This window comes from Neomonachus schauinslandi, chromosome 5, assembly GCF_002201575.2.
Source record: "Neomonachus schauinslandi chromosome 5, ASM220157v2, whole genome shotgun sequence".
Taxonomy (NCBI): Eukaryota; Metazoa; Chordata; class Mammalia; order Carnivora; family Phocidae; genus Neomonachus; species Neomonachus schauinslandi.
In genome coordinates this window covers 43,125,697-43,197,785 of record NC_058407.1, presented here as the reverse complement: position 1 = coordinate 43,197,785, position 72,089 = coordinate 43,125,697, and the positions used below count along the sequence as shown (strand labels likewise).

At 36.1% G+C, this 72,089-nt stretch overlaps 1 pseudogene; it reads right to left on the bottom strand.

Annotated features, from left to right (window-relative positions):
• Positions 1-42,904: 42,904 nt before the first annotated feature.
• Positions 42,905-43,982, bottom strand: LOC110570536 (annotated as a pseudogene).
• Positions 43,983-72,089: the final 28,107 nt, after the last annotated feature.

The following is a 72,089-nucleotide window of genomic DNA, read 5'->3' as shown; positions in this document are numbered from 1 at the left end:
TATTACTTGGTATTTTGCACTTAGCTAAAAATTGGAGTTACTTCTTCTAAAAATGGGGGGAGGTAAAAAAATCCATTGTTTGTTTTTAATTGTCCTATTTTTTTTAAATTGAGGTATAATTGACATTCAACATTATATTTGTTTCAGGTATACAGCATAATGATTCAATACTTGTATATATTACAAAAGAATCACCACAGTATATCTAGTTATATACAGTTAGAGAATTTTTTTCTTGTTATGAGAATTTTTATGATTTACTGTCTTAGCAACTTTCAAATATGTACTACAGTATTATTAACTATAGTTACCATGCTATGCATTACATCTCTATTACTTATTTTATAACTGGAAGTTTGAACCTTTTGACTCCTTTCACCCATTTGCCCCCCTCACACACCCCAACTGCCCCCCTTCTGGCAACCACCAATTTATTCTCTGTAACTGTGGCTTTGGCTTTTTTTTTTTAAGATTCTATATGTAAGTGAAATCATACAGTATTTGTCTTTCTCTGTCTGACTTATTTAACTTAGCATAATGACCTCAGGGTCCTTCCAGATTGTAGCAAATGACAGGATATATTTCTTTTTTAATGGCTGAATAATATTCCATTGTGTATTTACCACATATTCCTTATCCATTCATTCATTCAGTGGACAGTTAGGTTGTTTCCGTATCTTAGCTATTGTAAATACTTCTGCAAAGTTAGTGTCTTTGATTTTTTTTGCATAAATAACCAGAAGTGGGGTTGCTGGATCATATGGTAACTCTATTTTTAATTTTTTGAGAAATGTTCATATTGTTTTTCATAATAGCTGCACCAGTTTATATTCCCACCAACAGTGCACAAGGGCTCCCTTTTCTCTACCTTCTCACCAACACCTTATTTCTTTTTGATAATAGTCATTCAAACAGGTGTGAGGTGATATCTCATTGTTTTGATTTCCCTGATAATTAGTAATTTTAAGCATTTTTTCATGTACCTATTAGCCATCTATATGTCTTCTTTGGAAAACTGTCAATTCAGATCCTCTGCCCAACAATCCTCAGATTGTTGTGGGGTTTTTTGTTTGTTTATTATTGGGTTTTATGAATTCTTATATATTTCGGATATTAACCCCTTATCAGATATATATTTTGCAAATATTTTCTCCCATTCTATAGGTTGTCTTTTTTTATTATTTTATTATGTTATATTAATCACCATACATTACATCATTAGTTTTTGATGTAGTGTTCTATGATTCATTGTTTGTGCATAACACCCAGTGCTCCATTCAATACATGCCCTCTTTAATACCCATCACCAGGCTAACCCATCCCCCTACCCTCCTCCCCTCTAGAACCCTCTGTTTGTTTCTCAGAGTCCATAGTCTCTCATGGTTTGGCTCCCCTTCCGATTTCCCCCTTCGTTTTTCCCTTCCTACTATCTTCTTTTTTTTTTTTTAAACATATAATGTATTATTTGTTTCAGAGGTACAGGTCTGTGATTCAACAGTCTTACACAATTCACAGCGCTCACCATAGCACATACCCTCTCCAATGTCTATCACCCAGCCACCCATCCCTCCCAACCTCCACCACTCCTGCAACCCTCAGTTTGTTTCCTGAGATTTAAGAATTCCTCATATCAGTGAGATCATATGATACATGTCTTTCTCTGACTGACTTATTTCGCTCAGCATAATACCCTCCAGTTCCATCCACGTCATTGCAAATGGCAAGATGTCATTCCTTTTGATGGCTGCATAATATTCCATTGTATATATATACACCACATCTTCTTTATCCATTCATCTGTCAATGGACATCTTGGCTCTTTCCATAGTTTGGCTATTGTGGACATTGCTGCTATAAACATCGGGGTGCACGTACCCCTTCAGATCACTACATTTGTATCTTTGGGATAAATACCCAGTAGTGCAGTTGCTGGGTCGTAGGGTAGCTCTATTTTCAACTTTTTGAGGAACCTCCATACTGTTTTCCAGAGTGGCTGCACCAGCTTGCATTCCCACCAACAATGTAGGAGGGTTCCCCTTTCTTCACATCCCCACCAACATCTGTTGTTTGCTGACTTGTTAATTTTAGCCATTCTGACTGGTGTGAGGTGTTATCTCATTGAGGTTTTGATTTGGATTTCCCTGATGCCGAGCGATATTGAGCACCTTTTCATGTGTCTGTTGGCCATCTGGATGTCTTCTTTGGAAAAATGTCTGTTCATGTCTTCTGCCCATTTCTTGATTGGATCATTTGTTCTTTGGGTGTTGAGTTTGATAAGTTCTTGATAGATTTTGGATACTAGCCCTTTATCTGATATGTCATTTGCAAATATCCTCTCCCATTGTGTCGGTTGTCTTTTGGTTTTGTTGACTGTTTCTTTTGCTGTGCAAAAGCTCTTTATCTTGATGAAGTTCCAATACTTCATTTTTGCCCTTGCTTCCCTTGCCTTTGGCGATGTTTCTAGGAAGAAGTTGCTGCGCCTGAGGTCGAAGAGGTTGCTGCCTGTGTTCTCCTCTAGGATTTTGATGGACTCCTGTCTCACATTAGGTCTTTCAACCATTTTGAGTCTATTTTTGTGTGTGGTCCATAGGTTGCCTTTTAATTTTGTTGATGGTTTCCTTTGCCATTCAGAAGCTTTTTAGTTAGATGTAGTCCCACTTGTTGCTTTTCGCTTTTGTTACATTTGCTTTTGATTTCAAATCCAAAAATTCATTGCCAAGACTGATGTCAAGGAGCTTACCACTTGTGCTTTCTTCTAGGAGTTTTATGGTCATCTATTGTGTTATTTTATGTTTGATTCACTCACTTTCAATTCCTCTAGTCTCTCTCCTTTAACAACTCCTCAGTCTTTATTCATTCACTCATTTAGTCACTTTTATTAATTAGGTAACTGCCACAATGAAGAGATTAAGTATTTTTGTTTCATATGTAAAAATATTTCTTTTCTCTCATAAGTCTGATATTTTTTATATTGAAACCTACAAAATTCCCAACTTGTATATTTCTTACCAGCCTAGTGTAGGTTTCAGGGAAGGCTAAAATGATTCACAATTATCTAATAATAAAGTATACAGTATTCAAAAGCATTGGAACAGAGTGGTGATTTTATATTCTTTTTTTTTTCTTTAACCCTGGCACAAATATTTAAAAATTGATTGCATCGTATTCAGGATTGGTGATCCCACTTATAATACAGATGGAAAAACACAGACAGCCAGAAAGCAAAAATAAAATTAACAAAGCAAGTGTAAATGCATCTTTTTTTTTTATTATTATTTTGGAGAAAGTCTGTTGTGGAACACATGTGTGAAGCTCCCAGCATCATCACATCTTGAAGCCCCCATATATTTAGTAAAAATCAATTTTTTTTAAAAGGAAACCAGAGATAATAGCTTTAGAATATTGAAAATTCTGTACCAGCACTTCTCTTTCCACATGAGCCAAAATGTTCCACTACTTCTTTGCAATCCCACTATTTATCCTCTTTCTTATTTCCATTTATCCTAGCATCTTCTAAACATGCCTCATTCAGATTCCTTTTTCAAATCTGTATTTATCTGTGGCTATTTTAGCCTGTGGCCCTTTCCCTATACCAAAGAGTTCTACCCAGTAGTTCTCTACTAACAAAGTATGTCCCCAATCATGACAGCCTCAGACCAGAGTTCTTGTTTTTGTGAGATGATAAACAGCCTAGATAAAACCAATAATAGAGATCTAGACTCTCCCTAGCAAATTTCTAATAAAATTTCCATTTAATTAAAGTCTTATCTCTGAACTTAATTTTTTAGATAGATAATATAAAATTTCAAAAGAAACAATTAAGATAATTGCAGTTGGGCCTTACTTACCCAAATAGTTAAAGCTTATTCTCTTCAAGTCCATATATCCTTCAGACTACATATTATCTTGGACCTGAAAGTAAGATCACAAATGATAGCTAAAGTCAAGCTAAAAGAGCCATTATATAAGAACCTCAGAAATACAGATACTATATTTCCCTCTTTACTGATTGAATAAGGAAAACATAGCCCAGTTAAATTTCAGTATATCAGATACCAACCAATAGCTTTCCAATAAATATCCAGTTGCCCTTAGCAAAATCACATATGTTTTCATAGAAAACTTAGATAATTAGATAAAATAAATTAGATAAAACTAATCTTTTCATTTTAATCACCTTGTTTAAATTCCTTCATTACTATTTGAGTGCAAATAGTATTATTTCCAAAATTTAAATTTCAATAATTATTTTAGTGATAAAAAAACATTTTCCTCATTCAAATTAACATCACCAGTAAATAACTCCTTTTATTCTAAGGAATATATCTGATTAGACTTAATTTTAGTTCCTGATTTTCTCTCCAGTTTATTGATTAAAGTTCCTAACCTACCTAGATCTATTATGCCTATTTAAAATGTATTGAAACAAAAATTACAGAAGTCTTAACCCATAATTTTTAAGAGTACAACTGCATACATAGTTATTTTACTCTATCTTTAATACAATCCCCCCAACCCATAATAGTTTTGTACCCTTAAGGTTAAACTCTGACCAAATCTGGGTGGGAAACATAAATTTTTGAAAAAATATTTTCAACTCTGTAAACATATTTTCTCCTATCTAAATGGTATCACAATTCCCAATACCCTCTCCCAACCAGGAATATATCACAAAACAGTCAGTTTGAAGCTAGCTAGTTTTGTCTATTTCACCAGCCCCCGGGTATCCAGCTCAGTTTCCATCTTGTGGCCAAAGGATTACTGGTCCTTTCTTCAGAAATTGTGTGTGAGTAGCCAGGAGTGGGAGGTAGCCCCTAGATTCTTCTTCATTTAGAAAGGAAAGTGGAAAAGAGCCCTATTTTAGATATAAAATACAAAAATATATAAATTCATCCATTACATTGATATCCTTTTAATACTAGAATTTGCTGTTCATGTAATCTTACAAGCTTTTTCCTTTATTACTAATAAATGCTCTTTGAGAGATACAGCCTTTTCACTCCTGTAGCTAAAACTGTTGAAACCATGTAATTCCTAATTGCATGAAAAATGTTATTTTAGAGCTTAAAAAAATTAATCCTTATGCACATTATATTATCATTTAATAAGTCTAGCACAGTTTGGAAACACATACTCAATATTGCACACACTAATTTCCTTTATAATTGGCATAATTAATACTAATAGTTTTATTCAATTAATATTTACTGAATGTTTACTATGTGTCTTAGATTTACATGCCTTAGCACATTTAAGTAGAGCTTATTTTTCCAATAAAACAATTGAAATTATTTACTGAAGAATGCACATATTTTTAAGTAAATATGTAGTTTTTAAAGTCCCAAGACTATTCTTCTGAAATCAACATGATCATTTCAGAGCACTGTACTTTTCTGGAGACAAAATTCTCCACCTGATAAATTTGATTCTCTCTTAGAAAGAAAAAAGTAAACATGAAAATCCCATGAATATCCTGGCAATAGCTTTTTCCTTATCTTTTGGATTATTTGCCAAGCTAATCACCATCATCCTTGTTTTCAGTGTGCAAGATGTGACATTTTCAATTTAATTGCCACTGGATATCTTAAATACGTTCTAAATATGATTTTTTCCATTATTTTATACCCGTGTTTCCATTCTGATTAGAGAGTGGTTGTCACCATTAGAGAGTGGCAGTGTGCAATGTAAACCCTTTCTGCTGGTGGCTAAAGGGCTCCCCCTGCCAAAGCCAATCTGTAAAGACTAGAAGAGGTGCCTACTTCAAATGCACAGACACCAATGCAGGGCCACAGAATCATGAATAATAAAGTATATCACCAAAGGAAACTAATAAAGCTCCAATGACTGATCTTTAAAAAAAATGGAAAGCTATTCACTGACTAGGGATCTAACATACAGCATGGTGACTATAGTTAATACTGTGTTATATACTTGAAGTTCGCTAAGAGAGTAGACGTTGAATGTTCTCACATTATATTTTTTAAACTTAGACAATGTTATATGTCAATTATATCAATAAATCTGGGGGGTGGGGACAAAAAGGCAGAAGAAGGGCAAATTTACTCTCTCTGCTTGAACTGGACATCCATCTTCTCCTGTCCTCAAGCCTTGGCTTCCCTGGTTCTTAGGCCTTGAAGTCTGGACTAGAATTACACCACTGGCTTTCCTGAGCCTCCAGAGTACAGAAAGTGCATACCTCTTAGCCTTCATAATCATGTGAACCAATCCCTCATAATCTCTTTCAATCTACCTATTTATATATTCCATTAGTTTTATTTCTCTAGAGAACTCGGACTAATACAGATTTTGGCACTAAAAGTGGTACCAGAGGAATAGAATTTCAAGGCTACAATCAGATTCAAAAGAGGCTATTTCCTACTTTTTCATCTTCTTCCCTATCCCTCAACAGTACACACACATACACAAACAAATCACTTGAAGTTTTTAGTCATTCTGAACTTTGTTTTACATTACATTTTACAGAGAATGTTGTACTGAATTAAAATATAAACATTTATCTTGTGGTGGTACCATAATTTCTCTTTCCAGTAGCAGGTGACTTATTTGCCATTACTTCACACCTTCAAATATAAAGCCATCCCTCATGTAGGAGCTATGTACAAGGCTCCTTTGATGTTGATTGTCAAAAAACTTCCTTTCTATTAAAACCCATATCATCTTATATCAGTGCAGCTTGGAGAAAGGAGACGGTGTCAGTTTTATGAACTACAAGTCCTAATTTCTGATTCAATTTGATTCAAATCAAATGATACAGTCCAGTCTGGAATAGATGAATATATAAATTTCAGATCATGAAACATATTCACCTGTACATGGAGGAATAATATTGCATATAGAATTGCCACACAATGTCAGTGGCATACAATAAGCATTTAATTAGTTCAGCATTGGATGCAAGCTGATCTTGGTTGCACTTAACTGGGGGATAGCTTTGCTCCAAGTTATGGATTTCTCTAAGCATGGCTACTCTCCTTACTGAGATTTAGTGTCATGTCTCTTCTATCTATTTATTCTAGGATCAAGCCAGAGGAAACGGTAGCTACAGAGAAAGTTCCTCTTATGGTGGGGGCAGGGATGCAAGGGAGCAAGTAGAAATACACATGGTTTCTTAAGGGAATTGGCACTTCTCACTTCTGTTTCCTAATATTGGCCAATACGAAATACATGTCTGAACCTAAAGGAAAGTAGTAGGAAAATATACTCTGCTCCATTTCCTGAAAGGAATACAATGTCATATGGCAAACAATATGAGAAGGAAGAGTGAAAAGTTGGGATCAGTTATTCAAATTATCACATACAGAGAAGTGGTATGTAATGAGGAATTTTTATACATCACTACAGAAATGGAATTTCAGAATTATTAGATTTGACTGAATTTTAAAATCTAAATTGATGCCAAAAATTACAGTAGACCCAATACTATATAATAGATGTTCAGGCTATACTTTATACAATGCACTTTTAAAAATAAGCCTGAAATTAATCTGTATGCTGAAGTTTTATAGGAATAGACACATTATTTTTTTAATCTAAAAAGAAGCTATCAAATGTGCAGAGACCGTAAGATTTGGGCAAGTAAACAGTGGTAACATGCTTAAACGTAAGTCTAAATTTATTTTTATAAATTTTATGAAAAATATATTCATATAGTCTCCCCCACATCACCCAAATATTTAAACTGATTTAATATGAAATAAATGCTTTAATTTACATTTACTTGTAAAAAGTGATGTCAAAAAATACAGGCTTCTCCAATATGGTTCAAATATGGTCATCCACTTCTTGAAATCATACATGATGACACCTGAACATTTATCACATAGAATCCTAATATTATGGCCTCAAATGTCATGCTAGTTGAGACTGAAATTTTATAATCTATTGAAACTCCTTTATTGAGACTTCTTTGAAAAAAAAATTTTTAAAGCAGCAAAAGAGAAATATTTTTTTCTATATTTGAAAGGAGTATTTTAAATAGACCACACATTGTGATGCAAGGAGTTCACTAGAAATGTAAACATAAAGCTTTCAAACTACCCATTTATCATATTCACTGGGCCTTTATTTCAAACACCAGAATCATGTGAGTTATATTGATTTCTTGGCTGTTATATTTGAATCTGAGATGAAAAATTTTAGCTGAAGTACCTCTTATCACCAGCAAAAAAATAAATACCTTTTATTCTCTTGACAATTACAGTAGCTCATAATCTTATGAGCCCACCTTTCTTCAGATCTTGAAAGAAAGAAAGTAATTTCAAAACTTTACAAAGTTGGTTGTCAGAATTTATACCCAAATCGCCAATCATCCAGAGAATTTGATGAGTGGCTACATTCTGGTAATCTCTAAATTCATACAAATCTGGAGGTTTTGTTTTGTTTTGTTTTGTTTTTGGTTTGTTTTTTTCTTTGTTTTTTTCAGATGACTTAAACATGGAAAGATGGAAAATCATGTGAGGTATGAAAACAGAGTTTGTGTAAAATTCACCAAAGAATTGTTTTCTATCTAAGACTAAATTGCACATGTAAACTCCAGGATTGATAAAATTGTCCAAGATTACAAGGGGACCACCTCAATTCTTTTTTAATCCTTTTTTTCCTGAAGTTTCTTCAGGGATATAGAGTGAGAAGTGACTCATTAATTCATTTATTCATCACATGTTATCTGTCAACCACTCAGTTGGACACTGATGATTTAAGAAGATAAAGATACAATCTTTGCCCTCCAAGTATAGTGTTGCATACAGGAAGATAAATAGGAAATTATTACATTCTGACATGATAGATACTTTACTAGTAGTTAAAAATAGGGTGGTGGAAGGGTATTGAACACAGAGGAAGTCTGAGGGTATATGTCCTCATGAGCATTTGTCTTTGTGTAAGTATCTTCAGCATTAATTTTTAGAATGAAAAGAATTCTGACTTTCCCTTTACTTTCTGAGTATATTCTTTTGCCTATAATAACACAATCAGAGAATCACAGAGCAAGCCCCTAGAATTTGAGTAACTCTATATACACCATTAAAATGAACTCTTTTCAACAGCATCCCCTAGGTTGTGACTGGGTCCTGGTCAGAGACACCTCTCAGTGGGACACCAGTCACTACAAGATCTTGAATCTTGTAGTCACTACTCATCATGAATCAGGTATTTATTGATTTTCCCAGCCATAAGCTGAGCAATGTGCAGTAGCATCCCATTATCAGTTTGAAGTAACATTATTTGAGGAGATCTGAAGTCAAAAGGAAATTGGACATAGCATGTATTAGGATTAAGGGAGAGACTGAGAGAGAAAGAAGCCATGTTTATAGGGAAAGGTATTATCAAATGTCTCGAAATGATAAACTTTACTTTTCCAAGGATAACCTGGCTATAGTCACTGCTGTGTACCCAAAGTGCCTATCATGAAGATTAATGCTGAGACTCTCATATGCTACCATAACCTGGGAAGACTAGCTCTTGTTACCTGATGGTTAGTTGATTAAAATAGTCTCATCCTACTAAGGAGTGGGTAGTGATTTGAAAGAGTGATTGGAATTTGTCTTTCCTGAATATAATGCTTCAGTCAGAATCAGAATTTCTGGAGTTATTAATGCTTAATTTACCATCCTATATTTTACACATTACATCTTGCCAAAAAAAATGAACTTTATAGAAAAACAAATGAGGCAATTTACTGATCCCATAAGATTTGCTGCTCTTAACATGTACACTTTAGCTTAGGAACAATTTTATAATGGCTTATTGAAAACTTAGTTACTGGGATGCCTAGGTGGCTCAATCGGTTAAGAGTCTGCCTTCGGCCCAGGTCATGACCTCAGGGTCCTGGATCCAGTCCCACATCGGGCTCCTTGCTCAGAAAGGAGCCTGCTTCTCCCTCTGCCTGCTGCTCCCCCAGCTTGTGTGCTCTCTCTCTCTGGCAAATAAATGAATGGAATTTAGAAAAAAAAAAAAAAACTTAGTTACAGCACTAGCTAGTAGATGATACCTTAGGACATTAGGATATTGCCCTATAGCACATGATATATCTTTTTAACAGTGATCAACGTATAGGGTTATTTCTCTTGTAACCAGGATACACGGGTCTAGGAAACAAGGGACCTACTTGAGAATAATCTAGCTTCCTAGTCCCATGTCTTTGGATTCTTCTGATGTGGAGGTCTTTATTTCTTAAAAAGGAATGCTCCTGGTCCTTATTCCACTAAATAAGAATTTGCATTGCCATCTGATCACTTAAGACTTCTTATCGCTACTTTACCAAGAGCAAAATGTTTGTGGCAAATAATCCCAGCTGGTAAGGGAAATAGGCTTGCTGCTAAACAATGGAGGCAGATAGATGTTCCCCTGAATCCCTAGGTCCCAGAAGATCCTCTGGAGCACTTCAGAGTATTATTACAGCCAGTGATAAATTTAATGAAACACTACAGAAAAAGAACATGGGTAAGATCAGGATCACCAAAGGGTTAGAATCTCCAGGAATGAAAGTTTGAATCATTTCACAAAGAAAAGAACAGCATCCATCTGAGATGCGGAAGGAATAAAGGGAACATGGAAGGAGTATTAGAGGAAGGAAATTATAAATAAGACCCATGACCTTCTTACTAATTCAAAAAGGAGGATATTATATACTTATCTTCCTTTCTTATTCTCTTTCCTGTGTGTGTGCACATGCTCGTGTGTGTACTTAATATTAACTATCTTCTTCCTTCACTTATCCCTTCTGTTTTATATAAGGAGTTGGTAATTAGTGTTAAAATGTAATTTATACTTTATAGAATATGAAAGTGAGATGACTAAACAATAAGAGAAATGAATATCACCCAAAGATTTGAAACAATAATTAATGATACTTTGGGACTCTCAGTACTGGAGGAAAGTAGGGTGGATTTTCGTCGTACATAGAATTAAATACATTATGTAGGGAACAGACATGATTTTTCTTTCTTTTTTTTTTTCTTTTTGATTTGGACTTTTAAGTATGAATAGCTGTTAAAAAATAGAATCAGTAGACTAGGAGTAGATGCTGAGATCCCCATTCTAACATCAGTATTCCAGGCAATACCAATACAAGAAAAAAAACTTTTAAAGCAATTTATGTATAAGGGCAAGATCTAATTTTTACTTAAATCTGTTTTGACTCTTCCCTTCTTTAATTTTTCAGTTTAAGAAATAAAATGTAGTGGGGGCGCCTGGGTGGCTCAGTCGGTTAAGCGTCTGCCTTCGGCTCAGGTCATGATCCCAAGGTCCTGAAATCAAGCCCTGCGTTGGGCTCCCTGCTCCGTGGAGAGCCTGCTTCTCCCTCTGCCTGCCATTCTGCCTATCTATACTCTCTGTCTCTCTGTCAAATAAATAAAATCTTAAAAAAAAAAAAAAGAAATACAATTTAGTGGGATTTTTTTCTATCCAGAGAGTTTAACATAAATTTTGTTACAAATATTTATATAATGGTTCTTATGAAATTAAGAAACATAACTAACAGAAATTTTTATAAACAGGCATAAGACTTATCAAATTTGGATATGATTGATAGTTACAAATAAACATAAATGTGTGTGCACATATTTGTGTATTAAAATAAAATCGAAATCAGCTGATAATCCCACAAGAGAATACTGTACACTTTTGAATCACAGGTGAACCATAGGCTGTAAGGCAAATACAAATCGAAATAGAAAAAGTTTAATTTTCCTTGGTGCAAAAGGGACACCCCCCCCACACACACACAGGCACACACACACCTTTTTCTTAAAGCATTTACTCTAGAAAACATGTAATTGTGAATCCTTTCCCTACCCCTTTGATATGTATATAAATGTTTTTAAAGGCTAAATAAGTCTTTTACCAGTTTTGCAACCCAAGAATATTTCTTGAGGACTGAAACCATCTCTTTGAAATGTAATCAAGGAAGGCCGCACCCTATCTCCCACTTTTCTGAGGGCTTGGAGGCCTGACGTCAGCTGGCTCCTGGCTCCAAATTGAAAACTTACCTCTCTGATGGTAAGGATATAAGATTTTTTTAAATATAGGCAATTAGCAAAAACAGGGGGCTGCACCAATTAACAAGTCAATTTAGGATGAACTATATATGACAAATGGCGATGTCAAGTCCCTTACTTGAAGACTAGTTTGTTTATTGATTATTTTAAGAATATGTTTGTAATGAGTTGTATTTGCTTGGCTATATAAAAGGTAAGATTTCTTTATGTATTTGCAATTTCTTCAGCGGATTTTCTGTGATGTGCACTGCATTCTGCTTGAATTCCTATTCAATAATAAGACTCTTTTTTTCTCTTCTACCTTTGTGGAGAGATTTTCTGGGTTGGGAGGAGTTTTTATTTTTAATTATATTTTTCCAACAATATCTTTAGGAGGCAATGCAAGGCAAGGATGGCTTGCATCCCTATCTGAGACTTCTTCCCAAACTCCAGTGTTAAAATCCTTGGAGTGAACCTGGAATGTAAGTAGGACTACTTTTTTCTGGAGTAAAAGGGTGAATTGATAAGAATAAATACAGGCCAAAGGCCTGTTCTGCCTGCTTTTCTTCTGAAAGCCCAAACCTAAAATCATAAATGTTTGTACTTCATTAATAGAAAAAAACCAATCCTAAATACATCAACAACAATAAAATGAAGATATGCAAGTCTACAAGAGCAATGGCTAGAAGTTAAAGCCAGATTTAAATTTCTTGCCCTGGGCCTATCTTAAGTATTACAAAGTAAGAAGATCATTCAAAGAATGATTCCAAGATTTTTCTTAAATTTGTTGAAGTGAGAGAAGAATGTAACTGGATTTTTTTTTTAAAGATTTTATTTATTTATTTGAGAGAGAGAGAATGAGAGACAGAGAGCATGAGAGGGAGGAGGGTCAGAGGGAGAAGCAGACTCCCTGCCGAGCAGGGAGCCCCATGGGGGACTCGATCCCGGGACTCCAGGATCATGACCTGAGCTGAAGGCAGTCGCTTAACCAACTGAGCCACCCAGGCGCCCATGTAACTGGATTTTTATAGGTTCTTTGAAATTCTCCTTTATCCACTCCTGGAATTAGGATATTCCAAACCAATATTATAAATGGAGTTGGCAGTTGGAAGATTCAAGAGAAGAAATAGGAAGTCTTGCTAGAATAACAAAAATAGGGGAAAAAAGAATGATATAGTTGTTATGAGAGAAAAGGATATATGACAGTAACGCAGTATAGGAACCACAAATGTGCATAGGAAAAGGAATATAAGATCAATCTAGCTGCAGAAATTGGAAAGGAAGGCAGGGTGTGCGAGTACCAGGAAGCCCCAGACTTAAAAGTATCTATTAATTATACCAGTGAAAAATACCCAGAAAATGTTCCGCTTCAAATGAATAATTTATATTGTGGAACATGTCTGCGACCTTTCTTCTCTGTAGGTTCCTCTCCTTCCGATTGTGCCTGCTCAAGTGCGAAGGTGTCACCTCCTGTTCTGTCCTTGCTTGTCTCATTGCTATTATTGCATACATCACATTGCATTTAAAAAAAAAATTAAGACTTTTTTTAGAGCGGTTTTCAATATACAGAAAAAAATGAGAAGAGTTCTTTATGCCCCCACTCCTCTTACATAAAGTTGCCCTTATCATTAATATGTAGCTTTATTGTGCCATTTTTATTATATTTTTCTTGTTTAGTAACTCATTAGTGCAAAAATTATGACTTATTCATTGCTAAGCAAAGAGACTCAATAAATGCCAATTTTAAAACTGAACAGAATATAAATTGGGTAGTAAAATCATGTGTAACTTTTCAATGTAGTTTTTGATATCAGGAACCCTTCTAATAACAGATGAAAGCCATAGACTTTCTTCATTTAAAAAGTGCAAATACATGTATATATATCCAACTTTGAATATAAGGTTTAAAATAACAGGATTTCTCAGCTTCAGCACTGTGGACATCTTTGTTGTGTGGGACTGTCTGGTGCATTGTAGGATGTTTAGAGGCATTCCAGCCTCTATTTACTAAATGCCAGGAGTAATTCCCTCCCCTACAATGACAATAAAAATGTCTCCAGACATTGCTGAATGTCTCCTGTGTGGCAAAATTGCCCCTGGTTGAAAATTTCTAAAGACAACTTCACCAGACCACAGCTAAGAAAGTCTGCATTCATTTAAAAACTGATTTCAAAATAATACTAATAGGGGACCATTTGATCAATTATAAATGGGAAAGGAGAGAAAGAGATAACAAAAGGATAACTTGATTATGCATAAAAACGAATTTATCAGATACAAGAGATGCTGGTTGGGTAAATGTTGAATGTACATTTACTGCAGTTTCTAGCACACATAAAACAAGTAATTATTCAGCAAAGTTCTTAGCTGCTAATCTGATATAAAAATTTGGCATTTGTTGCTTCCAGCCTTTTATTTAATTTACAAATTAGAATTTCAAGTGTATATTTTTAAATTATTTCTTGAGAAAATGCAATGAGGCTTACTAAATTAGTAACAGAAATCACATATAATACTAGAAACATAAAGTTGTGTTCTAGTTGCCCAGTTATTGATCCATATTACTAAATCCCTCTAGAGTACATAAATATACAAAGTGACATTGAGCAAGCCCCCACTATTTGCAGGACACTGGAAATAAATAAATAAATAATACATACATATATACATAAATAAATAAATAAATGTGAAAGGAAGAAGTGACCTTTGTTTTCAAATAAACCATTGCCCATTCAGTATGTTGAGGCCCACAGCTTAACGTTTAGTTCTGGATTAATTTGCTTTCTAAGCAAAAATTGTGAGATTGGTTTCAGTATTTAAAAAACTAAATCTGTGGGGCGCCTGGGTGGCTCAGTTGGTTAAGCGACTGCCTTCGGCTCAGGTCATGATCCTGGAGTCCCTGGATCGAGTCCCGCATCGGGCTCCCTGCTCGGCGAGGAGCCTGCTTCTCCCTCTAACCCTCCCCCCTCTCATGTACTCTCTCTCTCTCTCTCATTCTCGCTCTCTCAAATAAATAAATAAATCTTTAAAAAAAAAAACAAAACTAAATCTGTAAAAGAAAGAAACATATACTGCCCTGTTTTCAGTGAATGATAAAGCCATGATAAACATGGTACACAACGTATCAATATTATGGACTTCTTAATAAATTATTACCAAACTAAATACTGTCTGTATTAAATGTAAGGTATATAAATGTTAAAGGTTACTTGTTAGCTAGTCTAACCACTTTGGATATTTCTATGTATTTATGTGTGTACATTTTCAATTTTAGTAGCGATGAAATTTCTGTAAATTTCCTTCCCTTGTGTCCTATGCTTTTGTTTGTTTCTTTGAGGCCAAAGATGTGCATTTTGTTTATCTGTGTATACCTCCAGCACAATGCTCTTACCTGGTTGGTCTCTGAGAGTGGAGTTTAGATGAGGTAAATTGAATTGAACTGCTTTAAACTGAAAGCTCCTTTTAGTACTGCTTATTCCCCTAGACTCTTGGAGGTAGCTGGAGCTGAAATGCTACAGACAGCTATTTTTCATTACTGTATACAAAATCACTGCTAGGTTGGCACAAAGAAATAAAATACCTCGACACAAAGAGTTAACTTGATTACCAGGCTTTATACTATTAGAACCAAGATAGATCTAAGATGTCTGGCTCAATGCCAGAGCATTTGGTTTCATAGCCTGCTGCCTTTTCTTTATGGATAATTATGATTTTTAATTGGAGCGTATATCAACTTTTACATACTGGTTTGGCCACTGACATGTCAGGTGTGTGGTGACTCTTCAAATGAACCTGCCTTGAAGCTCTCACCCCACAAATTACGTTCCAGGATTACAGTTTTAAAACCTCTCTTGGCTTGCCACCTTGTGGTAGATTTTTCAAAGTAACAAAATTCAGTCTTGAAAGAAATAACAGGTTTCCAACCTTGTTTAGAACAATAATTTACATATGAAAAATAGATAAATTTGCAATGAGTTCAGTAAAGATCTAAAAATATCATCTCTGATTTAAAATGAGCATTTATGATAAATCTTTTTTTTCATTATTTCCACAAATAGTTTGACACATTAAACTTGGAAAAAAATAAGGAAAGTATTACCTCAATCCCCCCAAAATATATGTGATATCATGAAATTAATTCAAAACGTTTCTCTGTTTCACTGATTACTTTCTGAAAACTTTAAAATTAGATTTAGCTGCTGAACAAATATGAATATAATAAGAAATTGCATGTATTATAAGACAACTTAAAATTTACCATCAATTTTTAAAGTATGCCGTTATAATGAGCTATATGATACATGGTTGGCTTATTAGCTAATTTGATTACTATTCATATAGAATTTATTAGTTGATAAATAACATGATTTATTAGAGTATTTGCAACATGTGTTGTTTGTTTTTTGTTTGTTTGTGTTTTTTTGTCTAGATAACCACAGATCATCAGCTTTCTGGGAGTATATCTAATATGTTCTAAAACTAAATTAATTATTTGTCTAAGAAAAAGCTTTGAGTTTCCTCAGAAGAAATGAGATCTTTTGATTGGGACTTATAATTAAAAGACCAAGATAATTGCTACAATCCAATAACAAAACAGGAACACAGGTTAACCACAATGCCATCGATCATACTGATGGAAGGAGGTTGACAAATGATTGCTAAAGCTTCAAATTCATAAACCAGGTGATCTATTTGAAGATAATGTTAGGTAGTATTGGGTATTAAGAAGTCTGCTTTATATGCATTAACCATTTTCACAAACTACTGTGAAAAGATTGCCAAGATGAGAGTTTTTGTTTCATAGAACAAATTTCAGAAATCCTGTCTCAAATCTGTTTTCACACCTGAAGAGGCTAAATTCAAACCAAGTCTGAGTGGGGTATGACTCTGATATAGTGGTGTATTCATTAATCCTCATCATTCTCAATTTAGGGAAACCTGGCACACTGGGAGATCCCACACCTGGACCAAAGTCAGTTGCTTTCATTTTTATTGGTCAGGAAAATAACTCTTATTGAGATTTAAACTCGGATGAAAATTGTAACTGTTTTACCTTTCAGCTGGAAAATAACTTAGATATAAACCAGACCTCTCACTGCAAAAATTTAAGGGCAAAATATCCTAAGGAGACAGTATCAAAAAAGGGCAGCCTCGGGTAATCTTATTCCCAATCCAGTTCTATTTAAACAACTCCTTGATGCCTGCATTCTTACAGAAACTCACAGGTATTCACATGTATCATGAATTCTGGGAATTATATTTCATGCTGCTAGCATATAGGATAGATTTTTATTACTTTATTTTTTAAATCATTCACCATGGTGTGGTCAGTGTTCTAAGAAAATCGCAGAAAAGGAATGCAAGAAAACACCTTCATTTGAATTACTATTTTTTAAATTTATTGAACATATGTCTTTTATTTAGGTCTAGTCCAACTATCTCAAAGTTTGTGCTTTGATGACTTTATGAAATCTTTTCTATTATGCCTTTGAAGTGGTCCCATTTTCTTAAGAGAATGTGTTTAAATTGTCTGAGAGCCATGTTTGCTCTCCTTACTTGCTGCCCTAGGATATCTGAGATTAGAAATTCTATCAAAAATAGTCTTAATTTACTTGCTAACATTCATTCTCTTGGTAGGAATACTTCTGATTAGTAGGGAAAGTGCTTTCTTATTGTCTTCCTTCACTGGCAAATAATACATTGCATTTGTGTCTTCCTTTACTGAGCCTAGAGCCTTTAGATTCATTATCCAATTAATCCTTCTAACATGCTGTAAAGTAAGAATGGGAAGTCAATTCTGAATCTGCATGTAGGGAGATTAAATGACTTATATAATCTCACCAAACTGGTAAAAAACAAAGTTGAGAAAACTGCTTAAGGCTTGCCCTTATTGCAATATTGGGTCATTATTTCTCATATTATAAGAACCTCTTCAGAGATAACTGGTACTAGGAGTTGAGAAGTAAACAGGTTTCTTCATATTTAATTATAACGATGTTCTTTAAAATGACCTTTTGAAATAACTGGGAATGTAAATGCATTTATATTGGCAGGATGTAGTGCATGGTATTTTAATGATATATGGAATAAAATCACTTGTTTTTCTCATTATGTGAGCTGGTTAACATTCATCAATAAATTACAATATTAACATTCACTAAAAAGCAATTGTTGAACCAAATGTATTCTTTTCTCTCTCCCTTTCATTTATTATTAATAAACTAGTTTAATCCCTCCCCTTTATCGCATGAGGATTATACAGCTCAATTTCATTTTTATTTGATTTTTTTAATTCTGTATTTTTGAGTCTTTTATTTTGCTACAGAAACAATTCAAAGAGCACCATTTATTTTTATTTATTTATTTTTTACTTTATTTTTTTAAAGATTTTATTTATTTATTTGACGGAGAGAGACAGCGAGAGAGGGAACACAAGTAGGGGGAATAGGAGAGGGAGAAGCAGGCTCTCCGCCTAGCAGAGAGCCCGACGTGGGCCTTGATCTCAGAATCCTGGGATCATGACCTGAGCCGAAGGCAGACTCTTAACAACTGAGCCACCCAGGCACCCTATTATTATTTTTAAATAAGATTTAGTTCTGGGGCGCCTGGGTAGCTCAGTCGGCGCCCTATTTTTATTTTTAAATAAGATTTAGCTCAGGAACGCCTGGGTGGCTCAGTCGTTAAGCGTCTGCCTTCAGCTCAGATCATGATCCCAGGGTCCTGGTATCCAGTCCCACACATCGGGCTCTCTGCTCCGCAAGAAGCCTGCTTCTCCCTCTCCCACTCCCTCTGCTGTGTTCCCTCTCTCGCTGTCTCTCTCTCTCTGTCAAATAAATAAATAAAAAATCTTTAAAAAACAATAAGATTTGGTTCAGTGTGTAAAAAACCAAAAAAATCAAATACTAAATATCTTACATGTTTCTCCATTTCCCACATTTCTTTGTTGCATTAGAAAACTAAGAAAATCATTATCTGCATGGTACGTGTGACTGTATGTTTGACTGTAACCCAAAAGTTGAAATGTCAGAAATCCCAGAAGCATAGAGTTCCTGGCAGGATTTCAAGCCCAAGTATGCAGGCCGGGGAAGACTGGAGATTCAGATAAGCTTCAACTGTACACTTGAACTTTAGGCTCTTCAGAAGAACACAAATTTGGATTCATTTGAGATTTTCTTTTTGTAAGTCAATAGATAATAGATCTGAAGGAACCTTTTAAAATATCTTGGAATTTCTCCCTTGCATAGAACAACTTGAGGAAAAATGCAAGCTCAAGGTCCAAGGTCACCTGAAATATGATCTGTGGTGTCCCTGCTCACTCTGGTGGGTTGATGCCACCTTATGGAACGATAGGTTCACTACACCCCATGTGGCAATAGCCACAAAAACCCAAGTTCCAGGAGAAACACAACTTAAATTTGGTCAATAGAAAACCATTTCACTTTATAACTAAAAGGGGATTAAATACTAAATTCTACTATAATATTTTTAAGAGCTTAAAGCTCTTAGTTTTTACACTGTATATTAGTAATCAGATATAAGATTCACTTTCCATTGGCAATGTAAGAGTTGTTTTTAAAGCAAATGTGCAGTCCTATTTCAAACATTCAGAAAAGATTAACTATTTTGTTTTTTGCTGTTTCTGCCTTATCATTTTATTTTACCCTTAATTTCTCTGTTCCAAGTTATATGTAGACTGATAAGTTACTCCAGTGTGGCTAGATATAAACTCACCTATCTAAATTTAAGATGATAGTGATTGTGCTAATATTGAGACTGAGCAGAAAGATAAAGCCAGGAGACAGTAACCTCGCAAAAACCTCTTTGTGAGCTTGTGTGAGGATCATGAACAGAGGGGTTGGAACTTCTACTAGATCATTTTAGGAAATAAATGAGGAGGAACAAGGAAAACATCTTTTAGCTTTTAGTAAAAGGAAAAAAAAATGCTTTCAGAAAGTATGAAGCAATGAAGATGTGCTCGTCCTCGGTGTGTGAATAAAAAAGGGAAGCTTAATGTAGAGATATGCTGGGACCCAACCCAGGCTTCAGAACATTGGATATAAGGGTCTAGATAAGAGGTTACTTCCAAGTGAATTCAAAGAGTGTTAATTTTAACATGTAATAAAATACAAAAGCCATTTCTCAGACGTATCAGGTAAGTTGTAGATTATTTGAGAGCTCTAAAACCTGGACTTTTTCATTGATCTAAATTCTATGTTCAGTGATTCTCAGACCTGGCTGATCAATCAGAATCACCTAGGCCTCTTTTATATGATGCTTGTTCTGATCAGCCTTTCACTGACTCTGAGCAGTAACTTGGTGGAATCTGCCTAGATTCCCAGCTCCAGCAATTAGGATATTCATGATAAAATGTATTATTATCACTGGTCTTTTGTCAGTTGAAAGAATTTCATGGTATTTCTTTTTTTTTTAAGATTTTATTTATTTATTTGAGAGAGAGAGAGAGCATGAGCAGAGGGGCAGAGGGAGAGGGAGAAGCAGTCTCCCATTGAGCAGGGAGCCCAATGCAGGGCTTGATCCCAGGACCCTGGGATCTTGACCTGAGCCGAAGGCAGACACTTAACCAACTGAGCCACCCAGGTGCCCCATGGCATTTCTTGACCATAGTCCTGTGAATTGTCTTCTTAATCCTGCTCTACTGAAGCACTTATTAAAAAATATTAAGAGGAAGCACCTGTGAGCCTGTGACACTATGGTCAAAGTTGAAGCTTTCCTTGTAGGTGCACATACGCCTTGATATTATTCTTCTACTCCTCAATTTCAGTAGCTTCAAAGGGAGTGCAGCATGAATTGCCAGTAATATCCTCAATAATAGGTGAACCATACAGAGCAGTACAGAGCATCAAGCGCTTTCCCCACTCTTGTAAGGCTATAGTTGAATTCACCATTTTCTATCTACTGTCAACAGGGTTTGAGGTTCAGATGAATATAATCTTTTTCAGTTCCTCCTGTCATATAGTTCTAGCTAGTCTTTTCCATGTTATTTTTCTTTGTCATCTTCATCTCTACAATCTGAGAAGCTTACCTTCATTACCACATTTCTTGCTATCTGAACATCATATTTCATTTTAGTCTCTCATTTCTTATCCAGATGAAAGTTCACTATGAGTATTACTCTGTTCTTTCAAAGTACCCATTCAAGCATTACTTCTGGGGGGGGGAAGGGGGAGCTAGTGATACCATTATTTTGGTTTCTTAGCCAGTGTGTTCACCATTATCAATTCAGATGGTGAATGGATCTTCAGGAAGTGACTCTCAGGCAAAATTCTCATCACAGAGAGAATAGTGGTTGGAAATTGTCATCACAAAAACAATTCAAAAAGACATTAATACAAAATTATCCAAAGAAATACAAAATTATCTAATCTTAAATATTTATGCCTTTGTTTGCAGACCTTTGACAAAACCTTTGAAGCCAGTTCTTGCAGCAGACCTCTAAATTATCAATTATTATCACTGCTTGTGTATACTAGGGCCAATAGTGATGATGTCTACAATGTGTACCCATTGTCCAACTTAGAATGCCTATTAAGTTTCTTAATGGCTCCTTAACAAGGCATTCAAATGATCTCCTTTAGGAAAATTTAGTTTGGGATAAAAAGTGGGCAATCTTTGCTGGAGTATAAAGGTCTCTGTTTCTTTCCCATGTGCATGTCCCATAGCAGAGTGTGGATGCTGCTGGAGAGTGGGTAGTTGCAAGGAAAATAAACTGGGAGAGGAATGAGGAAAGCATGTAAGGTTCTCACAAAAGGTTTAGATGAGAGGTTGGCAAATTTTCTCTGTAAAGAGTCAGATAGTAAATATTTTAGGTTCCAAGGGCTATATGGTCTCTGTGTAACTACTTAATTCTGCTGTGGTCACATGGAAACACCCACAGACAATATGTAAACACATGAGCATAGCTAGGTTCGAGCAAACTTTACCAAATCAGGCAGCAAGCCAGATTTGGCCCATGGGCCATAGTTTGCCAACTCCTGCATTAGATAATAATAAAATTGATGTAATTATGTTATGGAAAAGAGAACAAAAGTTCCAGACCCATCTCTGACACTAGCTGTCCAGGGGAAACATCTTCCCTAGTTAGCAAAATTTTCATAACTGTAAAATGAGAGGGTTAAACTTACCATTTCTAAAGTTACTCTATTCTCTAAAATTAAATGAGTTTATACTGTGCTCATTTATCTTCTTATCTTTAAGAAAAAGTTGATTGTATTATTTTTATAAAGACTAAATAAAAATCATTTAGAAAATCATGCTAATCATTTAAAGTGTTTTGAAATGGTTAACTTTTCTGGTCAGGAGAAAGGAAGAAAGCTCTTATTCCAAACATACAGAATGTTTTCTTAGTTTTCATTATGTATGATTCATTAGAATTTGTCATGGCTCCCTTAAGTAACCCCAGAGGACAGCAGGACACATAAAGCCCTAGGGAATACAGGACAGATGCAGTTAAAACTTTTTTTTTTTTTCCTGACTGAATCCTGTCTAAGAAAGAGCCATTTTTTACTTATACCAAATCATTCCTTTTATTACAACCCTCACTGCTGACTAAAATAATCATTTCTGGATCCCATTCCATGCATTTATTTGACTCCAAGATTCTTGAAATGACCCTTTTTTCTGGACCTTATGAGAATCATAGTATCTGTGTTTCTATCATTCCCAATCTGTATATATCTGTAGGCACTTCATGGCATGTTTGGGCCAACTTCTTTGTATAAAGAGAAAACATAATTGCTCAAAAACCTTCCAGAAACAAATGTGACCCTGCTCTGCCTTGTCCACTAGATCCAACCTTGAGACTTCATTTATATGTTAGCCTACCCCACAGAATGATCTGACCTCTCTGGTGGGTCTAACCATGCCCTTAACCCAATCTTCAGCTTGAGTTTCACAAAAATCAGAGCTATACATTTACTAAACCTATATTCAGATGTTGATAACCACAGTCTCACGAGACAAAGACCTACCTATTCAATAAAGTTTAATACGTATTTGTTGATTGTTAATTCTATCAGGCACTGAGCTAGGAAAAGGGATTCAAACGTAACCATTTAGCCTAGGTTTGAACCATCTTCTGGGGGTACTGAGAACATCTACCAGTACTTGTGTTACAAGAGGGCAGTTAGTTAGACTTGGTGGCATTCAATCTAGATAGTCTTCACAGAGGAACTACATTCTAGCTGTGATTGAAGGATAAGTGATATATCACTCAACAATCAGAGAAAAAGAAGGACAGTTCAGATAGAATAGATTAAGCCACAGTGAGAAGGAATGAGAATTTGGGGCAAAACAGCAAGCTCAACATGTAAAATATTGAGAAATATGACCTGAGGTCAAGGTGAAAATGCAGGTTGAAAACAAATTATAAAACTCTTGAATGCTGTATTAAGGAATTTGGATATTTTTACCCCCAAGGAAAAAACAAAACAAAATACTGCACACTTTTGAGAGGAGGAATAATATAATCAGATTTAGAAAGTCAGCTTGTATGACATGGTTGAAAATGTATTAGATGAAGAAAAATCTGGAATCAAAAAGACTGGTTAGGAAGATAACAAGCTATGTCCCACAAAGAGGTATTGAATTTAATGGGGGGTGATGAAAATGACAAAAGGCAAAGCTGAGATATTTCCAATCTAGGTAGTGAAAAGATAGTATTTGGATAACACCTGGTGCTTTTGCTGTTACTATATGGTGCTGCTAAATACACCCTGCTCACAGAGATGGCTCTTTTTAAAAAAGTTTTTACTATTTATTTATTGTTCAAATTGATGGCTAATAAGAACTGAATTGGGTTTACCACACTGATGTTAGAGCTTAACTTCTATTGTTGCCTCCTCTAATTTAATCATTTCCTAGCTTTTTTTTTTTTTTCATTTTCTAGGTTCTTTAACCTGATCTATTTTATTCTCAAATGTTTTACTTCATTTTGAGACACTCTCTAGTCAATTATATTCCTCCTCCCACTTCATAGATCACATGTTCCTGTGTCACAGAGTCTCATGGTAGGAAATTTTAAACACTCTTGGGAATTACCAGCAGCTGTTTTTAATCTTTGAAAGAGTAGCTTCTGTGGAATAATGGCTGCCCAATTGATAGTTTATCAGTAAGGAAGTATAAGAAGTTAAGGCCAGTAAGGTAAAACACTTAATTGTGACAGCAAGAACAACAATAAGGTTGTAATTTGTTAGAGAGAATCAAAGAAAATACTTTGTCCTTATTTAAGGGCGCTATGACCTTTTAATTTTTTAGTTTCTTTGTTTTATTGTTGTTGCTTTTTGTGTTTGTTTGAGAAGAGAAACCAATAGAGAAAGAGAATAAATAATATAAATATTAAGAGAATAAATAAAATAAATATTAATATGTAAAGTTAACATCTATGAAATTGTCTTTTAAAAATATATATCAATGTATATTAATAATTATTAAAAAGCTGCAATAAATAATACATAATAAAATAAGTATCAATAAAGAAAAATGTTTAAATGTGGCCCATTATATATAATTATATTCTACTATGAGAAAATATTATGGTGTCTAATTTAGTGGTTAACACTTAAGAGATGCTCAATATGGATATGATGAATGAATTAAATCAATAAAGAAATTATTTATTTTACCTAAAGCAACCCTCAAGAGCATCCAGTGACCAGAGGTAACCTTTTAAGAACCACCATTGTACTTTTATTCTTATTTTAATCAATTAGGGATCTTTGCTTTTTATCTTCTCATGATTTTTTTTCCTAAAATGTCAGGAGATGCAACTTAATACATTCTAAAATCTTGCAGTTTTTTATTGTTTTTTATTTTGATTCCAGTATGGTTAACATACAGTGTTATATTAGTTTCAGGTGTATAATATAGTGATTCAACAATTCTATACATTATTCAGTGCTCATAATGATAGGTGTACTCTTAATTCCCATCACCTATTTAACCCATCCCCACCCGTCTCCCCTCTGGTAACCATCAGTTTGTTCTCTATATTTAAGAATCTGTTTCTTGGTTTGTTTCTCTCTCTCTCTCTCTTTTTTTTTCTTTGTTCATTTATTTTGTTTCTTAAATTTCAATATGAGTGAAATCATATGGTATTTGTCTCTCTGACTGACTTGTTTTGCTTAGCATTATACTCTCTAGCTCCATCCTGTTGTTCCAAATGACAAGATTTCATTCTTTTTCATGACTGAATAATATTTCAGTGTGTGTGTGTGTGTGTGTGTGTGTGTGTGTGTGTACACACTTCTTCTTTATTCATTCATCTATCAATGGGCACTTGGGCTGCTTCCATAGTTTGGCAATTGTAAATAATGCTGCAGTGAAAATAGGGGTACATGTATCCCTTTTATTTAGTGTTTTTGTATTTTTGGGGTACATACCCAGTAGTGTGATTCTTGGATTATATGGTAGTTCTATTTTTAACTTTTTGAGGACCCTCCATACTGTTTTTCACAGTGGCTGCACCAGTTTACATTCCCACCAACAGTGCACAAGGGTTTCTTTTTCTCCACATCCTTGCTGATGCCTTTTGTTTCTCATGTTTTTTATTTTAGCCATTCTGACTGTTGTGAGGTGATATCTCATTGTAGTTTTGATTTGCACTTCCCTGATGATGAGTGATGTTGAGCATCTTTTCATGTGTCTGTTGGCCATCTGTATGTCTTCTTTGGAGAAATGTCTGTTCATGTCTTCTGCACATTTTTAAGTTGGGTTACTTGTTTTTTGGGTTTTTTATTTGCTTTTTATATTTGATAAATACCCAAGTATTATGAAATAATGACTTTATCATTAATTTATGCTATTATTTTATGTTATTTCATATGGGTTATTAACATTTAAAATAAGTAAAATTAGCTTTTTTAAGCATTTATTTAGCTTCTACAATGTGGCTTTATGTACTGAGAATACAAAGATGAATGAGCATTATCTTTACTCTGAATGGCTCACAGCTTAGTAGTGTGATTGGAGAGAGACTAATCAATAATTATATAATATGATAAATGCTAAATTTGATATAGACATGCGATGTGAAGAACATAAATTTAATAAAACTCTATCCAAAAAACATGTATTACTCACATAGTATATGTTAGATTTTATGTTAGGCCCATCCCTAATTACCAGATAGCCTAAAACCTCCTTGCCCAGTAGGGATACAGACATGTAAACAACACATTTTACTATTCTGCAGTACATAGAAAAATATAATAAACAAAAGTAGCACATAGTGGTACTGATGACCTCTGTGTCAGTTGGAATCCTCCAAGAAGCAGAGGCCAAGACGGGATTTGATTTGCAGGAAATTTATTTGGAAACCACTTATGAAATATAAAGATAAAGGTAGCAGGAGTAGACAGAGAGAGGCTTCAAAGCACAGTGCAGATCTTCATTTGTAAAAGCAGAGAAGAAAATGATGATTGAATAGAAAGGGCCTTATTGCAACATGTTCTGGCCAGGCTGATGAGGGATCCCAAAGCAAATTTCCCCGTTAAGAAATCTCTCACCTGGCAGCAAGGGTCTGGCACTAATATACTGCCATGCTTCATTACATTGCAGCCCAAGGAAATTGTGGCCTCAGTGTAAATACAATGATGGATCAAAGAGTGGGAGCTGAGTTGTTGATCAACTATGACCACAGCAGCAGATTCTCTTTAAAAGAAATCTGTGTGGCTCCACTGTAAAGACCTAATTTTCCTTTTAGGACTGGAAAGCCATTCCTTCAGGGTTCTCATTGGTTTCTTTTCCTGAGAGAAAGTGTAGAAGGGGAGGTTAGGGAAATGAATGACCTCTGTCATTGCAGTTGATCTTGGGAATGAAGCTAATACTTGTCCTCTCCTTTATCTGCTAGCTATGCTAAACTTCCTTTACTCTCTACCATCACTCCAGCAAGTCCTGATGGATTATTTGATGGTGTGACACAATCTTTCATTCCTGAGGGGTCTGAACCCTTGAAAACCACACATTTCTCAGTACACGTTGTTGAATGTCTCCATTCTCTGTAAATTAGGTGAGAGAGTATCCAAGCGGATCACCTGGCTTCCACATGTATTCTTCTCTGGCCCCATTGTGTGCAAACAGCCCTATCTCCTCCTGTTGATCAGAGTCAACTACTCTTGCCAACATGGTGATTCCATTTCCCCAAACACAAGGAGTCCAAAGTGGTCTAGCAGCAGTTCTAACTTAAAATTCAATGATTCTCTTGAGGTGTCACCTGTCTTTCTGTGTTCCCTGTTTGAGAATTGGGACTTCCCACCTTCAGAGCTATTAGGTTTGGGGGATAGGGAACATCAGGTCCCCCAGTGAGTCTGGGAGCAATAATTAGTAGGACTACTCTTACTTCCATCCCATTTTAGTTTGTTCGGGCTGCTACAACAAAATACCACAGACTGAGTAGCTTATAAACAGCAGAAATTTATTGCTTACAGTTCTGGAGGCTAGAAGTCTAAGATCATGGTGCCAGCATGGTCTGGTGAAGCACCTCTGCCAGAATGTATACTTCTCATTTTATCCTCACATGGTGGAAGGGACTAGGGATCTCTCTGAAGTCCCCTTTTATAAGGCACTAATTTCATTCATGGGACTCCACCCTCATGACCTAAGCACCTCCCAAAGTCCCTACCTCCTAGTAATATCACACTGGAAGCTTAAGATTTCAACTTATGAATGTTGGTAGACACAAATATTCAGACCATAGTGCATCCTTTGACTCCAGGATCTACAAATTCTTTTAAATAGGGCCACCAAACACATTCAAACTTTTTTGATTTTTACTATATGTCCTACCTCCTGAAGTCTGGCACCCTTTCATATTGCCTCCACAATAATGTTTCAGCTGTGTCATCCAGTAATCTATGAGACTGACTGCTTCTGTATAGTGTGATTTGTGATTGGATCAGCAAAGCCCATTTTCCCAGGTCATAGGTTGCACTCTTACGATTCTTTCACTGTAAAGTGAGTCTGCAGATCATATAATAAGCAATGGGATTCCATGTCTGTAAGTAAGGCATTTTGTAATCTCCCAGACTGTTGCTGGCTAAGACTGTGTAGGCAGGAAAGTCAAACATATACTAGAATAGGTATCTATTCTTATCAGGACAAACCACTGGCATTCTAGGATGGAAGTGGTAGAATTGTGACAGAAGAGTTTGTTTCTTGCCTCATGGAAAAGTACCCAATTGGGGGTTCAGCATTAGCATCCATTGCTAGCAAATTGTACCCTCAGTCATTTATGCCTTGATTGACTTTGGTGAGTGGGAGCCCATTATATTGAACCTATGTGTGGCCTCTTTATCACCCATCATTGGCCACTTCATTCATGTGCTCATGATGCAAGATCCAGAGTGGCCTATTATGAACACTGGCTAAAGTCAACTGGTTGAGTTATTTTGTCTACTTAGTTGCTCAGTGCTTCTTCTCCTGCATTCAGCTTTGGCTATCATCCTAACAGTGAGTTTGCCTCAATCCCTGAAGTCCTTGATGGGTTGTTAAATCCTATGTTCTAAGAAAATTCCCGTAATTCAACACATTCAACACATTCTGATCTTATGTTCTGATCAGGCACCCTCAAAATCCAATCCCAGGAATATTCCTCTGGCTCCTGATGGTACATGCTAAATAATTCTTGTGCATATCTTGATATGTAATTTCTTTATTTCCTTATCAGTCCCAGCAGGTCCCCAGCTGGTATATGCTGAAGTTTAATATTACATATTGGCCTGCAACCAGGAGAGGCACAACACTTGAGGGAACTCCTTTGGCCTTAGGGTGGTTTTTCTCTCTACCAGATTATTTACCAAGCTTACACTGGGGAAATATTCAGCAGTTGGGCTACCACCTTGAACTAGGGACTATTGTGCCCTCGTATTGCACTCAGTATAGGCTCCTTTGCCATTAGCCAAAACCCCATCTTACTGCCTGTTTCCTTGGACCACTCCTGGCCCTACCTGTATCTATTTGGGTCCTCTGAAAAATGGATGCTAAGATACAAGAAATTTATTGGGGCAAATATTTGTGAAGAATAAAGGGATGGGAGCTGGAGTAGGCAGAGTCTTTATACCATGATTCAGATCTGAGAGATATAAAAATAGAGAGGGAAATAAGAACTGGGTAAGAATAGCCTTATACTGTAGTATACTTATTAAAAAAATAAAAGCATCAGCCAGAACCCCTAAGTAAAAGTTACCCATTAGAGAGATACTGCATTGAGTAAAAATGGGCCAACACTGGTACTATGCTCAGTTATTGGCTAGGAGCAGCCTGGGGAAACATGGTTTCTGTGTAAATGCAGTAGTGGTTCTAAAGGGACAATAGCTGACTATCATTCCATCCAAGGTCACCGTATCAGTTTCCCTTATAGGGGATCTGAGTGATGTACTTCCATGGCTGCTCCTTTATTTGTATATTCAGAAAATACTTCTTTTTTTGGAGAAATAGAATTAAACTGAATTTGAAATATGTTTCCCAGTTGTACAACAAAAGTTTATTCTGAGAAAAAAATAATATACAAGGGCACTTGTATACCACTGACTAAATGCCATGGATTTAGGATCAGAAAAAAATTAGATTCTATAATATTCATTGTGAATAAATAACATAATTCTCTTATAAAATTGTTGAGTAAGAAGGGACATGTTTTAATAGAGACAGTTATATAAACAAATACATAAGGACACAAAACCATATAGAATAATCTAAAATATGAAAGATATTACTACCAAATTAAAAATGCTCATTAATATACTTTCAGGCAAATAGCATTATTTTTAAGTTATCCCAAAAAATGGAAAATAGAAAAAATATAAAATTCAAAATATATTCAAGTTGTATGTATTTTCCTAAATCATCATTTAAAAATCCCTATTCATGGGTCACATGGGTGGCTCAGTCAGTTAAGTATCTGACTTTGGCTCAGGTCATCATCTCAGGGTCCTGAGATCGAGCCCTGCATCAGGATCCCTGCTCCCCATGGAGTCTGTTTGGGATTCCCTCTCACCCTCTCCCTTTGCCCCTCCCCCTGCTTGCTCCCTCTGTCTTTCTCTCTCAAATAAATAAATAAAATCTTTAAAAAAATAAAAAAATAAAATAAAAATAAAAATCCCTATTCATGACCAATATTACAAGCAGTCTGTCAGAGGTCCATCCAGAGTAAAGAGTCCTTTTAATCTGTGGAATGCAATGGCACATTTTATTCTCAGGAGAACAAAATGAGCTTCTGGCATCAGTGACATGTATGGAATCTAGTTATTTGAAATAATGGTATGAACAAAAACAGCATAAGGACTATTCAATTATTTAGAAGCATGCCATGTACAGACAGTAAAACACTATTGACATCACCAATAATCAGTTGAAGTCAGAAAGTACCTTGAAAACCAAATAGCAGAGAGATTTCATAACATAATTTTCACATTTTTTTTTTATGTAGGCAAAAGTAGTCAGTCTCACTGAAAAAACTGCAGTCAGATTTCCTTAAAGCGGAATTTTTTCTAGTGCTGCAGGTAACAACGTTATAAATTTCAGCATCTACCAAAGTACATCTTTATTTTCAAGTTGAGAGCACATTATATACTGTGATTTATGAAGTTAAAGATAAAAGAACTGTTCTCTTATGAAAAGGTTTCCAATTTCATGGGAAAATTACTACTATTATAATTTATTTGCTGGTAGTAAGATGCTGTCACAAGTTATTTTCAGCACATTTGCCTTAAAGATGTTGTTATCCTCTGGCATTTATAGAATATAAGACGTCCTTGTAACTAACACTTTTAAGATGTTAGCAGCACCAGCTATTAATTACTTTGCCTATAATATGTGCATATAATTCAACTTCTAGAGAATGATGGGTCAGGAGAGAATTAATATTTATTGAGAGCTAACTTAAGTCAGGAGCTGTGCTAAGCTTTTTATGTAAAACTTCTTATAAATCTTTAGAGCTGCATGAAATAGGTATTACCCTATTTTAAAGATAAGGAAACATGACCCAGAGAGCCTGAGTAAGTAGACTAGGTCGTATGGCTACTAAAGGGCCAAGCCGGACTTGAGGCCTCATTCATCATTATGCCACATTCCATGCAATTTAGCAATAGAATAGATTTTTACCCCAAATATTAATTATAAAATACTATGCCATCTTAATAAATCAAATACTAATTGAGCAAATGCTTAAACATATATTAGACAATGTTGGGACTGTAAATAGGATACACAGCAGTGTCGTTATCTTTAATGAACATACTCACCTCTTAAATATCAATTTACGGTAGAGATAATTAGCAGAGTTGCTACCAAGAAAACCTTTGGACATAAACAAATATGCAAGACCCTGTACTACACTCTACAAAAGAGGATTTTAGCTAAGTTTACATCTGTACACATGCAGATATTCCTTGATAATTATATGGAAAAAAGCTGTGTCTCAGTTGTCATATCAGGAAAGAAGGAAGAATCACTAACAGAGAAACCAAAATGAATTATTATAGAAAAGCTAGATAATATTCTACATTAATTTATTCACATAACTGCCATGTACCTGTCAAAATAATGTTAAAATGCTTTTGTGCGCATTATTATATTGAGTGCTATAATACAAATGCTAATATCTTCATTGTATATTGAGGTATCAAATACCCAAAATTAAGTAATTCACCAGTTCAAGCTTAATCTCTTGTGAACCCTACTCTGCATGGCTCCATAGGTCATATTTCTGTTAATAAATAATACAAATGGCACTTTTAATTGTCAAACTATTTTACAACTCATTTTGTTGAAAAACATAAAGTACAATAAAGACCAAAACATGAAAAGCATGGGAGTTCATTGGTTTTTGACAAGAATCAATGGAGGAAAAATCTTATGTATGATACATTTATCTTTTGTATGATGAAAATATAATGTCATATATACAAATGGTATACAAATGAAGTCTCCCATTATCCTTTATTAGACCATTTAATACACTTTGATTTTAGTGTGCCTTTCTTTCTTTTCCTTCAGGGGCACTATTTCTTTTAATTAGCACCTTACTTTTCTATAGTTTCTACTTCTGTGGGTCAACATCATAAAGGTTGATTTAGTCCCATAACAAGGACCGACTTTAAAGAGAAAAACAAATGACAAAGTTCTCTTTTTAAAAATCTCTTCTGCTTAGAATGCTAGAAGAATAAACACCTGATAGAAGAATTTCTCACCATGGAGGACAGGGATGTGGGTATTGGCAGCTGTTTTGACCACTTAAATTACATAGGTTATCTCTTAATATGTTTTTACATAAGGAGTTAAATATTACTATCTCCATCTGGTTGTTTATGATCTTTGTAAGTTACATTGGGACAGTTCTTAAAATCAGGATTACAATATATTTCGTCTGTCAAATTTACATTAGATTTTCTTATACATCCTATGCCCAAGTTATTAAACTTTTCCCATGAAAATTAAATAAAAAGCAAGCAATCTTTATATCCAGTTTATTCCTACCACTCCTTCACTATAACAATCTTGCATAAACTTTTTGTCCTTTGATCGGCAAAACATATTATTTGTGAAGAAAAGACAGTTTTGAGACCTTATTTATTGGACTTAACTATTGATCATTTTGTTCTTTTTAAGCATCACATCTCCTCTTCTAAATTTTTTTTCCTGCAAATATATTCTCCAATTGTATTGTTTTATATCCCTGTTCCTTTCATGGATCTCTCTTCTCTGTTTCCATTTTAACTAGTGCCATGCTGGAAGCAATTTATAATAGTTCACAAGAGCTGTGGTAAAATTTTCCAGAATTTTGAAAGCCAGATGTTAAACATAGCCATTATTAAAGGTTAAGTTATCTAAACTTATAATTAAATAAATTATATTTGTGTATAAAGAAATTAACCTTGTTCAAAAAGGTCTAGTTTTTGCCCTTTGCTTCTGGAAGGTAACTAAGCCCTTGGAATGTCATGCCTGAGAGGAATGTCTCCATTTGCCTTGGGGCAATATGATTTAGGGTAGGGGCTCGGAGTCACACCAATGTGATTTAACCTGTATGTTCTGAGTCACATCAATAATGTGATGTACAGTGAGGGCTTTGGATCACCCATCTTGACCTCCTGAGGGGCTGAAAACTAGGATCAGTCCCTTCTGCAGTCAGCCATTTCTACTAGATAGAACGCCTATAAGGACTGTGGATATCCAAGCTCAGTAGAACTTTCCTGTTGACCCTACTCCCTATGTACGTACCGGTCATACATCAATGCTGGGAGAAGAAGGTTGTGATGACTCCATGAGAAGAGGACAACTGGAAGCTCCACATAGGTTATTCTTCCAGATGTTGCCATATACATTTCTTCTCTTAGCTGACTTACTCTGTATCTGCTCCCTGTAATAAACCATAACTGCAAGTATAACAGCTGTTAGTGAGTTCTCTTAGTCTTTCTTGCAAGTAATTGAACCTCCCAAACTTACAATTAGTGTCAGAGGTGAAGGTGGTCTTTTGTGAATTCTTTCCTCTAACTTCTCAGTTGGATATTTCAGCATTAAAAACAAATGTAGTAAGTTCTCACAATTCATTACTTCCTAATTATTTTACTACATTTTGCTCTGTGGGTTATTTACATGCATTTTATCTGTATGTTTAATGTGCTACTGCGTATCTTTCCCAAGCTCTGCATTAATTGACACTATGTTGGGAGCTTGAAGTTGACCATGATAGGAGTACTTAAACCATGGAAATCAGCAAGCACTATAAATTAAGTCTTGATTATTTTCTTTATTTTCTAGACTTACAAAAGTGTTAGAGAAAATGTTAATAATATTATATTAAAAAGTGTAGCATCACATTAAATAGCACAAAAAATGAGAAAATATTTTTACTATATTCAAAAATTACTTTCTGATTCAGCAAAGAAGTTTCACATTATTGACACAAGTGAAGTTCTAAGATACATCTTCATTGTTCCACTTTCAATTTACCAATTCAGGAGAATATCAACGAACATTAATGTAGCAACTATAATCATTCATCAGTTGCTAACACAGATTAGCTATGGATACAAAGAGTTCAGCAAAAATCAACAAAAGTATTCTCTGAGAATGGGTTGACTCTAAATAATTTTTAGTAATGAGTATTGTATATCTTATTGTTATTTAAAAACTTTGTTACACATCCTTTTTAGTAAAATTTAGAATAATCTTATGTACTTATAGACAAGCATTTTTTTAAGAGAGTCTGTTAAACATTTACCAGTACATCAGTGAGTTTAACAATTGGAATTCTCTAAAGTCTCCATTGGTACCATTTCTTTTTGCTTTGTATTCACTTTCTATGAGTAGTCTAATGACTTTTACTAAAATTTTCATGTTGACTATTCCAAAAATTGGAATATCCAATCCTGGTTTCTTCTTCCCTGAACTTTGGTGCATATGTGACTTTTCTCATTTTATTACACAAGAACCTTGCCCAAAAGCTCAAAATATGATCTTACAATTGCTAATTTATCATTGCTAACAACAAAATTATTTCCCAAAATTGATCTTCGTCCTATGTTCTCTACCTCAGTGAGTGACATCATTGAAAATCAATTTAAGCTTTATAGTTTACATGGCACATGAGACCTTGTCTTAAATGGCTTCAGCCTCATCATAAATAAGTCCTGCTGTGCTTCATTTTTGTAATTTAAGTTTTACGACAGAAAGCTGTTCTTTACTTCTTTTTCATTCCCCATCTGCTAGGTTTTCAACCAAACATTGATAGCTTTACCAAATCAAAATTTCTTGAATTTCTTGAATACATGATCTCCTCTGGCCTTCCTTGCTCTAGTTAGATGCTTGGTCTCTGACTTTGCTTACTGAAAGAAATCTCTCATTTATAACCAGTTTCTACAAAGCTTCAGTGACCTACCCAGAACAACTGAATAAAATCTGATCCTATCACTTCCCTTCTCATGAACTCTTTAATGTCTCTTCATTCCTCATGCTGTACAAGAAGACATAGCTCCTTATGGTATACAAGATCTTGCTTGATATGGTTCAAAACTGTCACTCAGTGCAGCCTGATTCATATTTTATGCTCCAGCCATGCTAAATTGTTTTTAGTTCCTCCATAAATAATTCTGTCAGTACTATATTTCATGTGGCTTCTTCTTTCCAGAATGTTCTTTCTTCCATCCTCTTCTAATTTAACCTTCAACATTTTCGTCAAGGATCCTCTTCCTCCAGAACTGTTTGGGAGATCCCCATACAGAGAACCTTTGTTTCTATGGACTTTGTGCCCACCAATGTACTTAATACCTATGGACTTACACATTACATTGTCATTATATCATTATGTCATTATCATTGTCATTATTACATTTATGTCAAATGTACCTGTTCCAGAACTTCAATTTTTTGAGGGTAAGGGTCTCTTTGAGTCCCCAAAGCTTATCCCAATCACTGGTTCAAAGTAAATGTTTAGTACCCTTTGTTTAACTAAAGTGTTGAAAACAGGGCGCCTGGGTGGTTCAGTCGTTAAGCGTCTGCCTTCGGCTCAGGTCATGATCCCAGGGTCCTGGGATCGAGTCCCGCATTGGGCTCCCTGCTCGGCAGGAAGCCTGCTTCTCCCTCTCCCACTCCCCCTGTTTGTGTTCCTGCTCTCACTATCTCTCTCTCTGTCAAATAAATAAATAAAAATCTTTTAAAAAATAAATAAATAAAAAATAAAGTGTTGAAAACATACTATTTTCTACTTCTCTTAAAACTATTACTCCTTGTGGAGGCTGCTGGGAAGATGGCGGAGTAGGAGGAGCCTGGGCTCACCTCTTGCTGAGTGGCCGCCTAGAGAACACCCACATTGGCATAAATAACCCAGAAAGCAGCTGGAAAACTGGCAGAACAGACTCTCCACAGCCCAGAATAGACAAGAGGCCACAGCAAAGCAGATCCACCCCCTCTGATCACTCTTAGCAAGATCCCATCAAAGTGGTGCCACAAGCCTGGCAAAGTGCGTGCAGCCCAGACAAGGGCCAGCACCACTCCAAAGTGTGTCCTGCTCCAGAGAGAGGGGAAGATAACCACACACCAGTCTGACTGTGACCCCAGCAGTGGGCTGGAGGCAGGCAGCTGGTCTGACTGCAGGCCCCAACCACCAACAAAAGCTTCTCAGGGGACAACACAGGGAAAGTGCCTGCAGTTTGGTGCTACTTCATCTCTGGCAAACACCTGCTCTGACTCAACTCAAGCCCAAGGCAGCCTCAGACTGGCCCACTAACACCACTGGCATCAGACTCTGCCCACAACAGGCAGAGAGCCATTGCAGGCTGGACTGACAGCAAACACATCCCAGCCACAATGGTAGGACATGCCTGTAGCAACACACATAGGAGACACCCCCGGAAGCACCATTTTCTGGTGAAAAGGAGACATTGCACTGCAGGATCTCTTCTTCACAAAGCCACTACTTTCAAGTGCAGGAGACGTAGCTGACTTTCCTAACACAGAGAAACAGATACAGCAATAGACAGAATGAGGAGACAAAGGAATATGTCCCAAATGAAAGAGTGGAACAAAATCAGAGCAGGAGACTTAAGCAAAATGGAGATAAGTAATATGTCTGATAGAGAATTTAAAGTAATGCTCATAAAGGTACTTATTGGACTTGAGAAAAGAGTGCAGAACCTCCATGAAACCCTCCACCAAGAGATAGAAGACATAAAAAAGAACCAATTAGAGCTATTGGACTCACTAAATGGAAATAAAAACAGACCACCTGGAATAAATGGCAAACAAGAGGAAGTAGAAGAACAGATTAGCCACCTGGAGGACAAGTAATGGGAAGTAATCAAGCTGAGCAGATGAGAGGGGGAAAAATATGCAAACTGAGAATAGACCCAGGGAACTCAGTGATACTGTCAAGCATAATAGTCACATGATAGGGATCCCAGAAGAAGAAGAGAGAGAAAAGGGGGCAGAAGATTTGTCTGAAGAAATAGTAGCTAAAAACTTCCTGAATCTGGGGAAGGAAAGAGAAATCCAGATCCAGGAAGCACAGAGAGCCCCCAACACAACCAACCCAAAGAGGTCTGCACCAAGACACAAAGTAAATAAGATGGCCAAAAGTAGTGATAAAGAATTTTAAAAGCAGCAAGAAAAAGGAAAGCAGTGACACACAAGGGAAACCCATACAGCTATCAGTGGATTTTTCAGCAGAAACTCCACAGGCCAGAAGAGAGCAGCATGATCAATTCCAACTGCCAAAAGGAAAAAATCTACAGCCAAGAATACTCTATCCAGCAAGGCTTTCATTTAGAATAGAAGGAGAGATAGACTTTCCCAGAAAAACAAACGTTAAAAGCAAAACCAGCCATGTCCCTGTCACACATGATGCCATCAGCCTGTGGGTCCCAAATTCACAGTTCAGCTGCCCTTCTGCTTGAGTCAGCATGCATGGCCTGCCACCTGCTCAATGCCAAGTCAACACGCCTTCACCTCAGATTGCCAAGGGCTCAAACTGGCACTCTTTCCCTCAAATTCCAGCCCCTGTGCTCAAGTTTATGCACAAAAGTGGGCATAATTATAACAGCAGAATGAAGCAACCCAAACAGTGACACTATTTCTATGGAATATAGAATGGATAAAAGGAGTGTGCTAGGCTGAGAACATCTCCAACAAGCACATCAAAGAATAATACATACAGCATGATTCTGGTTAGTAAAAAAAACCTGGGAAGAATAAAACAAGATGAAATCAGAGAAGGAGACAAACCATAAGAGACTCTTAAGCATAGGAAAGAAACTGAGGGTTGCTGGAGGGGAGGTGGATTGGGGGGAATGGGGTAACTGGGTGATGGGCACATGAAGGAATGAGCACTGGGTGTTCTTTGCAACTGATAAATCACTGAACTCTACCTCTGAAACTAATAATACACTATATGTTAATTAATTGAATTTAAATAAAGAAAGGAAACCCCCCAAAAAACTATTACTACTTGTTTTATATTGTTGTTGATTTTTAATTAATATACCCATTTATTTCTACCTGAACACATGCACTAATTAACATTTCTCACTTCCACTTTCCATTCTCTTGCTAGCTTTTGTTTAGAATATGTGATGTCTGCCATTTTGTAGTGATGAGATGAAAAAAATTATTACAGCTATTTAAATATATTTGTGATTGTTTTCTTTTTTAAACCTCACATTTTAAAAAATGTCAAGAGATTTATATATTTAAGAGATCAAAGCATATGAATATATCACATAAAATTGTCAACACACTGAAAAACTTTAGCATCCTTAAAGAATATCAAAATAAAATATTCATGTATCTTAATCAGGTACTTAACATATTCAAGTAAAACCTTACAAATTGCACTAAAACTTAGTTCCAGTAAACTTGAATTATTCCAATATTTTAAGTCATGGACAGTCTTAGATTAAGATACTCTGCTTAAGAAGATTCAATCTCAAAACACACACACACGCACACACACTACTCTCATTATTTTTTTTTTTAGTTGAAAATCACTCAGACAATTTCCTTTGATACTGCTCTTCCACAGTCCCAGAATATTTACTATTGAATACTTCAAATTGCTGGAAAAATAAATACCTCATTGAAGTGCAGTTTCCAGTGATAATATTTGAAATAAAATTAGTTTCAATCGTGCTCGCTTCGGCAGCACATATACTAAAATTAGTTTCAATCTTAGATGCCAGTGACCTTGAATGTACTTCTTCATACTAGAGTTTGGTAGGCATATCAGAGCACATGGTTAAGCCTTCATCATTCAAATATACTTGCATGGCCATGCGAGAAAGTGTACTCTGCAAAAGTTTATGAGTATTCATCATAATAAAAAAACATGATTTTAGCAGCTAAGAATTTGAAAGAGAAAGAAAATGAGGCACAAAACATTTAAGAAGAGATAATACAAAAAAATACCTAAGTAATTAATATAGCAAAAGTAAAAAACTTTTCCCTAAAATTCAAATTTAAATTCTCACTCTTTCTTCTTCTTCTTCTTCTTCTTTTTTATTTATTTGACAGAGAGAGAGACAGCGAGAGAGGGAACACAAGCAGGGGGGTAGTGGGAGAGGGAGAAGCAGGCTTCCCGCTGAGCAGGGAGCCTGATGCGGGCCTCCATCCCAGGACCCTGGGATCATGACCTGAGGCCAAGGCAGACGCTTAACCGACTGAGCCACCCAGATGCCCCTAAATTCTCACTCTTTTTTAAAAATTAGATGCTCTTGATTTAAAGTGATTTTAAAGTTCATCTAGGATTTAACTATAATGAAAAATTCTAATTACACTACTAATTCAAATATTAATTAATTATATGCCTTATAAAAAGCGAGAGATATTAGCCCTATTTTATTGTTCCAGTTATTTAATGCTGAGGAACAAACCAACCTAAAATCTTAGTGGCATAAATGACTTTATTATCCTCCAGACCTTTTAAGTCCGGAATTCAGACAGAGAACAAAAGGGATAATTTGTTTCTGATCTTCAATGGCTGAGGTCTCAGCTGGAAAGACTGAAAAACTGGGGACAGGAATCATCTGTAGTGGTATTAACCTACATGTCTGGTGGCTGATGCTGTCTGTTGGCTGAAATCTCATCTGATGTTGAAGACCAGAACAACAGCATGTGTCCTCTTCACGTGGTCTGGGCTTCATCACAGCATAGTGACTGGCTCCAAGATCAGGCACCTCAGGATGACCAGGCAGAAGTTACATCATCTTTAATGACCTCTTCTTGGTTACTTTCACTGTAAGCACATGTCCGAAGCACAGACTTAAAGGGAGACAACATCAGCCCCATCCTCATGGAGAGACTATCAACATCCTATTGGATGAAGAGTGTATGAGAAGGGAGATCAAGTTGCAACTATTTTGGAGTTTACTGACAAAGAGAGGGGAAGCAAGCAGTGCACTTTCAAGTAGTTTTTTAAAGTAAATATGTGCAGATACATTAACTGGATTGTACTTTTCTTAAGACTCTTGTTTTTAATCTGAGTTGAAGCCACGGTGAATTTTAGAGATCCATGCAAAACAAAACAAATGAATCTATGATAAACAAGAACGAATGCTGGATAGTGGTGAAGGACATGGACTCTGACACCAGATTGCTGAGATCCAGTCCTGGTGCCAGCACTCACTAGCTGTTGGACCTCAGGCAAGTTATCCTCCCTATGCCTCAGTTTCCTCTTCTGAAGGGTTAAAATAATGTCTGATAATTCATGGGCATTCGATAAGTTAATTTTGTATGGAATAGTACCAGAAATGTCATAAGCACTACAATCTAGAAAATTAAAAACCTTACATGAATACCTGTAAATCCAGTCAGCAAAAACCTGAGAAATGCTAGTGTTTATAATCTTATGCACTAACTGTTTATTTTCTCTGTTCCAATCACTTTCCAGTAGTGCAAACTGGGCATCCTAACATAGCAAAGCCATCATCAATAGCAAATTCTACAGAGATCTCCCCAAAGTAGATATATTGTAGCTAATGAGTTAGCTAAAACACTTCCCGGGATAGAAATAGTTAAACAGCACAGTTATGTCTAGCCTGATTCTCCGATAAAGTTCATAAGTATGCATGTGGAAGTAAGAGGGAGATCATCTATTTATTCTCCTCTAAGGTAGTGACAAGAATTCCTCTACTGGTGAATTTGCAATTAAAATATTCTCTATCCCAGGCACAAATATTCAGCTTTATCTGCTGTCTGCACTCTGTCCATTACATAAACCTTGCAGAAATAAATGACATTCCTTTGTGCCACCATTCCTACCACATAAATTGTCATTTTAAATGGCAAGAGATTAAGAAACCTCTGAATAGTGAGTTTTCTGACATTTCCAGGGTAAATAAATTGCAGTGAGAAAAATTAATTCCTTAACCAAAGGAATGTTATCAGTAATCTTGCCTAAATTGAGAGCAATGCCATCCATGGAACTACACACAAACATTACATAATATGTTTAGGATTCAAAATCCTACCAACTAATATTTGGCATAAGCATTTATTGTCAAAGGAGAAAGGAAGGGATTCATCTCAGTGATATATAAAAATGAAACTAAGGCAGAGCTGTAGGAGGGAGAAGATCTTTTTTTTTAAAAAATGCTGATCCTTATGGACTCAAACATGCAAAGGCAAGCAAGAATAGATTTTAACAAAAATATATATGCTCTCAAAAAATACTCATTTATTTAAGAAATAAATACATATGAGGGATTTATGATGAACCAGGCATTCACAAGACACTGAATATAATGGCAAACTAAAACTTATATGGTCTCTACCTTCATGGAGCACACAGTGCAGTGAGAAATGCATTTAATAATCAAATAATCACATGAATCATCACAGAACTGCAGATCTGGTAAGAATTACAAAGTCGATTTAATAGGAGGATTTGCTCTAGTGAGGGATGTTAGGAAACTAAGTAAAATTAACTTGGGAAATGGGATGTGGGAGGCTGGGTTGCTCCACCAGAGTGAAGGCATGCTTAAAAGCCCCAGGAGTAGAGGGAGTTGGGTGTGCTGAGGACCTGGGATTGCCAAGGGGCAGTGAGTTACCAGAGGGGAAAAGTGTAGGCTGACTGAGGCTGACAGGCAAGAAGGTGGCAGACTGTGCTATTTTGCTATTTACATAATTTCCCTTGATGTCACTAAATTTATTTCTTTGATGATGGTGAACTCTGTAGTGCCTTTGGAAGAGTATTCCCCTAGAAATTGAAGTTCATGTTAAGGATTCTTTTTTTACTTCTCCTTAAAACATTTGAAAGTCTTTAAAGGGCTTGAAGCAAAAGAGATTAATATCCAGGCTTGGATTTTGAAAATTCTCCCTGCCCTTTATCTAGCAGGGAACAAGAGTAGATGTGAGGAAACCAGCAATGAGATCATTATAATACATGGAGAAGTAAATTAAACTAACTTTTGGATAGTTGAGATAGAAAGACATACACCCAGAATTATATTATCTTTCCCTAAGACTTTTTCCTAATGGCACTGTTACTCACCTGGGTACCAAAGAAGGCCAAAGTCATTATAAACTCTGCTCTTGTCCTTCATTTCCAATATCCAGTGGCCTCTTAAAGAGCTCTCAAATCATCTGTGTTCATGCCTTCATCAGTTAATGACCTGACTTGCTGTGAGTTTCTCCTAATTTTGCATCTTCATATAAGAATGAACCTTGGGGAGGGAGGTGGAGTTTGCAAGACAATTGGACAATTCCTCAAATGACTTTGTATGATCGCAGCTTTGTATGGTGGAATCATGTATGGCACAACTTCTTACTAATAGTTTCAGATTTGGGCTGAAGTAATCAACCCAAAATAGTATTACTACAACCAAACAAGAAAAATTACTAATGAAGAGATGAGAAGCCAATGATGTTCTGAGTTAAGAGTGGGCAGACATGCGGCAGTTTGGAGCTTTGATTGGAAGTAAGTTTATGAGTCAGAGCTCTTTTGAGTCTAAGAAATTGAAACACAACTCAGTCTGGCTTATTTACCAAAAGGAATTTTCATGTACTAGAAAGTCTATAACTAGATGGACTTCAGACATGACTCTATTGTCTATTGAGGTTGTAAAATTATGTCTTTAAGAAATGACATCTTCCCATCTGATTTTTGTTTTGTTGTTTTTTTTAGGGACTAACACACCCTTTTAATATGTTTTCAAATATTTTTAAGGTTTAAAAAGTGTTTAAAGTTTGCAATTCCTAGTAGGAAAACATTATCTGAATGAATACCCTAATGGCAAACCACTATAGAATGTTTCAGTTGCATGTGGGGCAGAGGGGTAGGGATTCTCTTCACAGTACCCCATCTTTCTTCATGAGAAGGTCAGAGGTACACTGGTTTGTATTATTGCAACATCCATTAGGTGATCAATGCTTTTCCTTCAGCAAGGGCTTTATTTGTCAGAAGGGCATTATGCTTGACCTCCAAATTTGGCTGACAATTTACTGATGAGATTCATAACCTTTGGATTGCTCTGATATTTTGACATATTCGCTGGGTTCTGGGCCACATCCTGGAAGGCCACCATAAATTCTGGCTCCTGCATGGCTGCAAGAACCTCTGGATCATTAAGAATTTCATTGAGCCCAGGCATTCCAGGCATTCCTCCAGGAAAATTACCAGGCATTCCCCCAGGAAAGCCACCTGGGAAAGAGCCCTACTGAGCTCCTGATTGTCTTCTGGCTTCTTTCTCCCTCTGGGCTCTCTCATGTTCTTCCTGAGCCTTCTTAACCCTTTCTATTCTTTCTTTGATCTCTCACTCTTCATGTTTTCGCTCGTTCTTTCTCCAATGTTCAGCAATTTTCTGGGCCCTCGGTTGAACTTCTTTCAGCATTGCACTAGCATCTTCATCATAATCCAGTTTACAAGCAAGGGCAAGATCATGTGCTGCTTCTTCCCAATGGCCCAGAAGTCTGTGTGCTTTCCCTCGCCATTTACAAGGTTGAGCTGAATCAGGATTTATTTCAATAGCTCTGTCAGTCTCTAATGGCAGCATTTGGCTTCTGTAATTTGGTGAGGACACTGGCTCTTTTGGCATACAGAATGGCCAAGCGAGGACTCAGTTTGATGGCATCTGTGAACAAGTCAATGGCTTTCTGTAGTTCACCATCATTTAGGGCATCAATGGCAGCCACTTTTTTATCATTTGCCTGATCCATCATTTCCTCGGTTATCTCTACATTTTCATCTCCCATTTCTTGAGGGGCATCAGTATCTTGTCCATTCACACCTTCATTGTCAATTTCTAGATCACTTTCCTCACTTGATGGTTCGTCTGTCTTTATGTTTTTCTCTGCCTTCTTACTATCTGTTTTTTCTTCCTTGATATTGTCTTCTGATTTAGTTTTATGAGGGGCAGGTGGTATTTTAACCCCCATGCTCTCCACCCACTCCCACAGGAAGCACATTTCCTCAGTGTGCAGAATGCTCGGATCCTGCTTACACATTTTCACGAAGGCCCGAAGCTTGCTCACTTTGTGGGGATCCATGGTCCAGAGGCAGTGGCAGGCGGCAGGTGCGGCTGAGGTTGCAGCTGGATTCCAGGCGCGGGTACTAGCTCAGCGTGATTGTGTGGAAGGGGCTCCCCAACTGTTTTCTTCTATACTGGCTTGAATCTGAGAAGGCTCTCCCCGACAAAGTATCAAAGATAGTCAGTATCAAATAGACTTGCATTTTATGATTTGTTAAATTCCGAGAAAAAGAGTATGTTTCTTTTCTGATAGTGCCTTGCAAAATTCCTGAGGCTAATTATTCTTGGCTTGGAATAAAGCACACGTATATCCTTGAATCAGTTACTGAGAATCTAATTGACCAGACCTGCAAGCCCAACCATTAATACATGAATTTAGATTGAAGGAGTAGTGGGTACACAGAGAAAAGAATTGAGTTGTTTTTATGAACAAAAGGGAATATAGAAAGGCAAAATTAACTTGAGTCCACTACAAAAAAAAAAAAAGCATAAATAAATCCATTGATGGCAGAGCAGTAATGGCTTTGCTCCCCTCATTTGTAAGTAAAAAGGTAACTGAATCATTTTGAGTTAGGTCATGGAAATGAAATGGACAGTTAACTAATAACCCTCTCTCTAAGTTTCTCTACCTAAGAAATCCTCTCCTCATGCAGAGCTGTATTATAAAACAAAGATAGATCGTATCAGTCCTATTTTTAACATACACAATCAAGTCTTCTTGTGACAGAGTCTCAACATTACCTTAGCCCAAACTCTTGTCTAGAAAGTGCACTTAGGTTTCAAATAAATGTAGTTTTTTTTTTTCCCTACTTGACTAATCAACCTAAAGATCCATTTCAGTGGTCACTATTAATTTCCAACCCAATGTAGTTATGTCAAACCTAAGACTTGTGGGGGTTTAATAGGAAAAATATTAGGAAACCTATTAAACATTACTAAGTCAAGTGACTAAGTAGAGAATCTCTCATCATAATAGCTTTCTTTAAACTCTGATGCTCCTTTTCCTTGGGATATAGCTTTAGGTCTAACAGAGTAATTCTAAGCCAAGAGAACACAAGAGAACCCTCTGATCTAGTTCATCGAGTCCTTCACAAACACCCAAACGCTGTTCACTTCCTCACCAAATAACAAAATAGGCCCAAAGAAATATTTAATTTGATTAGGCTTTTCTGTCAAGAATGAACAATAATAACTTAACTTCTGTTCTGCCAATCATTGTTCCTTCCTTCATCCTTATTAGTAACTAATGACCTTCTTTTGTCATTACTATTAACAATTGCATCTTTTTTAAGAAACTTTCTATAACCTCATTTATACAAGAAGAATTAGGAGTGACCTAACTTTGCACAGAGCTCCTAGTTAGACTTCTATAAAAGAACATATTTTTCTGGGATTTAATTGCCTTTTTTTTTTTTTTAGATTTTATTTATTTATCTGACAGAGAGAGGCACAGCAAGAGAGGGAACACAAGCAGGGGGAGTGGGAGAGGGAGAAGCAGGCTTCCCGCAGAGCAGGGAGCCCGATGTGGGGCTCGATCCCAGGACCCTGGGATCATGACCTGAGCCGAAGGCAGACGCTTAACGACTGAGCCACCCAGGCGCCCCTTACTTGCCTTTTAATCAATATGCATGTTCTTTCAGATCAAGGGCCCATTTTTTTTTTTCATTCCCAGAACCTTGCAAGATATATACTCAGTGCATCTTTTGGATGGATAAATGAATGGATGATAGACAGATTGATGATAGGGTGGGTGCTGTTATTGCCCTTTTTGCCTTCCTTTATAAGATATGCCACAGTGCTTCCATTTCACACTGTTGAAAGTGTTGGCCCAGATAACATTTCGTAGCTACCCCTTTCATTGAGAATTGTTGAGATTTGTTTCTATGCCCTTCAAATCTCAGACCTTGGCCAATGATTGACTGGTGTGGAATAATTGCCTCAAGGTGTAAGATTAATTCTATTGTGCAGTTTGTGCTACAGAACATCCCTCATGGATCAAACTGCAGCGAGTTTCCAGGATAGCTACAACCATGCTTAGATTTCTCCCTTCTTTGACCTGATTCCCTATTTAGCTTTTGCTGAGAGCACCCTCATAAGAAATTATTTGTACAAGAATTCCTCATGTCTGATTCTACTTCTAGAGAAACTGTCCAAAGATAGATGAATAGATTAATGAAGAAGAGAGAGAAAGAACCAATCTCAGCATACATGTGCAACACTACGCTTAAATATATATATGAACCTCTTACACCCTTTTTAGTATCACAGCGTTGATCTGTAAATTTCCATATAACCAATGAAATTATTGTTCAACAAACCCCTCTAGCCCAAAGAAAGTATTTGTGTTACAAAGTGAAAGGTAGATGCAATAATATGTAGTAAATAAAAACGTCAAGAGAGGAGAGTCCTAAAAAACTATTTCATGTATCTGGGTAATCTTTTTTTCTCCTGTAATAGAAGGTAATTCTCATTATCTGTTGGATAAATTTCAATAACCTTTAGTACTGCAGGCTATGAGAGCTAAGAAATACTGAACCACAGAAGAAAGCTCAAGACTTCCAATGGCAGACACAAAATTCCAGTGGGAAATGTCACATAGTGTGCTATAGGTCAGGTTTTTTCAAGACAAACTGATGAGATGCAGATCTGAATGCAGGAATTTTGGAGGATGTGCTCTCAGGAACTCTGCCTGGAAAGGAGAGAAGAAACAGAATTGAACAGATGGAGAAATTGAACTGCTAATACAATTGAGACAGAAGTCTCAGGCAATCCCATGGGTCTCTGAAACAGGAATGGTTCTCAGCGGAAATGTAATGAATAGAGAGAAGGGGTGGCAACTTCGTACCCCAGCATGGACCAGTCATTGTGTGGGCTACTCCTAGAGAAGAGATATGACCTTGGCTGAGGCTGTTCCCAATTGCAGGAAGGGATTCAGCTAAAAGCCTTTGGATGCCTACATTCTAGTGGCAGGAGGATCTGGGCAGCACCCAACAATTTCCACTACATCTGAGTGTGTGTGTGTGTAGCACCTGTGTATTTCAATGTCCTAGCCTTCCCTGTTAAAAAGACAGATACATCTTTTTCTGTATACCTGCTTCTGCAACACACATACACACAATCAAAACCTTCTCAAGGGACTAAAATCCAAGCAACGTTTGTACAATAATGGTGTTGTTATTCTCATAGCTTTATCCCATAGGGACATTTACAACTCCCCTTAGTAAAATTCTAACTATAACTGGAGCAGCAGAGAAGCATGTTTTCCACCAGATTGGTGTAATCCTTTCTCATCAGAAGCTATTAAGATTTGCCTAACTCAGTCTTGCATTTTAAACCTTGTTTGACTTTCAGCTAGAAATATCAAACCATTTCAAAAGCAGTCTCCATAAAGAATCAAAATAATGTCTGGTGACAAGCTAATGGATTCATGCAAAATCCCAGTTTTATACAGGGTGAAAAATAAATAAACTAAATTCCTCTTATTAAGGTTTTTGTGCAGAATGAACATATTAAAATTATATAAAAACTTTTCCCACTGACTAGATATTGAAAATCCCCAGGAAGTGAATAATTTGATTTGTAAAATTTTAACAAAAATATCCTAAATGTTCACAACCTAACACTAGCTATAATTGAATTTAGTTTTTTTTTTAAAGATTTTATTTGACAGAGAGATAGAGAGAGGGAGCACAAGCAGGCAGAGGGAGAGGGAGAAGCAGGCTCCCCGCTGAGCAGGGAGCCTGATGTGGGGCTCCATCCCAGGACCCTGGCATCATGACCTGAGCCAAAGGCAGACACTTAACCGACTGAGCCACCCAGGTGCCCCTGAATTTAGTTATTTTTACCTGCAATATGTGTCTCTAAAATTTAAATAATTTATCAAAACTAAGTAACATTTGTGTCATCCACCATATAATCTCACTAGAAAATTATTTTCTTATATTACTGCTAGGTTTGCACATTCTCTTCTCAGAGAACTTCTGGTGCATGAAACTCTGAATTTTCTCTGAAGACCACATTCTCTGAGGACAAATTATATGTCTATGGCATTGATTGTGGTGATGGTTTCACAGATGTAAATTTACCTCCCAAATCATTAAATTGTATACATTAAATATGTATACATTTTGTATGTCTATCATTCCTCAGTAAAATGTTTTTTTAAAGGAACTAAAGATTTAAGTTCCATACAGAGAATCTCTCTATTTGCCACTGCATTCCTAGCAGTCTCCCCAGTAACCCTTAGCAGGCAGAACAATTGTTTTGTTTTGTTTTGTTCTGTTCTGTTCTGTTTTTTAAGTAAGCTCCACACCCAGCATGGAGCCCAACTCAGGGCTTGAAACTCACGACCCTGTAATCAAGACCTGAGCTGCAATCAAGAGTCAGATGCTTAACCAACTGAGCCACCCAGCTGCCCCCAGAATAGTTTTTATCTGAAGTTGCGAGGCCACAGGATAAGAGTTTAAACACATTAAAAGAAAGAAAACTATCTGAATGACACATAAAGCATGAAGCAAGATTATTGAAACATGTTGATAAATATATTTACTATAATAAATATTCTCAAAACGACAAGAGAGGATATTCATAAACCAAACAGGAGCAAGAAGTCATTCAAATATCCAAGTAAAATATGAGTTATATACATTATAATGACTGAAAAAAGAACAAAAGATATGATACAATGGAAGAAAAATTAGCAAGCAGGATGATCAGTGTGAATTACTATCCAAGAAGGCAAATGAAAAGGATAGATAGAAAGATATATGATATAGGGCGCCTGGGTGGCTCAGTTGGTTAAACGACTGCCTTCGGCTCAGGTCATGATCCTGGAGTCCCGGGATCGAGTCCCGCATCGGGCTCCCTGCTCGGCGGGGAGTCTGCTTCTCCCTCTGACCCTCCTCCCTCTCATGCTCTCTGTCTCTCATTCTCTCGGTCTCAAATAAATAAATAAAATCTTAAAAAAAAAGATATATGATATAAAAATAAAGCGTAAGAGATATATAGAATAGAAGATATATACAGATAATGAGTTACTGAAGAAAAGAAAATAAATACAGACACAGGTATATTCTTAAATACATACACATAGGAGGAGATATTTGAGAAAATAACAATGAATTTCAGATAATTAAAGCAATATTAAATACCTCAGGTTGACATGACTCATAGAGTGTAATGCATTTTACATGAAGAAAAACTAATATACCCTTATAACCTTAAAATGAAATAAAAGCTTCCAGAAAAGCTCTTACAGAGTAGTAAGACTCAGACTGGCATCAGAATTCTCAATAGCAATACCGGATATAAAAAAATTGAGTAATAATTTTAAAGTGGTTGATGGAAAATAACTTTGAACCCAGAATTATATATCCAGCTGCATTTAATTTAAGTGGTAGGTATATGAGAGCCCAGAAAATTATCCACTCAAAGACCCACTTTGAGAACAACACTCTTGGAGGAATAAAATAAATAAATCCAGGAAAATGCTGTAGAAAATAAGAAAAGTAAAAATGATTTAGTAATTTTATAAAGCATATCACTGTTTAAAGAGTCAAGTAACTAAACACACACACACACACACACAAAAAAAAATATGTTCAGAGAAATACAGAAATAAACTTCTAGACAGAAGAAACAAGGTGAGAGATGGGGAAAATGGAAGAGCTGTACAATCATGCTAAACTGATGGTGTTCTTCTGGGGAACATAGGGAGGTGGCAGGATATGACACAAATAGATGACAGATATGAAGTGCCTTTTATGCCATGCTAAATAATATTGCTTTTTACCGGAAGCCATGGAAAGATTTAAGTAGAAAAGAATTATGATGATGTAGACATTTTCAAATCATAGTTCTTTCAGTAATCACGATGGGATTAGTTTTAGTGTAAGAGGCTATAGTGAGATTAGAGTTAAACTCATTTGTTGCATTATATTACATTGTATCATATTGTATCATATTGTATCATATCATATTATTTTTACATTATAATATTATTATTTTTATATGTTATACTAGCTTTGTTGGTTGACATGGCCAAAATTAGAGCAAGGGCAGTGAAAAAAAATGAGTAGGTAGAGACTGGGAGACAGTTGGTTTAATAGTGGATATATGCTAAACAAAGTCAGGTCGACATGAGAGAAGGTGTGGGGGCAAATATATTGAGTTCTTATTTTGTACTTTGTGCTTACAATACCTGTGGGACATTCATATTGACTGTTCAGTAAATGATCAGATAAGGCATATCAGAGTGGTGCAGATGTTAATTGTAGGTTTGAAAACATTAAGGCACAGTGGATAGTTACTACTGAGATTGGTCAGTACAGAATGTGAAGCAGGAGGAGAAGAGGGCTACCGATGGAGGCCTAGGGAATGTGTGCCTTCAGGATGGAGGTGGAGGTGAGGAGCTGGAGGATGGAACTGTGTGTATCACATCTACCCCCACTGAAAAGCAAACTCGGTGAGCCAGGAATTTTATCGGTTTTACTCCCTAGAATCTGGAACAATGCCTGGTACAATAACTTCTCAATATATCCATATGTTGTCTAAGGAAAAATAAATAAAGTCATATCCAGATCAATAAGAAATTTTCAGAAATACAGATTTTATTCTAAAAGATCGTGATAGATGCATTTTTTGCCTTTTTCCATTTCAACCCTCAGTAATACACGCTTTTATAATACAGATACATAAGAGATACATCTTTAATTTTCTCCTTTTCCTTTGATATTAGACAAGTCATTATGAAAACCAAGGGACTATATTAGGGATATTGAATGTTGGGAAGTGGATTACTTATGGGGGACATTCCCAGTTTGGAAGCAAAAGGTGAACCAAAGCCTTCTACCCCACACCAGAGCTCATCTAATTTAATTTTAGTTAAAGCTTCTTTTACACTAAACTAAGTTATTTGGCTAGCTTTATAATTCTCCCTCCCTGTGCAAATAAGAATATGGCATTTTCCTAAAGGGGTGCAAACCACAATTAAAACAAATCCTCTCTTACATTGACCTGGGACAAATAACGTGAAAAGGACATTCTAAAGAATATACAATAAATCTTTAGCCTATATAGAAACAGAAAATGTAAATAAGGTTAGATATGCCAAGCAAACTATAAGTAGTCCTTTCTGAGATATTTTGTAGTATTTTTTAATCTGCTAATGTTATTAGGAATTTTATACATAATAAAACTAATTGATATCAGGGCATCAATTTAACTCAGTGGGATGAGAATCTTGGATTTTTTTTTACTAGGATTTCAAATACATGTAAGAGATAACTGGCCCCAGCTTAAAAAAAAATGAATATTTAAGATAGCATAGAAGTGGGCAATGTTTTTTTTTTCTTTTAAGTGTATTAAACCAGTATTTCAAGGCTACTATATTTTCTGTATAACTAATGCGATATTTAATATTATTTAATGACTTAGCAGTGTACTCATTAAAAAATACAGAGCTGTTCTAAAAAGTTAATCTTTACCAATATGTTATAAGTTGTTACATGGATTATAACTGGGGGGGAAAGGCACAGTTTGCACTGATATATATGCATTGAGGTGCTCAGCATTCCTTCAAGACACAACCAGAAATGGTATAAGTCTACAAAAGAGGTGGAAGGATAACTTCCAATGAAGCTAATTGTATATATTAGTAAAACAGAAGGATTTAATCTAAATATTTAGGCAGAATTTATCTCCTCCCCTTGTGTGCACTCTCATATACTGTATACAGTATATTTTCATCTGTGTGTAAGACTGAGAGAAAAAAATTAGCACCGAAAATATGATTGTAATACTTTACTGTCCTTCAGGGGACCTGTGAGAAAGCATGGAGCAAAGGATAATAATTATGCATTTAAAATGATGAAATACTAATCTGCAAACTTCACAAGTGATGAAATGGTGAAATAAATTGCTGTTACTTTAATCCAGACAGATTTAGATTAACAGGATGTCTATAAGACAGTTTGATAAATGCCTTGTTCTTACGCAGTGCAGCGCTGCCCAGAATTCAGGAGCCTTTGCCTCTGGTCCCCTGTTTATTAACTGGCTGGTATCTGCACATGTATTAGAACCATGTTATGAAGTTAAAAAATCTCATTCAGACACGCAGAAGAATGTGGTTGGATAATTCAGAGATTTAAAATTCTGTAACAGTGGTATAGTAAAAGCAATGACCATGCTGTAGATGTTAATGATAATTTTAAAATGGAAACTAGTTTCCCTCTAACTAAAAGATGTGTCCTCTGCATCAGAGGCAGTAATAATTTAAATAGGATAATTGAAACATTAAATCAGCTTTTCATTAAGTTTTATTTATTTTTTCTAAGTCAAAATATTATATCAAATTTAGGTATATCATATTTTAGGTAACATTTTTTGCTGTAGACATTTTACCATTTAACAAGAATGAAAGATTTGTATGAACTTTAATAATATTTTCTTAAAATTTCCTTTGCAAGTTGACAAAAAATCTGCATTTCCACAAAATTATTCTAAGACTAATAAACACCTTCAGTTTTGTGCATTGTGGACAAATAATTAATAAATAATCTTAAATTATCAGAGGCTACCTGTGATAAAGTAACGAACGAAATTCTCCTTGGTTCAGATGCCTAGTATATAGACGTATTCCACAACCACTTCATACCAATCAATAAATAGAAATTAAATCTTACTCTATTTTATTTTCTGTATCTATAAAACAGAGATCCCAGTACATTGCATATAATGATTAACTCCATTACTTTATTTATTGTGTTTATTAGTTTCCACCAAAGTGGAATAAAACATTGTTTTAAACAAAGAGCTCTATATTTATTGTCTAACTGAAAAGCATAATAATTGTCTTCAAAGAAAAAGGGAAAGAATACTCCTTATAAGGAATAAGAAGCTACTTTAAGTTCTCTTTTTTCCTTAAATGGAACAAGACATGCTTCTTATCCCCACTTCTCACATCCCCTGCGATGAGAAATACAAATATTCTCTTCTGTTTTCCAATAGCACTATATCTTAAGGAATAAGATGCAACTTATAAGTAAAATGTCCCTTGCCTAACTTCTGAAGAACAATCTGCCTGAGATTTTTAGAAATCCTCTCAAAAATTAGCTAAATAGCATATCAGAACTAATAATCCAATAGGATTTGAGCATCGTCTGTCACCTGGATATGTTAGCAGGTGAAGGGGTCATACTGGTAGTCTTGGATCTTTTATATTAATGGTTGTCATTGAAGCCCACTAAAATTGTCAATTTTGTAATTATTAATAATAGATAATTTATCAATAATTATTTTGGAACATTAATTTCTCTAAAGTAATATAAGAAAACTGAGCCAATTACTTCAAAAAAGAAGACAGGTAGTCAATTTTCCAAATGTTCTTGATACTAAAGGACTGATTTTCATTTGCATTAATTCTTTTTGCCAGTATTTTATCCTTTACCTCTCTTCTACATTTCAGCTTCTGTGGGACAAATTGAGCTGAGCAGAAACAATTAGCAGACACATGACCTCTGCATATCATGTTATTTTATGAGTGTACTTGTTCCTTGGGAAAGGAAATGCACTCTGAACAAGACCAAAAGTAAGGTTTGGAGGCATTTTCAGAATTGTGTATCTTCTGCTCTTACTGCCCACACATCTGTGGATTTTATTTCACTTTAATACTCTGCCCTCTCTTGTTTCTATCCCCACCCGTATGTCTCTGACTTTGTCTCTATCTGCTGCCCTATTCTCCTAGGCTCCAGTCATGCATCCTTACTATTAAACCTTATTATTATTCAGCCTATAAGGATAGGCTAGGGTAGCTCACCTCAGGCCTTTGAACTTGGAATGATATGTCCAGAAAGCCCTTTGCCTCTTATCATATTTCAGCAGCTCATTTTCAAGTCAGCTCAAATGTCACTTTCTCAAGGAAGCTACTCTGACAATCCTATTTAAACCGTAACTTCCCAACCTACTTCCACTCCTGAGCCCCTTTATCCTATTCCATGTTTTCTTCCATAGCCCTCAGCACATTTTAGCTTACTAGAAATTTATTTTTGATTGTATTTATTGTTTATTGTCTATTGGATAGGGCTAGATTGTCTATTTGATATATCTACCAAATGAGCCCCAAGTTCCCAGAAAAAAGCCTGGCACATACTGAAAGTTCAAAAACATTTATTGAATTAATTAATTAAATTATAGACAGTTATCTAGTTAAACTAGGTACTTAAGCTCAAGACTACAATATGAACACATCTTAAAATAAGTCACAAAATACTAAAATGTTTAGAATGTTTCAATCAAATGTGATTGTAGTTACCACTTGCTCATTTTGTAACTGAAGCATCAGACCTTGTGAGGTTAACTGATTACTGAGAATCAACAAGCATCTGACTTTCAGTGGCGCCTGGGTGGTGCAGTTGATTAAGTGACCCAACTCTTGGGATGCCTGTGTGGCTCAGTCACTTAAGCATATGCCTTTGGCTCAGGTCATGATCCCAAGTTCCTGGGATCGAACCCCGCATCGGACTCCCTGCTTGGGGAAGCCTGCTTCTCCCTCTTCCTCTGACTGCTGCCCCTCCTGCTTGTGCACTCTCTCTCTCTGACAAATAAATAAATAAAATCTTTAAAAAAAATAAGTAAGTGACCCAACTCCTGATTTTGGCTCAGGTCATGATCTCAGGGTCGTGGGATTAGGCCCTGCTTCAGGTTCCGCTCTCTCTGTAGAGTCTGCTTGGGATTCTCTCTCTCTCTCTCTGCTCTCTCTCTCCCTCTTTCTCTCAAAATAAAATATATACATCTTTAAAAAACAAGCATCTGACTTTTAGTCTGGTCAGGAAACCTCCAGTTCCCTGAAATGCATCACCCAAATCACAGTCATATGTATTCATTGTCTGAAATAACACAACCTAACTTATTATAGCAGAATTTAACACATCTCTATCTAAATTGTTCTTAAATACCTCATATCTTTAGCCTTTAGCCCCGGGGTTCCTTTAAGTTTTGTTTTGTTGCTTTCTTTAACTTCACGTTTTACGTCCAGTAAAATTCAAGGCTGTTCTCCCTTAGATCCATGGCCACTGAGAGAGCTGTGTCTCATGTGTGTGCACCCAATATACACCTCTTGGCTGCATAGCAAGATATATTCATTGAAGTTGTTTATATTAATTAAGGTTCTTTCAAACATAAACAATAGAAACTGACTTTGGTTAGTTGAAGAAAAGCTAAGAAGGTGTTAAAATGGACTCTGAACAGAATTTTGGCAGTATATACAAAGGACAGGAATAGCACAGCAGCTGCCACATAGACCTGTAGCCCGAGGTGCTGTATCACCTCTGAAAGACATGCTAAGAAATAGATGTAAAACTGGTTTATTCTGCCCTTAGCTTTACCCTATGTACTAGACTGTCAAAGGGAGGGGGAAGAAACCCTGGAGAGGATTCCTTTGGCATGTGTTGCCAGAGTGATGTGCAACCTCCCCATGGTGGATTAAGGAGAGGGGCTTCAAGAGATCATTCAGAGACCTAGACACAACTCTCCTGCAGGCTGAGGAACACGGAGGTCTGTCACACAGGGGAGTCTGAGCCAGCACTGTGGTTCAAGCTGACCTGGCTTGGGTGCAGGGTAAAGAGAATTATATTGGGCGGTGCTGCATTTCCACTGAAGAAACCCAATCAGCATCTGGGAAGGATGCCAACCTGGGAGTAGTTCAACAGGGATTGTTCTAGAGCAACTGCCCAGGAGGGACAAAGTTTAGAAAACAAATGTAGATACTGGAGCTAGAATGAGCTTTACACTTTTTGGTCTGCTATGGAATTAAATATTCCACAATAGGTTTCATTCTTTTTTTTTTTTTTGGTAAGATTTTATTTGAGAGAAAGAGAGCATGCACTAGCGCACGGGTGGGGTTGGGGAGGGGCAGAGAGAGAAGGAGAAGCAGACTACCCACTGAAGGGGGAGCCTAACGGGGCTCAATCCCAGGACCCAGAGATCATGACCTGAACCGAAGGCAGACACTTAACTGACTGAGCCACCCAGGTGCCTCAACAGATTTCATTCTTAGTAATTTCAGATTCATTTACAAGTAGAATAATGATATATTTTAAGAGATTTTTAAGAAATTTACGTTTCATATTAAAGTACAATATACGGCTCTTCTGTGCATTATATAGATGTTTAGATTATGAAGACTTTATAAAGTAATGGCAAATTATTTTAAAAGCTCAAAAAAACCCCACAAGTAAAATAATAAGAAAAAATGAGGTGTTTTTGATAACATATTGATAAATAGAAGAAAATAAGACTCTTAAAAATACCCTGTTTTTAGGCCAAGATTTGTGGATGTTTGTTACATAATCATTATTCCTTTACATTTCACAATTTTATGTTTGATAAGTTGTAATATGTTCCTAGGACTTGATACCACATGGCCTTTTGCATTTTATCCCAAAAGATAATTTATACCAGATACAATAAAAAAGGAAACAAATTATGCATATTTGCTACTTTCTAATGTTTCCATTAAATAATAGAGAAAGCCCAACTGTCAGTTTGCCAAATAAAGAATTTACATTTGTATATCACCAAATGAAAATCATTTAGGTTATAAACCATGGGGTCAAATCATGTCATCTCTTTGAAAGCAGAGATAAGTTTGTGTCCACAGAGCTTGACTATGAAATAAAAGTATCTGTTTCCCTGCTTGACCTTGGATGAATCTGAAACAAAATAAAAGGAATCTCACAGGTTGAGAACTGAGAAACATCAATATTATCTTCAGTAGAAAATAAAAGAGATTTTTAAAAAATAAACACTTTTAACTGATTGCTGTTAGTTCTGAATATTAATCTCACCACATAGTTAACAGTTCTGTTTATTAATTGAGGAAAAGAAATACATGGTTTTCATTTGTGATATTTGTTAAACCTTCTAATACAAACGTCATGTTTTTTTTTTTTAAAGATTTTATTTATTTATTTGAGACAGAGAGAATGAGATACAGAGAGCATGAGAGGGAGGAGGGTCAGAGGGAGAAGCAGACTCCCTGCCGAGCAGGGAGCCCGATGCGGGACTCGATCCAGGGACTCCAGGATCATGACCTGAGCCGAAGGCAGTCGCTTAACCAACTGAGCCACCCAGGCGCCCCAAACGTCATGTTTTTTATTCTAGGATTTATTCAGTGACATTTATTGGCAATACTGCTTTTATAAATACAACCTAGCAGCCTATTTATCATCTCTCTTCTCTCATATCTCAGTGACTTTTATTTTCCTCTTTTTTTATTTTTTTTATTTTATGGCCAACTTATTTTTTTTAATTACTAATTTGAAAACCATTTACATTAACGAAGAATTGCAACAATAACACAATGAACTCCCATATATTCTTCACCTAAATTTACCCATCATTATTACTTTACCTTCTTTGTTTTATTTTTATTTTTTAAAGATTTTATTTATTTATTTGACAGAGAGAGAGAAAGAGAGCACAAGCAGGGGAGCAACAAGCAGAGGGAGAGGGAGAAGCAGGCTCCTCACTGAGCAGGGAGCTGGATGCGGGGCTCAATCCCAGACCCCTGGGATCATGACCTGAGCCAAAGACAGCTGCTTAACCGACTGAGCCACCCAGGCACCCCTACCTTCTTTGTTTTCTGTCCCTGATAAAAGTTAATACAAATATAATAGTAAGTATTATTATTGTGGAGTTTTTTGAGGGAACCATTTGAAAAAAATGTTGCAAACTTCATGAGTCTTCATTCCTAAATATTGTAGCATCTGTCTCCCAGGAATAAAGATATCCTCCTTGTATTTATAGGCAAAAACCGGGCTCCTACATATTGAATACCAATACTGGACAGACATTTGTGCCCAGTCACAGGCTATGGGAAAAGATCTTTCACACTACGTTCACACAAAAGTAAACTTCTCAAGAGCACATGCACTCTGCAGCAGGTTCAGAGGAAGAGGGCAAAGCAGAAGACAGCTGTTCATGACCAATTTCTCCTTCCTCATTTGCCAGTTATGTTAAGTCATGATTTAACCCCTTGGGAAAAGAATGTGAAGGTGGAGAGCTGCCAGAAGGGTTATTTAGGACACTCATGGAGCTACGTGGAAAAAAACAACAACAATATGAAAGAAGTCTGTGTCCTAAAATGTATCAAATATTAGCAGTGTTCTGAGTGTTCAACATACTGTGCTGAGTGGACTACATATGTGAACATACCTTGCACTCAAAAAGAAATGCCACTCAATCTTACTCTCATTCAGAATAAAAGAAATGTGAATCAAAACTACACTGAGATGCTATTTCTCACATATTAGTTTGGCACATATTAAAAATTTTGACAATATACTGTGTTGACACACCAGTGGAAACATAGTCATCATACATCAGTAGTAGGAGTGCAAATTTTGGATAGCTAGAAAATTACATAGGCATCTATCCCTTGGCCTAGTAGGGTTGATCTAGAAATATATACCAAAGGCATAGTGGCAAAAACACCACCAAGAACCAAAAAAAATACTACAAAACAACAACAAAGTAACCCCAGAAAGATATATTTACAATTTATAAGTCCATTACTTACAGCATTATGTGTAATAGCTATAGACAAAAGTATATATGTCCATCACTGTGGTTAAGTAAACTAGGTTATACTCAAACATTCATACAAGGGAGTGCTATGCAGCTAAAAAAGGAATGGCACACATGTCTCCGTGTTTTCAGGAAGTGATCTCCAAGATGCTTTGTTAAGTGAAGAAGCAAGGTGGAGAAAAATTTATGCCCTGTACTATGCTATTATATATCAAAACAAACAATCACATAAAGGCAAAATAAGTGCCTATGGATAAAAAGAAGAAATGGAGGAGAAATGAGAATAACAACAGACTACTTTGAGTATACCTTGCTTTTAGATTTAACTCTGTAAAGGAATATTTAAAACAAAGTAATTTCCTATAAATGACTCCGGGATATACACTAAGGACAAATGAAATGAAGAAAAAAAAACTTTATCTGCTTATAGTAACCTTCTGTTAGTGATAGGATTGTTAATGCCATTTCTAGAACGTTGTGAATATTGTGGAATAGTGTAAGTGACTAATAATGTTGTGAACTTGGATTTTCTGTGCTGAAGTATGGAGGAACAGATGTAAGATTAATAAGATTAAATAAATATCCCACAGGACTAAAGTGGAGTTGGAAATATTAGGAATTAGCAATATAACACTCAAGATATATGTGTACCTATTAACATATACTGTATAGACAATAAACAATGACCAACCCAGCAGTGAACACCACCAGGGCCCAGAAAAATACTGTTTTCCACCAAAAGATTCAAGTCCTCCAAAATAGTTCAGTCTTTAATAGGAAACATACAAAGTGAGCTTCGGGTATTTTTTCACACCAGAAAGCAAATAAGATAAATTGGTTGAGCTACTAGAAACTAGATTCCCACTCTTCTGCCTAGTCCTTAGGATGCTTAGACAATCAATCACACCCACTATCAAACAATTCTGAGTTAACATCATTACTAAGCCTACTGTGGTGGACTATAGTCAATGGGAAGGATTGGGGAAGGATTACTGCAAAATTTGAAGTCTGGCCATGTTCTAGGGCAGCTTTATTTGATGGAACATGCTTTTAGGGCAACATCACTTCCCCATCACCATTTGAAGAAGGATTTGTCAATAATGAAAATATATAGCACGTATATAGCATTTACTACGTGCCAAAGAGTTTTGAGCTTTTCATATAATTACTAATTTAATGCTCACACTGACCCTAGGAAGTAAGTACTATTATTAGAGTCATTCTACAGATGAATAAACCAAGGTGCAAACAGATTAAGTAGTTTACTCCAGGTCAAACAGCTAAGTAAGTGGTACACCCAGGCTCTAAATCCAAACAGTGTGAATTTAGAACCCACACTTTTTTTAAGTTTTTATTTTAATTCCAGTTAGTTAATATACACTGTTACATTAGTTTCAGATGTACAATATAGCAATTCAACAGTTCCATACATCACTCTGTGCCCATCACAAGTGGGTTCCTTAAATTCCATCACCTATTTAACCCATCCCCTCATCCCCCTCCCTTCTGGTAGCCATCAGATTGTTCTCTATAATTAAAATTCTGTTTCTTGCTTTGACTCTCTCTCTCATTTTTTCCTTTGCTTGTTTTGTTTCTTAAATTCCACCTATGAGTGAAATCATATACTTATTTTCCTTAGCATTATATTCTCTAGCTCCATCCACATCACTGCAAATCACAAGATTTCATTCTTCTTTATAGCTAAACAGTATCCACTGTATATATATATATATATATACATATACCACATCTTCTTTATCCATTCATCAATCAATGGACACTTGGGCTGCTTCCATATCTTGGCTATTGTAAATAATGTGGCTATAAACATATGGGTTCATGTATCCCTTTGAATTAGTGTTTTTGTATTTTTTTTTTAGTTTCAAGTTTTTATTTAAATTCCAGTTAGTTAACATACAGTGTAATATTAGTTTCAGGTCTAGAATTTAGTGATTCATCACTTATATGCAACACCCAATGCTCATCACAACCAGTGTCCTCCTTAATATCCATCACCCATTGAACACTTCTCCCCGCCCACCTCCCCTCCATCAACCCTCAGTTTGTTCTCTATAGCCAATAGTCTGTTTTATGGTTTGCCTCTCTCTTTTTCACCCTGTGTTCATTTGTTTTGTTTCTTGAATTCCACATATGGATGAAATCATATGGTATTTGTCTTTCTCTGTCTGACTTATTTTGTTTAGCATTATTCCCTCTAGCTCCATCCACATCATTGAAACTGGCAAGATTTCATTCTTTGTTATGGCTAAATAATATTCCACTGTATGTATATACCACATCTTCTTTATCCATTCAATAGTTGATGGACATTTAGGCTCTTTCCGTAATTTGGCTATTATTGATAATATCGCTGTAAACATCAGGGCACATGTGTCCCTTTGAATCAGTATTTTTGTATTCTTTGGGAAAATACGCAGTAGTGTGATTGCTAGATCGTAAGGTAGTTCTATTTTTAACTTTTTGGGGAACATCCATACTGTTTTTCACAAGGGATGCACCAGTTTGCATTCCCACCAATAGTGCATTCCTCACCAACACCTATTGTTTCGTGTGGTTTTGAGTTTAGCTATTCTGACAGGTGTGAGGTGACATCTCATTGTAGTTTTGATTTGCATTTCCCTGATGATAAGTGATAATGGGCATGCTTACATGTGTCTCTTGGCCATCTGGATGTCTTCTTTAGGAAAAATGTCTGTTCATGTCTTCTGCCCATTTTTTAATTGGGTTATTTGTTTTTTGGGTGTTGAGTTTTGTAAGTTCTTTATGTATTTTGGATACAAGCCCTTTATTGGATATGTCATTTGCAAATGTCTTCTCCCATTCAGTAGGTTGCCTTTTAGCTTTTTTGATTGTTTCCTTTGCTATGTAGCTTTTTATTTTGATGTAATCCAATAGTTTATTTTTGCTTTTATTTCCCTTGACTCAGGAGACATATCTCGAAAAATGTTGCTACAGCTAATGTCAAAGAAGTTACTGCCTGTGTTATTTTCTAGGAGTTTTATGGTTTCAGGTCTCACATTTAGGTCTTTAATCCATCTTGAATTTATTTTTGTATATGGTGTAAGAAAGTGGTCCAGTTTCATTCTTTCACATATTGCTGTCTGGTTTTCCCAACACCATTTGTTTTCCCATTGGATAGTCTTTCCTATTTTGCTGAAAATTAGTTGGTCTATGTGTCTGTTTTTGTGCCTGTACCATACTTTTTTGAATACTACACCTTTGTAATATAACTTGAAGTCCAGAATTGTGATGCTCCAGCTTTGCTTTTCTTCCTCAAGATTGCTTTAGCTATTTGGGATCTTTTGTGTTTCCATACAAATTTTAGGATTGCTTGTAGAACCCTCACTGTTAATGACCATATTATACTGTCAGCCAGCACAGCTCAGTAATGCTTTATGAGGAGCATTGACACTACCCCTGTTATATAAAATATCCATCACTTGGGAAAGAATGTTCCGAACTATAAAAATGTTTTAACCTAGGGCCACATGTAAAAGAAAACAGTTGTTGCTGCCACTTTTTCCTTTGTTCACAATACTCCCCCCCCACCACACACACATACACAAATGCCTCTTTTCCTTTCTAAGAGCTTCAAACATATAGTATTTAATTGAGGGTAAACCTTCGCATCAGTGAAGAGTTGAGAATTTAGCTCTGAATCACTTGAACTGATGCGAAACTTTTCAAAGAATAGAAATTAACCAACCCAACAACTCTCACCAAGAAAGAAATTAAAGCAGCTGAGATTTGAATACATGACTCTTAGATACCAAAGCCCATACATAGTTCAAATTCTGCTGCATTGACCTCTAACTGTGGGCTGGTTACATCAACTCTCATCTTAAGTTTTCTTACTTCACAAGGATGTTATAAATAGAAATGGATATAATAACTCCTCTCTTAAAAACTCAAATGTATTGAAAAAATGCACAGTAGCATTAATTTATCATTTTCACTTTTCTTTAACCATAATTTTAATATTCAACCATCCATTTATTCTGATTTTACTTTTTAGCTGACAGTGATATGATGATGATAGTAAGTAATGAAATTATAAAAGGGAAAAGAGAGGAGAAGACCAAGGGAAAGAAAAGATAATGCCCGTCCTTGTTTGCTATTATGCCTCCAAGAAGCAAAATGTTTGCTACAATTCTCCAAATGGAGGCTGTAAGTGAGGAATCCAAATTTCAAATGTAAAATAATCATGTTCACGTGGTCCCTAGATAATTACACATGCAATTTTCTTCTTTTAATGGGAATAGGGACTTGCATATTGTTGCCTTTCTCCAGGGCGTCTGGAGACTGTGTTTATTGTTCCCAGTCTTGAACTGTGACAGAGTGAGTATACTTTGTCTGAGAAAACTCTCTCTGCTGTTATAATAGTATCTAACAAGATATAATTAGAGATTTTTTCCAAAGTCTACTTCTGTGGCAGAAATATTTTTAAGAATGGTCTTTGATTAGTTGTCAAATGATTTCTGTCTCAGTTTTCTGCAGCTTAGGGGCCACATTTTATAATCTAATAAATAAATATTTATGTAATGATCTCTGCTTACTTTTGGAAATAAAGTTTGAGTGGATGAGTAAATCAGGTGAAAGATTTGCCAGCCCTTATATAACCTTTGAGAGTAATTGGTTCAACTATTTTCTAAAATGCATGTTTCACGTACATCCATTTTGATAATTACTTTTTTACTTTCCATGATATAGAAAACCAGTTTAAGTAGATATATTCTAGTACTTATGTGACAGAATCCTAATTGTTCCCAAGAGTATATTGAAGCTTCAGGTTCTCTGAGTAACATTAATGCCACTTATCTTTAGAGTGCCGTATTCTTTACAAGAACAAGCATCTTCCAGAAGCTTTATTAATGGATTATGTATACTAATAGTTTTGCCTTTAAAATGGTAAGTGGGACTGAAAACTGTTGGTGTATCTGGAAACCTCTGTGTTTCTAATGCACCTGAGTGATAATAAGATTATTATTCTCAATTACCTAAATATAAGAATCCATTAGAGTGTAAATGTAAATGCTGTAATGCCGTGAACCTCTTCTTCATATAATTAATGTTTCTGAAGTTTATCAGAGATATCACAAAGTGTATAACCATGCCACTAATGTACATATAGGCAACATATGACATGACCAACAAGAATTTGCTTGGTACCTTTAGCAGTCCATACAGAGTGTGGCTTAGCTGTCGAGTCTACTCTGGGAACTGAGTTCTAGAATGGAACCATTAATAACCAGTTATTGATTAGTGATTATCATGTTCTGCTGCCTATGCATAAATTGCACGAAGATTCTCTTCAGCTAAGCACTTCATAACGAAAGGATTAATTGAGAATCACTGAACCATACCATGGAATAAAGGCATAATTTGAATAAAGACTTCACTTAGCATAATTATAAACAAACATATTAGAAATAATCTCCAGTGTGGTTCTTATATTAACTTTCAAACTCTTCACATTGTGTAATTGAGGAAACACTTAATAGGTGTGGCTGAGAAAAATGTTCCATTTGTGTCTTTTTCTCCAATCAGTGTCTTGATTTTGTGTTGTCTGCTGTAAGAATGTATTACAAATTGCATTATATTTTTGGATTCTGCCTTCAATTGGTCAATGTTTAAAGCTTAGTGACAATCCAAATTATTGCTATAGGTTTCACTTTCTATATATGTATTTCATTTTCTATATATATTTCTGTGTATATTTCACTATATATATAATATATATTATATATTATATACATCTAAATAATTATATAGAAATATATAATATAGTAATATAATATAGTATAATATATAATATATAAGTATATAATATTATATAGAGAAGTATATATTTATATATTTATAATATATATTATATATATAATATGTACTTAAATAATATATAAAATAGATTATTTTCTCCTAAACCACTGCACAATCTATACTTCCTTCCCATTTTGCTTTCTCTCTCTCTCTTTCTGTGACACTGTGAAGAACTATGTAAATATCTGGCTTCCTTGGCAGCTCTTAAGTTGAATCTGACCTCTAAAATGTACAATGTGACACAGAATTCAAGAGCTCAGTAATACTCCTTATAAGTAACATCAGCTAAATCCCTTATTACCAACTGCATCTGTGCTCCACATGTCTGGGGCTTTGCAGATTATTGTGTCATACCAATCCTTTATTAACATGAAAAGGACACTGACAAACTGATGTGATACGTCTCTGCTTTTAGAGGGGTTGGTGACAAAGTTAAGGGAAGAATCCTTACCAATCTATAACAGACTAGTTCTTGCTCATTTACTTGGGGATAAATCAAAACTGGGACACGTTGAAGGAAATCTACACCGTTCAATGAGGGATTCTGAAGTCATAAATTAGCTCCATAAAATAAAGAAATTTATGGACCATCTGATATGCAATTTAAGGAGTTGCAAAGTATTGTCAATAGTAACTGGCTTTAACTTGTAACCTAAGGGGATGAGTGGATAAATGCAAGTCTGCTTTCAGGCTTGTGCACCTGCATTTGGGCAGCAAATTTGGGTGATGTGAAAACAATGTGTTCAAAAGAAAATTACAATCAATAGAAGTTAAAAATGCAAAAAAGCTCATAATGTGCAAACGGATATATGAGAACAGGTAGAACAATTAATAAAAGTATCTCTGATATAAAAAATAATATATGCAAATATTTTTAATTGGAATATTTCTCAAAAACTATAGAAATCTTGAAAAGTGTGATGCCTAAGATAAATACCTTGTGATCAGTGCATTCAAAGAAATTAAATAACTGTTAAATAATAATAATACTGGTGTTTACCAATAAAACAAAATAAAATGAGTCTCAGGGTAGCTGATAAGAATAAATCCTGCTATTTTTATTAGACAATACATTCAAATAAAGTTAAAAAGAAAGCTTCTTCACTTCAAAAATAATACAATCTTCTATTTTTGCCATTAGCAATCCTCTTAAAGAAATCATTTATTTAGTAAATATCTGAGTACCAACTATTTGCAATAATTTTATAAAGTGAATTTTTATAATAGTATGACATTTCCTCACTGAAATCCATTACAACTTAAATATTTATTCAATAACAAAACTATGAAGTTTAATTTTTATATGAAATTTTAAAATTATTATCACAACATTCTCAACTACATGACAATACATGAGAAATAATACTTCTCACCTGTTATAGGGGAAATCCACTTCAACCAATAGGTTAAGATCTTACCACAAGGTAAAATAATCTTAATCTAATTCTTCATATAATTGCTAGGAAATACTAGTGTGATACTGGGATTAGAGTGAGCATACTACTTTAGCACAAATGACATGCAGTGGACTTCCTTGAACAATTGGAGATTGCACAAGAATAGTAGTAAATACTATGATATAGAAAAAAATACATGTACACGTGTGACTCGCAGCCTACCATCCTGCTTAGGTTGCTGGAATAAATACCATATGTGTTCTATGACTGAGACAGAAATGCAGACTGCTTAAAAGCATAAGCTCTGTATCCAGACTGCCTGATTTGAATCCAGGTTCTACCACTTATTGCTATGTGATTGGGAAAAAAATTACTAAACATCTCTGTGCCTAGATTTCCTTATGCTTTAAATGGACATGATAGCATTGCCACATTATTGGCTTGCTGCTAGGGTCAAATATGTTAATATATTTAAAGCATTTAGAGCAGTGCCTGGCACAAAGATAGGGCCCAACAAGAATCCATGCTAGAAAGGACTTGTATCATTCACTGTTCATTTTAGGATTATGGAAATTTGGTATTGATTTGGTATTTTGGGCACAAAAGAACTTATTACAGGAAATGAGGCATTTACAAACTCGTTGCAAAGACTGGAAATGTGAAAATAAAGATGTCACAAGAGGTTTAGGTCCTAAATAGAAATTGTGTTTTAGAGGTCAAGAATGTGCTTCAGTCACCCAGAACTCAGAAATGTTCAAGAACCCACCATCAAAGTCATAGTGGACCAGCAGCTTTGCACTTAGTGACTAAAAATCAAGCTTAGAGTCTAGTTAGCCATTACAAAAATCCCTGTCAGTTGAAGTCTGCAATATGCATTAAAGCATCATATATTGCAAAAAAACATTATTCATTTCTGTTTCTAGAGGAAGAATGCCCTCTGTCATATTTTCATCTTCTGAATCTTGTGTGAGTTCAAGGCTTGGCAGAAGGCGAACTGCATGCAAAACAGTAAAGGCAAATGAGTCTAAGAAAAGTAGTTCCTTGTCTTCTAGCCCTTGTGACATTGAGAAAGGTTTATAAGCAAGGGATGAGAAGGATGCAGATTGTCCATAAAAAAAAAAAATCCAGTGCAGACCCTTATCCTGCACTCTGTCAACTAATTTGAGAACTCTCCTGGAAAAAGAAAGCTCCATTGTGAAAGATAAACCCTACCTTTGCAAAATTTAGGGCCAAAACGGAGAAAAAGAAAAATTACTTAACAGTGCTGTATGAAATACACCATATTCTTTATCTATCTTCATCTAAATCCTACTTTCTAAAATGTAAAATATTTGGATTTCCTTAGAGTAGATCTTTTATAGAGAGCCACCTATGCTTCAAAATTCATACACTGAGACATATGGACCCTTCTTAATAAAAAAAAAAAAAAGTCAAAACCAAAACATACAGAAGGTGCTTTCAATTAATGAAATCCCATTACACATTCTTCAGAAGTAAAGGAGTCTAGATCAAAAGTGAAATGAATGAAAATGTCGAGAAGTGCCTTACTCATATCTCCTTAAAATAGCCAAGAAATGAGCTGGAAATAAAATATTGTACCATAAAAGTATCATTAAAAACAACAACAACAGCAAGAAACCAACACTATGTAGATCCTATTAGGAGGTTATTTGAAATACTCCTTTCTGAAAAGTTAAAATCAAGGCCTATTACGGGAGAATGAGTGAAGCATTTGGTCCAGATCTCACATTTTCAAAGGACCTCAAATTTGTGCCTGATGATTTCTAATTGACAAAGTCAATGTAGTGTGTGTGTGTGTGCATGTGCGTGTGTGTGTGAAATATGTACATTTCTTAATAAAAGTATTTAAAACATAACCACCATTTTTTTGTAATCCTAAATTGCCATTTGTGTTAAAAAAAATACACAGGGATTTTCACGAAATGTAAAAGTGGTTTGGGCCCCTTTTGACATAGAGCCTTGGTCAGTATCATGAAGGAGCTTCTCTGTTGACTTTGCTTACAACTGGTTTGGCATTCACCCCTGTTATGCTGCCATTAAAAATCCATCTTCTATCGATGAAGCTTCCTTATTCATTGTATATTGGCAGGCTGAGAATCCTGAAAAGCCCTAAGTAATCTATAAGGTACTCCTATCAGCTTATTCAAGTGTGCCCTTCAATTTTAGATATTATCACACTGGGCCCAAACCCAAGTGTGTGTGTGTGTGTGTGTGCGTGCATGTGTGTGTGTGTGTTGGGGGAGGGGGGATGTTCCTTGAGATATTCAAATACTGATTACTGTCAATATTGGATATTGATATTTAATTTTTTACAACCTAGAAAACTAAATTAGCATTTATTGAACATCTCTTTTGTTTAGGGCCAATGATTCTTTAAAAAACTGTCAAACGTCTCATGTGGAGGCATAAAATACAAGGATGAAGCTGTGATGCTCTGACAGAAAGGTAGGATATGGAAATCTCATCCCTTTACTCCCTCCCTCCTGTTCTTGCTTCTTCTCACTGAAATGGGCTTCCCATGTTCAAATATAAGTATTTTCTTGATATTTTACCAAATATTCTAGTTTGAATTCCTAATACATAAAAATCTACAGTTAGAAATTTGCCAACATCCCTAATATCCATGAGATATTTGAGTTCAGTCTTTGAATCTCAATTTTGGGCCTGTATAGGTCTTGGTCAGAGGTTAGCAAAGAAAAAAAATCTATTCTGAGGCTTATTTTAAAAAACTCTACGGTACAAGGGGTTATTCTTACCATTTAGTAATTTATTTCATAAGAATTAATTAAAAACAAATCTCATTCACAATAGTAACAAGATATAGAAGGCCAAGAAATTTCTAAAAAAAGAAATATAGAGGGGGGGAAGATGGCCGAGGAGTAGGGGACCCTATTTCAACTGGTCCCCGGAATTGAGCTGGATATCTACCAGACCACTCTGAGCACCCACAAAACCAGCCTGAGATGTAAGAAGATCTGGATCTCTACAAACAGAATATCGCAGGTGGTTGGTTTCCAGGTAGGAAGCGGGGAGCCGTGATTCCGGGGGCAGATTTCGGAGGATAAACGGCAGCGGGAGGGAGCCTGGCCGTGGGGATCCTACACCGCTGGTGAGCAACAGCCTTGCACGCTATGGACGGGGCACAGACTCGCAGACTGGTAGCGGCCAGGAAAGGACTTTAGGGCAACTCCCGGGGTGGAAACCCGGAGCGGCGGGGTTGCGCCTGCGAACTGCAGCCCCTGGACGGAAACCTGGAGCGGCAGGGTTGCGCCCACGCGAACTGGAAGCTGCTGGCGGTTTTAGAAGCACAAAGGGCAGAGACATGCCCTGACCTGGAGGCAGGACTGGGAGCGCTGCGGAGGGGTGCACACCCCAGGACGCTGCAGTTTATAGCAGCACGGACAGAACGGAGACGTGTGGCCTGGAGACCTCACTGAAGAACAGACTGAGGTCTCTCTGCTCTGAGGCAGAAGGCTGGAAACGGTCTCTTCTGCTCTGACTCATGGAAGAGATGTGGAAAGCTGCCAGAGAAAGCCGCCAGAGAACAAAAGCCCCCAAAACTGATTCCCGCTGAGCCCATCCCCCGCCACAGGGACGCAGGGCAACTCCGCCCAAACAGGGTTGCCTGAGTAACAGCACAACAGGCCCCTCCCGCAGAAGACAGGCTGGGAAAACAAGATGCCAGCAACCCTAAGGTCCCAAGAAAACAGGTGCATCTTGGTTGGGTTCTGGTCAATAATTTGGACTCTATACATTCCCTCAAACAGCCATCAACAGAATGACTAGGAGGAGGAGCCCCCAAAACAGAAAAGACTCAGAGATTATGACTTATGCTGCAGATTTACAAATGGATGCAGATATAACCAAGATGTCGGAGATGGAATTCAGGCTAGCAATTGTGAAGACAATGGCTAGAATGGAGAAATCAATTAATGGCAACATAGAGTCTCTAAGGGCAGAAATAAAAGGTGAATTGGCAGAACTTAAAAATGCTATCAATGAGATCCAATCCAATCTAGATAATCTAATGGCTAGGGTAACTGAGACAGAAGAGAGAATAAGCGATCTGGAAGACAGTATAATAGATAAAAAGGGAAAAGAGGAGGCCAGGGAAAAACAACTCAGAATCCATGAAAATAGAGAAATAAGTGACACCATGAGGCGTTCCAATGTCAGAATAATTTGAATCCCGGAGGGAGTGGAGAGAGAGAGAAGGCTAGAAGATGTATTTGAGCAAATCGTAGCTGAGAACTTCCCTAATCTGGGGAATGAAACAAACATTCGAGTCCTAGAGGCAGAGAGGACCCCTCCTTAGATCAAGGAAAACAGGCCAACACCCCGGCATGTAATAGTAAAACTTGCAAATCTTAGAACCAAGGAAACCATCTTAAGGGCAGTTAGGGGGAAGAGATTCCTTACGTACAGAGGGAGGAACATCAGAATAACGTCAGACCTATCCACAGAGACCTGGCAAGCCAGAAAGGCCTGGCAAGACATATTCAGAGTACTAAATGAGAAGAACATGCAGCCAAGAATACTTTATCCAGCAAGGTTTTCATTTAGAATGGATGGAGAGATACAGAGCTTCCACGACCAGCAGAAGCTGAAAGAATACGTGACCACTAAGCCGGCCCTGCAAGAAATATTAAGGGGGGTTCTATAAAAGGAGAAAGACCCCAAGAGTGATCTACAACAGAAATTTACAGGGACAATCTATAAAAACAACGTCTTCACAGGCAACATGATGACAATTAATTCATATCTTTCAATAATCACTCTCAATGTGAATGGCCTAAACACTCCCATAAAACAGCACAGGGATGCAGACTGGATAAAAAGATAGGACCCATCCATATGCTGTCTACAAGAGACTCATTTTGAACCTAAAGATACATCCAGACTGAAAGTGAAGGGATGGAGATCCATCTTCCATGCCATAGGACCTCAAAAGAAAGCTGGGGTAGCAATTCTTATATCAGACAACTTAGATTTTAAACTAAAGTCTGTAATAAGAGACACGGAAGGACACTATATCATTCTTAAAGTGTCTATCCAACAAGAAGATCTAACAATTGTAAATATCTATGCCCCCCAACATGGAAACAGCCATCTACATAAGCCAACTGTTAGCCAAAATAAAGAGTCATATTGATAACAATACGTTAATTGTAGGAGACCTCAATACTCCACTCTCAGCAATGGACAGATCATCTAAGCAGAAAATCAACAAGGAAACAAGAGCTTTGAATGATACATTGGACCAGATGGACCTCATAGATATTTATAGAACATTCCACCCTAAAACAACAGAATACTCATTCTTCTCGAGTGCACATGGAACTTTCTCCAGAATAGACCATATACTGGGTCACAAATCAGGTCTCAACCGATACCAAAAGATTGAGATTATTCCCTGCATATTCTCAGACAACAATGCTCTAAAACTGGAACTCAATCACAAGAAAAAATGTGGCAGAAATTCAAACACTTGGAAGCTAAAGACCACTCTACTCAAGAATGTTTGGGTCAACCAGGAAATCAAAGAAGAACTTAAACAATTCATGGAAATCAATGAGAACAAAAACACATCAGTCCAAAACCTATGGGATACTGCAAAGGCGGTCCTAAGGGGAAATACATAGCCATCCAAGCCTCACTCAAAAAAAAACAGAAAAATCCCGAATTCACCAACTAACTCTACACCTTAAAGAACTAGAGAAAAAGTAACAAACAACATCTAAGCCATGCATTAGAAGAGAAATAATTAAAATTAGAGCAGAAATCAATGAATTGGAAACCAGAAACACAGTAGATCAGATTAACGAAACTAGAAGTTGGTTCTTTGAAAGAATTAATAAGATTGATAAACCACTGGCCAGACTTATCCAAAAGAAAAGAGAAAGGACCCAAATTAATAAAATTATGAATGAAAGGGGAGACATCACGACTAACACCAAGGAAATAGAAACAATTATTAGAAATTATTATCAACAACTATATGCCAATAAACTGAGCAATCTGGATGAAACGGAGGCCTTCCTGGAAACCTATAAGCTGCCAAGACTGAAACAGGAAGAAATTGACAACCTGAATAGGCCAATAACGAGTAACGAGATTGTGGCAGTGATGAAAAACCTCCCAAAAAACAAGAGTCCAGGGCCTGATGGATTCCCTGGGGAATTCTACCAAACATTCCAAGAAGAAATAATACCTATTCTCCTGAAGCTGTTTCAAAAAATAGAAACAGAAGGAAAACTTCCAAACTCATTCTATGAGGCCAGCAT